Raw genomic sequence first — 72089 nt, 5'->3', positions numbered from 1 at the left:
CACCTAACATTGAATCACAAACTACACGCCATGTGTGTATTTTTTTATATATAAACTTCTCAATATTCAGAGATTTATTGTTTACATGAAATTCTGTTTGTTTTGTATAGTGACATGTTGATTTATTTATGTTATGCGATTCATTTAAATTCATGATCCTCATCGATAATGTTGATTGTATTGATTTGTTAGAAATATGATTTTGACAATTTAATTTCCTAAAATTTCTTAATTTTTCTGTTGGTAAATCTCTTTGAAAATTTTGTTGTTTATCATATCCTTTATTCTTACCTACATGGGACTAAAAATAAATGTTTAAAAAGTATATATTTTAATAAATTGTAAATATTCTACACAATTATTTGTAACATAGAAAAATTTACCTTTTGTGCTAATCTTCTTATATTTTTTTGTGATGATGATTTAAATGGAATATGTTGCAGTTCTAAACAAGCATCATCAAATGGTATTTCCAAATGTTCACATTGAATTTCTAATGTCGCATATATTTCTAACAAACAGTATGCATCTAATGCTACAATGTTATAATATATAATTATATAATTATGTTTGAATATTATGTGAACATATATTGTAATAATAAAAAAAAAAATTAATGAAATTAAATTTATAAAAAAATAACTAACCAGCATATATTATTTGACTTTCTCTTAATGGCCTTTGCTCCCAATTAGAAAATTGATCAGATTTATTTAATTTTTGTCCAAGACAAAGTTCTACAAGCTTACTCAAATTTTTTTTAGTAAATTGATCATCACTTTCATGTGGAAAAACAAATTTATAATCTTCTACCAATTTTTTCCATAAATTTACAATATCTAAATATCCTTGTCCATATATTTTTATTTTCGATAATGCAGGCAAACTATTACGTATAACAGTCATATCTTGAGCTATTCCAAAACCTAAATCATAAATTTATAAATAAAAATATAAATATAAATAGAATATCATAAGTTAATTTTAATTTTCATATTATTTAATTTCATATCTTTAAGATAAAAATTTTATAATTATGAAAATTTTACCAAGTTTTAAAATATTTTTGTTTTCAAATAAAACTAAGGCTAATTTTGCCCATAATTCTGTAAACTTATTTCCCATTGTAGTTACATCTATAATGTATACATTATCTTTGGTAGCTATTTGTATTAAAGCTAATTCTGTTTGTTTTGTACCTAATAATGATAATAATCACAATTATTTTATTATATTATAGCAAAAAGAATTTTTTTTGATTTAAAAAATGATTTTTTAGTGATTTAAAATATTCAAATACCAAAACAAGGTTTCCATTCTGAATCAATACCAACAATAGAGACACCATCTAATCCTTTATCAAGAAACTCTTCAAAACTATAAGGATTATTTATTATTTTAATAGAATCCCTTGATAGCTTTAATTCATAATAATTCATAAAATCATTGTCATCTTCCCAATCATTTATTTTGCTAGTCGAAGCTCCTTCATTTATACCTATATAATGAAAATAATTGTAAATAAAAATAATTTTAATAATTTTATGAATAATAATAATAATAATAAAAAATAATTATTACTTTCAGATTCATTTTGTTCTTCTTCATATGAAAGTATCCATGGCCATTTTTCTCTAGGTACGTTAAACTTTTTAGCCCAATATAAAGCTTCACTTGAATCTTTGGTATTAAGTAACATTCTTATCATAGTTAGTTGTAATGTTTCATCATCTTTTACTGCATCTTGCACCATTTCTCTCCAACTATCAGTACCTTAATTTAACAATAATTGTTATTTTATTCATTGTTGTATATATGATACTTTATACTATTAAAAAAATTTACATACTTAAACTATATTCTTTATAACGTTTATGTATGAGATACTGTAAAACACCTTCACATCTTTTTTTATTTAAATTAGTACAAAGTTCTGATGGAAGATTATACAATTTGACAAAACGTGCTATTAATTTACCCATAGGTTTTGTATTTGTGATTGACATCTTTACATCTGGTATTTTATTTTTTCTACAATATATTAAAAATATTATTATACTTAAAATCTTTTCTTTAATAAATTATTAGAACTTACATAATTATTTCATTTAGCAAGTTATGCATACTATTATCAGGTCCAATTAAATTATCCAAATACAAAACTAAAGCTTCCTGTAAACGAGGACAATCAGTTAAAAATTCTTCTACAACTGTTAATTTGTTTTGTAAAATAAGTGGTAATATTAAAGATTCTGGATCTGAAAAAGATTCTTGTAATTTTAATATAACCGCATACTGTGCTGCCTCTTTGTATTTCTTTTCTTGTATCATTTCCTGTAAAAATATATATTTTGTTATGCAATATTAATAAATATATATATATATATATATATATATATATAAATTTAAATCTAAAATTTAAAAATTACAATATATATTTAAATTAGTATAATACCTGTATTATATGAAGAAATTCTTCTTTATGTTCTACAAACTTATATGTACTTGCAACCATTTTAATAAATTCCATATTATTTTGCTTAATAATTAATTGAAATGTTGCTAATTTTAAATCTAAAACTAGGAACTGTTCATACATTTCTTTTCTTGATTTTATCCATTCTGCATATTCTTCTATAACTAATCCATAAAAATTTATTTATATTTATAACATTATAATATCTTTTTAAGAATTTATAACAATATCTATACGTGTATTTAATATTGTTATTATATATAAATTTGTGTGCTTATATATATATTTACAAACAAATTTTAATATTATTTAATATTAATTTATAATTATATTAATTTATCATATTAACTTATTTATGATATCTTGTTTCAGTTTACATAAATATTTTATAGATACAAACCTGTAAACGCTAATGATGAATTTTTTTTTATATGTTTAAAATCTGAAGTATTTACTAATATTCGTATTGTACTTAAATATGGATTAGGTGCACTATCAAAATATTCTATTAATGTTTTATTTACAACATCACCCTTTTTCCCTGTTAAAAATATATAATATAATTAACAAAAATGAATATGAAAATATTATTATACTATAATTTATATTTACATATTTGCCATATTTGTTCTAATGATTTAAGCCATTCTTTTGTTGCTTCGTCTATATACGAAAAAAATGTTAAATCTTCGTCATTATTTTCAGAAAATTCTACTGTTGATAAATCATTAACATTTTGATATTTGTGTGACATTGCTTGTATAATAATTTATATTAATAGTATATTGATGGAATAAATAATAAAACTAAAGTAATTTACTATATCTTTGCAGATTGTTACACGTAAAAAACAATTGAATTGATATGTGTAAGAAACAATCGAATTCATACGTTTCGTCAATCTTTTGCATAAATATCGACTTATCTTTTATTATCACGAAAACATTAAATCATAGTTTAAAAAAGAAGAACTTTTTTCGAAAAAACAATACAATAGTATGAAGAAGAAAAACACATTTCTGAGATTTTAGATAGTTATATACATGAAGCAAAACAATAACGTAAAAATCCCCTACGTAAAATTTCTTATTCACAATTATATGTTAAACAGATTTAAAAATAACATATTTGATAAATTATTCTAAAATCTTTCATCTTGAATATGAAACATAAATATTCCAAAATTTAATGGAATCATTAAGACATTCTCCATATAAATTCATTGTTTTGGAACACGTGACTGACATCATATGTATTTTGTTTATGATCAGTCATTATCTATTACATCGTTGAAGTTTATAAGAGAGCGTGTAATGATACATAATAAAAAATTCGCGTTTTGTGAAATTGAATTGATTCTCTTTGTAATTAAATTTTGTTTTTATATGTTTATGTTTTTCGACTATTTTCAATATGATGAAACATAAATTACCAGCAAATTGGATTGAAATGAGCTCAAAGACACATCCACATAGAATATATTATTTTAATATCAAAACAAATCAATCATCTTGGGATAAACCAACAATAGAACAGACAGAACAAGTATTTTAATATATTTTTTTTATATTATCAATATTAATATTTGATAAAAGTTAAAAATATTTGATTCTTTTTTTCATATATTTTAACCTATAGATTTCTTTATTATTTATCTTTGTATAACTTTTATACTTTTATAACTTAATTATTTATATATTAATTATCATTTAAATATAATTTAAATATAATTAGTTTTTGATCTATAAATATATTATAATTAGATATTAAAAATGAAATAATTATAAATGACTTTATTATTATTAGATTAAGAAAAAATCAAATGGATCTTCTAAAAAACGAAAACAATCAACACAAGACAATGAAACTAATGAAGTTCAATCTCCTACTTCTGAATACAATAAATCTAAAAATCAAATCTTTGAAAGAAAAAAACTTGTCGCAAAACGTTTTGTTAGGCAAACACAGAAAAAAGATAATGAAGAAAAAGAAACTCCACAAATGAAAGCAATTCGAGAAAAAATGTTAAAGCGGAAAGAAAAGAATAGTCCTAAAACTCAAAGTTCTATATCAGCTAAGAATGCTATAAAATCACAATCTTCAAAAGTTGATGAAACTACCAGTTCATATACAAAAGAACATGATATTCATTCAAATTCAAAAACAAATTGTACACCACAAATGCAAATACTTTTAGAAAAAATACAAGAAAGAAATGCAAAAAGTTCTAAAACTAAAAAAGTAGAGGAAGTCAGAAAGAATATGATATATAAGCAAAAAATAATTAAAACACGATTAAGAAAGAAAAGTTCCTGTAAACAGGAAGTTGATTTAGAGGTCATTTCATCTCCTTTAAAAAATAGAAAAGAGGAAGAAAAACAAAACAATCTAAAAATTGGTTAGTGTATTACAGATATTATAATATAATTTTTCTATAATGTTTTTATTTACATAATTAAAAAATTTAATTATAAAGATACTAATTTAAATTAAACTTTTTAATAATAGCAAGAGAAAAAAATTTAATGAAAAGAAAAAGTGAAGAAGGTAATTCAATTGAAACTATACCAACAAAGTCAAATCGAAGATCTTTGAAGAAAAATTTAGGAAAAGAACGTATGGAAAAGTTAAGAGAAAGCTTATCAGTAAAATCTGATGACAATTTAAATGAGAGTATTTGCACTTCGAATTCTTCTTCTATAGATTTATATGGTAAATATTATAATATTTTTTTTAACATTTCAATTTTTTATTGTTAATTTTCTAAATAATCCAATAGGAAAGTTACCAAATATTTATAAAAATGCAGAAGTTAGATTGGTGCGATTAAAGGAGAGATTTTTAAATGATAAAACTTTTGTTAATAAAAATTTACGTACTGATAAAGAAAAAGAAGTAGCAAATTCTTCTACAGAATCAATAACAACTGTAGATGATTTAATAAAGCGGTCTAATGAGAATTCTTTCTATGAAGAAATGGATTGGGAACCATTGGAAGATGAGAAAATTATGTTTGAAGTAATATCAAGTATTCTTATTAATCGTAATTTTACACAATTTTTTTTTTATATAAATGTATTTATGATAAATAATAGATTTACAAATAGAAATACGAAATTAAACAAAAATAAATATTTTATGCTAATAAAATAAATTATTCTTAATATTGGTTATTATATTCTTAATATAGGTTCAAGCTGTTAGAACTCAACTTTGTACTGAAACCAATGTAAATATGTCCTACAATGTACCTAATAATACTTTAAAATATCCCTTATTATCAGAAAAACAAGCAAAAAATTATTTATATATTGTTGTTGATACTAATGTATTTTTAACAAATATTGATACTATTGAATTGGCAAGGGAAACTGCTTTTAAAACTTATGATCATTCATTAATTGTAATACCATGGACTGTAATATGTGTAAGTTTTTATATTTTTTATTTATTTTAGTAAAGTTTTTTAATTTTATAAATAAATGTTTTATTATAGGAACTTGATTATATAAAAAATGATAATGGTAAATCAAAACCAACAATATTGTGCGTTAAAGCGAGAAAAGCTATAAATTATATTAATAAACTTTTTTCTTCAAATCAATATGTAATTGGTCAAACACCAGAAGATGTTGCAAAAAATAAGGAAAAATTTTCCACTGATTGTCCAGATGATGAAATTTTACAAACTTGTTTACAAATTCGTGACTTAGGAAAATCTGTTGTAAGTTATATGAAGTAGCAATATGAAAAGTAGCAAAAAAATTTAAATATCTCAAGTTTCAAATTTCAAATTATTTTTCAGGTCTTATTATCATATGATGTAAATCTTTGTAATAAAGCAATGATTTACGATATTATAACACTTGGGAAAACTGATCCATTTGAAAAAGTTGATTATCTTAATGCTTCTAATTATGTAAATAGATCATTTTCTAATTCTAAAAGCAATGAAAGTTTCAATTTGGATTCTTCATCAATTTTATGCCAAGAATTATATTTATCAGATGAAATATACGAAGATATAAAAAGTATTATAAGAGACTTTCTAACAGTGGTAATATATAAATAAAATTTAATGTATTATAATTAGAGATTATAATATGAGAGAAATGCAAGATTTAATAAAAAATTTAATAAAAAATAAAAATTTTTGCAGATAGTTAGCAAAGAAATGCATATGTTATATGGTGATTCTTGGGAAAAATATGTTATTATAAAACCACCTTGGACAACTGTAACTGTTTTACAGTGTGCTGTAAAACATTGGATAGCTGCTATAAGCGAATCGTTTCAAAGAAAAGCAGAAGTTATTCTGAAGGAACTATTACAGATATTTAAAAATACATCCGGTAATTTAATAAGATGATCGTTTTATATGGAGATTTATATTAATAGTTGAATATTTTTTTTTTTCCAGATAGAAAAACTTTGAAGGAAAATAGCTATATCTTGAATAAATGTAGCGATTTAGCACAAATGGTTAATGTAGATAAACATTCAATTTTAATGTTACGAATTTCTAAAAAAATTGATGTAATTAATCTCGTAATTCTTTTTGTTTATATTAAAATATTTTCAAATAATTTATAATATTATTATTTTATTTTCTTTTTTCTTTTTTTTCCCCCAAGGAATTAAAAGAAAAATACCATAATTATGAGATTGAAATAAATGATAAAAAATTATGTAATACAATTGGAATTGAAAATAACGTCGAAGAACAGGAACGTAGAGCACAAAAAGCTTTCCAATATTTTGAAGCGGCATATGTTTATGCCCGCGATATGTCGTAAGTTTTATAATTAATAATGTTTGTTTACGATATATTATTGATTATGATTATATTGTACAGTGGTATGGCAGCCGAAGCGATTGGAATGCCCTGTTCTTTCCATTATAATATTTTAAATCCACTTCCATCTATAGACTATGTAAAACAAATACAACCAGAACTTGCAGCAAATGTAAATAAATTATTATGCAGTCTAAGCGCGTAAGTTAATTTTTACTTATGAAATAATATAATATATATTTTATATATTTAAATGTATATATATAACAATTATATTTTATTGCAGTGTAATGGAACAAATCAAAAATTCTTGTATGGATCATCGAACATTGATGAATTTACATCAAACATTGATAACATTTCTACCTGAGACTACATCAATAGGGAAGAATTTGATTGAGATTGATATAGAACCCCTCGATGTATATTGTTGCATAAAATTAAGGCAAGATGTATTAAATATAGGTTTACGTCAACTGCAAGAACTTAGTACTCATCTTTGTAGATTAGCAAGCTACAGATGCACATAAATGTACATTTATAAATAATTGTTAATTTTGTTTCAAATTCAGTTATATCCATTTTTTATAATATATACAGTAAATGTAAAAAGTATTACAATTAAAACGTTATATAATTATGTTACTTATCGACAGTATTTTTAAAAGATGCATATTTCATATGTTTATATTATTATTATTATTATTATAATCATAATTTTAGTCATATTTACATAAATAATATGAATGTTTCTGTTTATTTGTATAATATGCATTTTTTAGTAAGTAATAATAATAAATAATGTTTTAATTGTAATTTAATCATTATAAGAATAGTTTCTTTAACTGTATATATATATATATATATATATATAAAACATCTCCATATATAAATACAAGTTTTTGTTGAATATAAAATATTATTAATATATACCTATAGTTCACATACCTGTAATACGATAAATGGTATTTTCTCAAACAAAATATTGATATCTTAAATATTTTTATTAACAGTTTTATATAATATAAGAACCTTTGTACAACATGAAAAATAAAAATGCACAGCCAGAATAGCAAATAGGTATTATTTTATGATACCTGGCAATGTTTAACAAAGCAATTTAATAACACTCTAACGAGAGTATTACCTTTAGATGTACTTGTAGAGCGTTATCTTTGTGAATTTAATTTCTGTATAGTTTTAAAAATCCTCCTGGAGGCGGTTGTAACCAATTTTCTTTCGAATAAGAAATATGTTGCGTCTCGATTACATGAAACGTATAAGCATGCCTCGATTTGTCACTTTTGTTTGGATACGAAAAATGTACTACTTGACCGTGAATAAGAATACAAGTCCCTTTGCTAACTGGTATTGGTCGAAAGTTACTAAGTTGATAACAAGGTGCAGGTTTATCGTATATCAATAGATCCTTAGAATTTGGATCCTTATTCCTTATATAACGTCGATGAACGCCGCTTTGATGAGAACCTGGTGCGATCCATAGACATCCATTTTCTTGAGTAGCGTCTTCCAAAGCGATCCAAAAACCAACTAGTTTCACTGGATCCGTATATAAATACGATGCATCTTGATGCATTATTACTAAAAAAAAAATATTTATATTTATATTTAAATTAAGATAAAATAAGAATATAATTTATATATATATATATTTTTAATTATCAAATTATTAAATTAAAAATAATAACCTTCCGATCCGATTCCCGGATTTTTATAGATGTACATTGATTGACAAACAGCTGGTTCTTCGTAATTCAATTGAAAAGCTGCTTCCTTAACTCTTTCATCGAAAGTGTATTTTCTAAAAGTGGGATGAAGCCAATGAAGAGCATGACCTACCTATAATTTTATTATCAGAAATAATTGATATTTACGCGAATAATTATTTTGAAATTTTTTATTCATCAAATTAAAATATATTTCTTATTTCACCTTATTAAGGCATACTCTAGGATGAACTTTTAACTTTCCATTATCGTCTAGAGCTTCGGATTCGAAGAATACACTGATCTTATTAGCACTGTCCAGAAAATATTTATCTTTGTTCTGATACAATAAATATAAATTTGAAATTTAATAAAAATTATTGTACATAGAAAAAAATAAAATATTTTTTTATTCAATGTACCTGTTGCAATTCTATCGAATTAAAAATTTTTCTCTCATTTTCCGGTGGTAAATTTTTAGTAAATTCTTCCCCGCAGAATTTAAGTTCATCGATTTCTTCCGGTTGAAAGAAATCTTCCAAAACGACGAAGCCATTTTTCTCAAACTGTAAAGATTAAAACATTTTATTTCGTTCGTAATGATATTAATAAATATGGATTAGATTAGATTAGATTTTCATTATTTAATAATTCCTTTTTAACTTTAATCAGTAATTATTTATGATATTATATTTTTTATGATTAAATTTTATATATATATATATATATATATATATATATATTATATATTTTATACAATTGAAAATGAATGCTATTAGTCTATAATTTAATATATTAATCGTTGTATCATAAATTTCTTTATAAAATACCTAAATTGTACAAGAGTATTTTCAAAATATTACTCATTGAATTATTCACTTCCGAAATTATTTATTACATCTATTCCTATTTATAGTATTCTTCGTTTGTAGATTTTAAGTTAAGAGATTTTAAGTTAAGAGAATTTAAAGAAAAAAAAAGTTTAGATATTTTTATTTTTATTTTAATTATAACAAATTGATTATAACAAATTATATTATAGCAATATATTAAAAAAGCTATTCTATAAACTATATTCTATAGTCTCTCTTCATAAGAATAGGTGAAAATTATTGTTTTTAAATTTTTTTATTCAAAATAAGTTTTCGAAATATTTCTCTCTTTTCTGTTTTTTTTTTATACATATACGTGCATATATACGTGTATATAAAATATCAAATTATTTCAAAAAGTTCACAGGTCCGTTGAAAAATTCCTTTGGTATCACGAATGATTCAAATGTGAATGAGCGTGAATCGTCCGGCTCGGAATAGAAAGACGTGCGCGTAGGTGTTCTATTCTTCTTCGTGAATGGACACGATGTTCAGTCTTTCACCAGTTTACAAAATCCGCGATTTTAAGTTACATTAGATGCTCGTCATTAAATAAAACTAAGGTTCGAATTTATTCTCAACTTCTTTTTCATTGTCGACGATCAGCTTTGATAATGCTGATAATGATCTTTTAATCATGTCATTGCACTTTGTTTATATTATTGTGAATGAGAATTTGACAAGATATCTTAGCAAAAAAAAAAAAATATAATAATTCGAGATGATATTTTATAGTTCACATACTTTATGATAATTGTACATTATTTGCTAAATATTTAATATTCATTTATATGTTACAATGATTCATAACAAATTCTTAATTCTTAATCATTATTATTTTATATTTGTTAAAAGTGAATTGATATATGTATGTATTTATGCAAATTTATATTATTTTATAATTATTTCTAATAAATTAGTAATACTACATAACTATTGTAACTATTTCTTTTGAAAAAATATTGTAAACAAGTTCTTTAAACTAGTCTTGGTAGCTCATTAAGGAAATTAATTTTTTTCGTTTCCTTCGTTAGAGACTTTCGTTCGAGATATATCCATTTCAAGAGATCATGGAGGAGGAACAAGAGCAACGTTTCATCGTCAAATACACGAACGTAATGTGCGTTGGCCTCCCTTGGCTCTCTAATCGTCACCTTAACCGGAATCTAAAAATGGATCTCCGGATTGCAGGGTCGAAAGATGGCCATGGGACAACCACGTGCATCCGATTGCTTACAAATGTCTCGATTTTTCCAATTATACATTTTTATGACATATTCGTTTATTATTTATAATAATGATTAATTGTAACAATTTAATATTCTGATATATTTTCAATGAAAAAAAAATAATTTTAAAATTTTACAAAAACATTTGACTCGGATTAATTATGAATGTATGGAAAATTCTGTGAGTTGCGAATTCGTTTCATTAAAGAAATGAAGTCTATTAAATAATATATATATATATATATACGTGTATGAATAATATAATTAATAAGGATATTAATCACAGCGATATAACTGCGTATTAATAAAACGATAAATAAATTGACAAATAAATCGTTCGATGCATTATAAATATTATCATAATATTATCAAGATAAATAGATATTTAATTTAAACATTTTTATCAATTGTAATAAACACATTATAAATAACATATATATATATATTGATATTTAGTAATTACGATTCAGTTAAATTTCTTAATTATAAAGAAAAATAAAAAGAAAAAAAGAAAAAGAAAAATAAGAATCGTCGAATAATAATAAAATTTTGTATTAAAAAATCAATTATATTAATTCAAAAAAATTCAAATATCAACCAACAAATATTTGTAAACAATTTTACAAATATCTACACAGAAAGAAGATTCAATCTTTGACAAAATCATGTAAATTTCTAATCCGTTTTAAGTATAGAGAATATCTACAGAAGAAAGAAAACCTAAAAGCAATTAACGCTCCTATTCTATTATCGATTTGTTTGGGACATGATTTACAGTAAAAGAATGCTGACCCCTCCAAAGCGATAGGTCGGGCTTGATTATATCAGTCTTCTCCGATGACGACATCGGCCATTGGTCTCTTAACTCTGATTTCGTCGCTTCGAACATAGAGACACTGTGACGACTGTCTCGATTCGCTTTTAGCGAGCCCGTATATAGCTTTGGAATCGGTCATCGGATCGTTCGATCGACAAAACAGGGTTCGATGACCTTTGCTTAAAGAGCGATTAAAGGATCGTCATCATTCATTTTATTTCCACGCTTTTTAACTTATAATAATATCGTAAACGAATCAAAGAATGTTTCGATACTCGTGACAGTGAATGATAGAAACGAGAATGTTCGTTTTTTTTATTTTAGCGTTTGGGGTACGATCAAGATGATCAAGATGATTAAAATTATGTGGCGTGAACATAATTTTTGATAGAAATAATCATATGATTCGTATTAAAAAATTGTATTATTTAGAAGTAGAAGAAATATGAAATATAATTTAAAGAATCGAATCGATGGAGTGCTGAAGAGAATTTGAATGAGATTTGGAACATTCAAGTATGATATTTAAAAAAAAAATCGATTAAAATATTGTTCCAAAACACAAAACAGAGTTAAATTTCACGAATGAAATAGAGCGCACAAGAAAAAAGTTAACGTTTAGAATCATGGGCTGAATTTGTACGATCTTATTTAATTCTTAAGTTTCATAAAGAAATCCAGAATAAGCAATAAAAATATTATCAAATCTCGCGGATAAAGAATGAAATTATTTTTAATTTAAACGTACAAATTTCTTGTTACGCTTCTTTGCGAATTCCAAACGAAAAAAAATAAAAAAAATAAATAAAAGATAAATGGAAGGAGTATTTTAAAAATACATACAGTAACACAGTAACACAGTAAGAAATAATTATCATAATTTAAATATAGTTAGATTCCACGTGGTCGCTATGGCGCGAATACAAAGCTGAACCTTGACTTTTGTTCGAGATAAAGTAACGGGGTCGTAAGCGGTTAACTCACCTGCGACCGGATGTCCTTCATACTATTATGTCCGTCACAGCCGGTCTCGGACTAGTCGGTTGAATTCGCTGTACACGAGTGAGCGTGCTCGTACGTAAGTACGTGGACGCGACTGAGCGCTACTACGAAATGACTAGGTGGTACGCGGCGAAGGCTGATGCGAAGACGGCTGACTCGGGTCGAATCGTGCGGAGTCGAGTCGAGTCGGCCGATCACGAGTCGTCGGGTCGAGTCGGGTCGGATTCGAATATGTACGCGCCAACGTATTATTGCGCTTTTCTAACGCATCAACGCAACAAAATTGATCCAATTTTGATCAACTTTTCATCGCGAATTACTTGAAAACTTGCATCCAAAGAACCGAATACGTTAAAGCGATAAAGTTTTATTGTTAATAAATTTAAAATCCTTTGTTTTGAATTATCCTGAAATCGATTTTTTCACTCATTTTTTTTTTTGTCTTTCTATTATCAATGCTTGCTTTTAGCTTTTATTTTAAACGAGATTCAGTTATATATATATCTTGTCTAAATATTATCCCTTACGTTACCTCATCGCTTCTTTTCTAAACGTGACTCAACGAAAGTCACAATTACTTGAGACTTGGATACACATACATAGAGACATGTATTTCCTTCTTAATTCCATTTCAGAGAACACTAACGGATTATAATATTTCAAATGCCAAATAATCTTGACATAACCACGAGAAGCAGATAAAAAGAGTAACACGCATTTAACAAGCGAGTCGATGATTCACGTAATTTCTAATTAATTTAAAATGACGCAAAGTGTTGAAGAGTGTTCCTCGTAGTTGGAAGAAACGCGGGAAATGATATAAGGGACACGGTGTCGTGTCACCTGTACTGATATACTACGAAATGGAAATATAGTCAGGATACGATAAGCGATATAATATATTTCTCCAACGCGGAAAGTCCGTGCCGCGGGACGAATAAATCGTTCTTCTGCACGATTTGATGCGGATAAATTATTTCTTTCGGGAAAATCAGCGCCGCTGGGACATTCTCGTGATACACTGTACGAAAAAAATTCGCGTATATATATATATATATATATATATATATATATATATGTATATCGATCTCGCGAAATTAATCATACGTCAAATACGTAAGATGCGTTTTCTATCGAAAATCGTAATAAGTTGTAAAATATTGTAGACGAATAAACTTTGAATAGTATTGCACGATTTTAATTTTTACTCAAAAAATAATTATCGTTACTTTACAATGACGTGTTACAACGAGATTGTAATCGATATTTCATTTATACAGAATCTCTATAGATCGAATAACAAAATCTTATATAAAGAAAAATGTATATAATGTAATAAAAGATATGTAACGCTTTTGAACGCGCTCATTCGAAGATTATCATCCAAGAGTGCGGCTTCGCTCTGATGCTTCTCCTTATTCGTCGCTTTTTTATTTTATTTTTTTTTTTTTATAAAGCGACTCGACTCAATGTTCGAAAAGAAGCGAGTTTCTCCGTCACTTTTCTTCCTTTTTCTTCTTCTATCGTTTTTATACCTTTATACGCGAATGGAAGAAAACTACGACAGAAGTTTCTCGAGTTCAAGATTCTCTCGATGGTCACCGAGGAGACGAATGAATAAAGCTAGGAATAAAGCTAAGGTGGAAAGTTAATTTCGCGCGACTCGTTAATATGTTAATCTTACGAGCAAAAATTTTATTTTATCGGCCGGCTTCAGGCGTGGAAGCTTCTGTAACGGAAAACATAAACGATTATTGCGAGCGAATAAAAACGCTAGATGAATAGGTTGATCGTCGGTTCATTTTCAACTTCTTCATCCTGACGAGCTTTTTCGCTCGTTCCAACTCGCCAATCGCGATGAATAATAACCTCTTGCATGACATTTTTAAATAGATATTTTTCAAATGAAACGGACGGTCGCCGTGCATTCGTAATCTTCTTATCAACGACTACACTCGATATACGCCTTCAACGAATTTTCGTTTTACTTTCGAAGAAAAAAATTTCAAGTCACGCATGGTTTCTAAATAAACAAAAAAAGAAAAACAAAAAATAAAAATAGGAATTAAAAAAAAAAATCAAAATGAAAAGCGTCGTCGATTTAATTCATGTATTTATCGTTATAATGGTTCTCGTAGATTTTTCACTGATTTATCGAGTTTCTTCGATATTTGACTCAAGATGCCGTTATAGAATTCTGTTCACCGCCATTATCAATATCGAGTTCGCTCGAATTTATCTATTTGTAACGATTGATTCCGAAAATACTTACGATCGAATCGAATCGCGTCCAACTCGAAGAAGTATCGTGCGAAGATTCGTACTTTTCACACTGATAATTGCACAATCTTTCGTCCAAGATTTATTTCACTTAACATAAGAAAATTTGAAATCGAATTTTGACTTAATTTTAGATTTTTAAAATATAATAAATGTCCCCGCAAACTTGAGAAACTTGAGTATCTATAATCCTACATTTCGAAGTAATCCCAAGCAATAATCTTATTACAAGACAGCAGGGAAGCAGGAAAAAAAAAAGATTTGCCAGGGCATGATGCATTTTTAACCGTGGCCCAGAACTAGATGGGAAGGCGGGTGAGCTTCCTCTCTGGTTGCGACACGAACGAAGGAAGGTTGCTCGAGACACAGAGATCGGAGCGAAATAAAGTCCGCGGGAATTGTGCGCGAGTGCCATTTGACTGCAGGCCAAGCCAGACACCGACTTCGTTTCTTTTTAGACCGTAAGGCTTAGCTGGTGCGGCATTATTGCGCTATTAATGGCGGCCATCTCGTTGGCCGTGGCGCGCGAAACGAGAACCAACCAACAGCCCTTCGCGCGACCCAACCCTCCCTCTCGAAAAGGGGGTTACGACCGTTCCTTGATAATCCGGATAACTTGACGCGGATGTATACGTTGTGGAGGGACTTGTGTTTGGTACGATGCCAGGGTCGCAGTGTCCAAGGTTTGGTTAGTTGCGCGCATCTCAACGGCCGAAACGCTTTCCATTTTGCTTCTTCGATATGTTATTTCTTTTTTCCATTTTTTTTTTTATCGAATTGAAATTACTTTCATTCGGGGATATATTAATTTATTGAGAAATTAAACAAATCAATACAGCGTTTTTCAACGGATTTGGAAAAGGATAAGTCTATACGTACAAAAATATGTGTACTTTGTATTTTGAACTATGTAATTTGAAATTAGTAGAGCATTATCTTCGCACGAATTGATCGATTACAAATTTATAAAGGAAGGAACGGGAATGGCGAAGAAAAAGAATGAAACAAATATGCGAATATATTGGAAAATGGGCATATGAAATAAGAAAAGGGGAAAAGTGGAAATTGTAAACGTAAACATTTGTTTTATAGAGCAATGGGACGGAGAAAAAAATAAATTAAAAAAACGAGATAAATAAGAAAGAAGGCAGAGGGAAAAAAGAGAGAAACGCGGTAAAAATGAAAAGAAAATAAGATTAGAGACTCTACCATCGTATGAGATAGGGGATAAGTAACAAAGGAAAAAAAAAAGGAAAAAAAAAAGGAAAAAGAAGGAGGGAATACGAGAGAATTGAAGAAAAGTGAGAAGAAAAAGAAGTAAATAGAGTGGGGAAAAATGAAAGAAAAGGAAAGAAAATAAAAAGTGTTAAACGAAATGGGGAAGAGAAACATGCGGTGCGACTAATAAAAAGAGAAGCTTTATTCAAAACGTCCCATAAAAGCTGGAGTAATAGAGAAACGCATTCGGACGAATCGTTTTCTCGTTCTCTTTCCTATTTTCGCATTTACGATCATCGTCGAAGAATACACGTATTGTTCTTTTTGTTCCTTGTTTATTAAATCTGCTAAGATCCTTTATTTATTCGTATGTTTAGCCAAAGAAACGTTTACATTCTGATATTTTTCAAGAATAAGAACGTTTTCTTTCACATTCGCGCAAACGTTATGAAACTGGGAGAAAAACTTGAAGAAAAATTGAGACAAAAAAAAAAAATTGATTTCACGATTCTATTAAAAATCGAAATGATATTTCCGTTCCGATTATACACTTAAATCATAAAATTATAAATATGAGATATTACGTATAATATAAACGCACATTTTAAATTTCTATTCTTTTTACTTTTCCTAGTTTCTTTTCCCCCCTTTTTACGATCTTTTAAATTTTGATCGTCGATTTTCCATCAAACTTCGAAATATAGTAATTCAATACTTGAACGATTTATTCAATCCCCACTACACCATTTTCAATAACAAAGCACCTTTCCTCTATTATCGCGAATACATGGAAAATTCGCGAAACGTTATAAAGCGACTCAACGTGCCTCGGTTTATATTCAATGAAATTCGCGTATCAAACGATCGATCAAAATTGATCGGTAACGAACGAGGCGCGAAACAAGTGGAAGAAGAAAACTGGATGCATAATAGGAAGTTATTCGAAACAAGGATTTATACGTGATACCAAAACGTCGTGAAAAATAAAGTTTTCACATAAAAAAAAACGTAATGCGCGACGATTTAAACGATAAAATAAACACCGTGTATGCAAAGTGGAAAAAACTAGAAGATTCGTGAAAAATTAACGCTTCGAAACCGATCTCGTGAAAATCGTAACGCTGAACTGGTAATACGACGAAAAAGAGAATGTCAGCTGGAGGGTGGAGTTTGGTCGATGGACCGAGTTGATATTGAACTAATTATCCGGATTAACGTTGGTAATGCGATTTCTGGATTATATTTATTGACCGGTCACTACGTGGTAGTATTTCGGTGACTTTCATCACGGAGGACTCGTTTTAAAACGAATTTACCGTCGCATGTTTAAAATCATTTCGAGGATACCTGAACGTTGATTATTTATTATCGGGATGAGTTGTTCGAATCATAAATGAATTTTTTTACGAAGAGATTTCACTCTCTCGTTACCGAAAGTGACCTACAATTAAGTAGAGCGAACGATTCTGATATACATTGTAATGTTTTCTGTTTCGAAATACGGGTTCAACATTTGGAACAACTTTACTCGATAATAATTTATTTCATTCCATAATTTCATCCAGCGAGATACATTGTGCCACGCAATTTATCAAACAAATAATTCTCGTATAAAATTATCGTGAAAACATCTTTTCAAAATTTCACAATTTTCTTTTTTTTTTTTCTATATTTAAATTTATATCACGCAGCGATCATGTTCTATGCAAAAGTTTTCTACGCTTTTATATTATATTTTATTATAAAAGAAATTAAAATAAAATAAAATATCGAAAGTATCAAAAGCGTAATTTATTTAAAAAGTGTTTTCTTAATCACACTTTTTCGTCCTTGTAGAAAGTAATTGTCAAGTTTAGAACTTCCTACCTTATTCCAGAAGAATAATTCAAGAACGAGTAATTACGAGTAAAAAGTCAGCTTCAAAGCCGTGAGGAATAAGAAAAGAGCAGGGAAATGCAGCAGGGAAAAGATAGTTTCGTTTGTCGCGAACAAACGTTTTCCTGGAAAGTTTCCAATTTAATATAATATTAAAACGAATAAGAGAATCGGCACATAAGCGCGACGAAATAGAGAATGATTACTCAATGAGTGTTACGAATGTGTATTATATATGATTAATGTTTAATTTGTGTTATGAATTAAACGCGATAAGATAAATTAATTAGAAATAACTTTCGCAAAAATGTCTTAGTGAATGATTCGAATAAGTATTACAATCGGTGCACGTGTTTGAAAAATATTTTTAGTTTGTAAATATTTTCCTGAAAACTTGTTGCGCGTTCAAAATTGGGAGCATTCAGTTTCAGCATTCAGTTTCATCTTCAAATTATTCCCGTCTTCCAAGTGAATCGACAATTTAGAAAGGAACAGTTTATCAAATATTTAAATATTCGTATATCCTTTCCTTATATTTTACTTTTCAGATTAATTCTCGTTAATCTCGATACAGTGAAAATTTCATCGCGTTTTCTAGTGTTTCTCGCGTGGCTGAGCTTCACGTGAATACATCGATTTGCATCCGTGGACGCAACCATACGTCGTTTACACGTACGTACGTAAATAAACAAGTTCTTATTACTTTATATTTTATATAAAGTAAGATATTTCTTTGCCACGATTTATATTTGAATTTTTAGAAAAAGGACAAAACGTTTATTCGACGTACAGTTGAACATTCTTTGGACGACAATGTTAAAAATGAATTTATATTTATATAAATTCGAGAACAAGATTCATTCATTGTTGAAAAAGAAACACGATACTCGAGACACGTCTGCAACTTTTACTTTTTTTTTTAAATAAATTCCAAAGAGAAATCACAATTGAATTGTTATTTGAATTTTACCTGCTCGTTGAAATTATCATTGGTTATTTATCTTGAAAAATAACCATCTTCGATTACACTCGAGCACTCGCGCTGTCTCTTGACCTCAGATTAAATCAATGGTGGATGGTTGAATCGACCTTCGGGTCATCGATACGATAAGAAACAACAACTCGTGTAGCGCTTTTTTTCTCTGTTATTCTTGTTTTTCCTTTTTTTCTTTTCCGTTTATTTATATATTTCGATACAATGTTGTAAAAATTTATTCTCGATTGTTATTTCAAATCGAGCTTGACTTTCATCGACTATTTATTTATTAATCATCTATGATTCGCGAATTCGTATCACACAGTTCGATGTTTCGTTTTATCGATCAAACGTATGCATTTCCTATTGAATTTTACCGATAAAAAATCGATATATATAAAAAGTCCAATCCTCGCCAATTCTTTTATAACATTTCCTCATTATTATTACTATTAATATCTTTAATCATATTCTTCTCCAAATTCTAAATTTAATGTTCTTTTGCAACCATCCTTCTTATCGGAAAGCAATGTTGTATAATACGTTTCTTCGTTTATATTAAATATGATTTAGAATGTTAAAATAAATGATGCAACAAGCTTTATCGTACTCATCGAAAGGAACACAAAATATTTGATTAAAAATATGCGTGCCTTATAAAATAGATATAATAATTAAAATTATTATAAATAAATAAATTTATTTTCTTCCTGGAATAATAATTCGAGCTTCGTTTACTACGTTCACAATTATTATTAATAAAATAATAAACTGTACTAATTAAAAATATAAATGCGATAATTAACATTTATCATGACTAAAATATACGATTGTTACATTGAAATAAAAAAAAAAATATATATATAGATTATTACTACTCTACTCTCGTTAATGTATAGAAGAATTCTTCAAATAATCCATCTTAATATCATTAAGATTTAATACAGTAAATTATGATCCTTTTATCTATCGGTGCATATCCTTGCCTGGTATAGAAGCAAAATAAAAATCCACGATAAATAAAACGTTCGAGGATCCAAAAATTATTCGATCTATCGACGAACGATGATCGATCATAGGCAAAAATTTATCATTTTCGATGGTATCGCGAATCAAGCGGTATAGCGAGAGATATCTCGTGGTAGGGACCTGGGAACCAGCTGTTCTAATCTCTTTCGACCGGCATATCGCGAGTGGAACCGCGGTAGTAGTACGCTCAACGTCAGCGTGGACGTTTCCTCTCGTTTCGAATCTCCTCGCTTCCAAGATCGTCGAGTTCCTTCATCTTTCACCTTTTTAAAAAACGATCGTCGATCGCGCGAATGTCGGGGCATCGTGATATCGTGGTGGAACTTTCAAGCGATCGGCGGTGATTCGTCGTCGAAATTCCGGCCGTGTATTCGACTCGTGGCGAGACGGGGAACAACATCGGTGTGCACAGTGAGTTTGATTAATCAATCGTGAAACGCATTCAGCAAGATTTCTTCTTCCTTATTTGGATGAGTTTCGGGTAAGAAGAAGATTCTTCTTCTAGTATTCTTTTTACGATGATTATTTAAAAATAATATAAGCGTATTTGTAGAATAAAAAGTCATCTTCTCGATTCGCGTGTAAACGTTTACACCGTTGCAAAAATTGCTTATCATTTCGCTGTTCAATTTTTAATAGAACGAGTTAATATCGTTTCGACTAAAAATCCGGGTGACGAGGATAAAATCGAGGACAAAATATAAGATGGAAGAAATTTTCGTAAATACGCGCGCGGTATAAAAAGGAAAAAGAAAGAAAAGAAAAAGATGGATCGCGAAGAAAGTGGGGAACTAGAAGGGAGAAAAATTGGCTCACGATGCTCGGTAACGGTTTACGACAAGCTGGGAATATTTTTCTGACCCCAAACTGACAAGCTCGGCACAGAATGCCGCACACGAGGCCCGATTAAAAATGTGCTCGATAAGAAACTCGTGGAAAAGTTCGTGTTCCTTAACCTCCTCCACGCTGCATTTCTATTAAGTGGCGGTGGTAGCCGTCGGGAGGGACGCTGATCCAATTTACTTTTCATTCAGCGTGAGACCAACAGCAATTTGAAAATTTTCTTCACAACGCTTGCCTGCCTTTCGCGTTCAATCAGCTCGTAATTTATTCTTCGTTTCGTTTCGTTCCCTACTCTTCCTTTCGTCTTTCGTTTCCTATCAGTTGGAAAAAAGTAGAAAGACATTAGCGTAACGAGTTTCTTTCGAATACTTTTTACGGCAAGATCAAGCGCGTTTCTCGGAATTGTTAGAAATCGTAGGACGTTCTCGACGTTCTTACACCGATTACACCGATATATTCTTTTATTTTCTTTTCAAGAAAAAAAGAAAAAAAAAATTGACTTACATCGAATCATCATCTTTTGCAAAACTTGATGATGAAAGCGTCGTTTGGACGCGCGAGAAAAAGCGTCCGTATCTCTATTCCGACGGCACGAGCAGCGAGAATTTCGAAAAGAAAGTTTCGAAATTGAAAAAAAGAAGAAGAAGAAAAAAAAAGATTACAAAATCGTCGTTGGTCGTAAGGAAAGATTCGAGTAAGTACCGATTTATCGCGCGTAGTCGATTTCTCGCTAATTGTTTATTACTCGAATGGTCGTCGGATATAAATTGCATCGCGTCGCGACGTATTTTTAATGATTCGCGTATAAATAGTACACCATGGCGATAACCCGTTCTTTCTTTCTCCTTTCCTCCTCCTCTCTTCGCTCGCTACGACGATCTCGGCCGCGTTTTTATCGCGCTCCCGTCATCCTAGTTGTTCCCGCTATTCACCTTTCGTTATCACGTCAGGACCTCGATTTTTCCAAAACCGCAAGTGTCCATTACGATCACCACGCTCTATTCCTATCCTCTACAGTATCGTACGAAAAAAAATATGAAAAATTCATCAAACGTGGATATATTTCGATCATTCATCCCTACATTTCTTCGTAATTCTTAAAGTTCGTGTCCAAGTCTTCTATACGTCATTCGCTGTCCTACGGTAATCCTGGTAATTCGGATCTTACGGTAAAAAAAAGGGATGGATCGAAACGGATTAGAATCGAGATCGCTGCCTGCCTCTCCGTAGCTGCCAATAAACCGTGGTTGTCCACGGTTATTAACGCAATTAGAATAATCGATCGTCTAACGGAGTCTAACGGCCGATATCGCGGTGTAATGGCATTATTACGACGACGCGATGGGAATGATGTAAGGTGACGTGCGGCAATCCGTCGGGGGAGGGAAGGGAGAGGAAGGCAACGTTTCCTGCGGGTGAAATCAGATTCGCGTTGCCGTGCACAACGGAGTTGACGTACGGAGTTGTCGTCGTCGTCGTCGTCGTCGTCGAGGAAGGAACGAAGCGCGATTAAACCACGACGATTCCTGGTGATAAACAGACTGAACGAAATTATATTCGAACTCACTTCGGATCCGGAGGAATCCGTTTCCAACGAGCGAAAAATCCTGTCTCCGTCCAGAATAGTTTCCTTTGCCGAGTAGAGATGATTTCTAGAAACCCCATCGCCGATTTTTCCATGGAATTCGCGTTATAATCGAATGCACGAGTCGAAGATAAATCGATAAATCGAAGGATTCGCCAACAACGATCCTCCTATATTCCAACGTTTCGTTAATCTTATCTATCTTACGTTTGAAATCCGCTTTCTTCGAAATCCGACGGGAGTCGGACACAGTCTCTGGATCAACGATCCAGACCACGACGATCACCGCCACGATTTACAAGTTCAAGCCTTGTGCGTCTGCACAGGCGCCGATAACAAGTTGCATTGAAAGCCTATCGCCGATACGAGAGAGTCTCATTTTTATCGCGGTCGCGACGCTTCCTCCTCGAGAGTTCGTCGCGCGCCGACCGCGCGTAAACACTAGCTTATTATTCCAGAATAATATCGCACCGGGTAGATGGAGAAAAGGGAGATGGTGCTCGCGCCGATTTTTACATCTCGATCGACGACGAAACGAGGAAAGGGGAAACGCGGAGGAACGGGAGGAAAAGAGGAGAGAAGAAGTGGAGTGAAAAATGGAATTTCACGAAGTCGAATACGAACGGGGCGAAGCAGTCGACCAGCTGTTGACCTCTCTTCTGCTTTTGATCTTTGATCTCTCGTTTCAAGATAATCGTTCGCGTAGCTGATCGAAACGATACGGTTCGTAGACGGAGCGTCGATGGATCTGCAGACCGAACGAATTAATTCTCCGCGACGTACTGGCACCGATAGAACGGCGCCACTCCATTCGAACGCGTTCAAACTTTTCGCTTCATCGATACATCCAACGTTTTATCCTTCGAATTTTATTTATCTGTGAAAAGAAAACACTTTTTCTTTTTTTTTTTTTTTTTTTTCTCCCCTTACTTACGTTCTTCGATCTAAGAGGAAGCGACACGAATTCCATTCGACACGAGCCGGCTGCTGCCTGTCACAATCGGAAACGGAGGATTGTTCCGCTCGATTGGCTGGTAAACAGAATCATTATGTCATCCACAACTGGGCAGCGTGATAACGACACCATCGTGGCGTGTTTCCCAGATCACGTGTCGTGACTTTCTCCTCGCGTAACGTAAATTATTTTCACGTTCGAGATCAACGGTTTCCCGCTTCTCCCTCTTCGTCTCTTTTATTTTCCCATCCCACGAATCGTTTCTTCTCGTCGATAGAATCTGCGTCGATACGCGGTGTCTCCATGTGTTATCCGGCTGCTTATACGAGATTTATCATCGCGTCACGAAGATAAAGATAGAAAGAAGGAAGGAAGGAATTTATTTTTATCCCGTTCCGTTTGACGCGAGAGAAAAAAAAAAAAAAAAAAGAAACGTACGATAAAATCGAGACATTACCTGTTACCCCACGATACGCGATACATTTCGTTTAGATAGATTCACGAAAAACGAGTTGTTGAACGAGAACGAATTTACGATCCCTGATTGGCAATTGCTTAACGGAATACACGCGAAACGATCGACCCAACGATTTTCGGTATCGAGAGCGTTTGTCTTTCTCAACGACGACGGGTGCAACCGGTCGAATTTAACCCGTGTTCAATGTTTCAAGAGGGTCAACATTACTCGTCGTCGATCGGAACGCCGATTCGCTTCCCACCCATTTCCCTCTACCGTGTATCTATGCTGTACCACTTTGACCGCGATAACGGGCGAATTATCATTGTTAACCAGCTATTAGCGGCTCGGTGTCGTTGCATTAGCGTATCGTCGTCTAGTCCGCATTTGTTCAAACCCCGTTTAATCGCTGGCGTTTAATTAATAAACCATCGAAATCGCTATTTGTACGCATTATACGTAATTGTATCCATTTTTTCCTTCAAACGTGATTTCTTACCTCCCTCGGATTCTTTCTCGTTACGTTCCTTTATCTTTCCACCCATTTATCCGATTACAATATATATTTGAAAATATTTTATTTTCGTGCGATTAATTAACGAGCTTGTATCTCTTTTATCGAGGATACTGTATCAAGGGATACATGGATATATATATATATATACGTAAAGCATCTCGATTCTCGACGTTGAATCCATCATCCATGATCTTTTTGTCCTCGCAGAAAGAACGATTAATGGAAAAAACGAATAGATCGAATCATCTTTGTAGAAAAATTGTGGAAGATGATACTTTTTTTTCGCGTTGAAAGGAACGATCAATGATTACAAAAAAAAAAAAAAAAAAAAAAAAAAATAGAAAAGAATTCAGGGAATTTTTCGAGGGAACCGCAGACAAATAGAGTTAACAAGAGGCTCGTACGGAAGGAAAATTCTCTGCCAGCAATATCGTAACGTTATTAAGAGTGATCACCGACGTTGCAGAACTTTCCGCAGACGCAAGGAGACTTTTTCACGGACACAATGGGAACAATGAGGAACAATTTCGCGGCGGTCTTTGTGCTTCACATCCTGATGCACTTGACGAGTCAATCCCTACGCGGCACCAACGAAAATTCCTCCAAGAGAAACAGTTTGTCCGAACTGCGATCGACGCCCTCCCCGATCTACGAATGCCTCTTCCTAGATCCGGATCTGCCCGTTTGCGACGAGAAATTGTGAGTTACTTCGATATTAAAATTCTTTCCTTATTTTTTCTTTTTTCTCTTTTCTCTCTCTCTCTCTTTTTTTTTCCTTCCTTTGATCGTGCAAAGGACACTACGTGTTACGTGGTACAATAGAGTGACGATTCGCGGTAATAAAAAAAAAAAAAAAGTTTGGAATCGCGTTAAAATCGCGTTGGATCCAGAGAAGAATCGAAAAATTTGAAAAAAATAACGGATCGAAAGATTTCAGAGAGATCAACTTCATTTTCTTCGATGCGAATCGTGTATTTTTTTTATTTTTTTATTTTTTTTCTCCCTCACTCTTGATACCGGAGGAAATAATTATTTAGATGCTCGTCGAAAAGTGATATATACTATTTTTCAAATGATATCGTATTAAATTTATTATATAGCGAGATAGAGATATATAGCCATAAGTATTTACAATATGTGAAAAAATTTTGTTTGATCGTTTAGAATGTTGAAGTTGGCGGAGGATTCGTCGAGCGATCAAGATAATTTTGGTAAAAATAGTGGGCGACGCTCGACGAGAAACGTCGATGTATCCACGACGGACGTCATAGTGTATACCATTGAGGGTTGTTTACCGTCTAAGTAAGACTTCTACATTTCTCTATTCGATATTTATTTATTATATTCTTTAGACGCTCGAGAGAAATAGAGGAAAAGTATATATTTCTGAAAAATATTCGTACATTTCAGAATTGAATTTCGAATACCGATTATTACTTAACAAGATTATATATTATCCGAAATTAAATAATATAAGGATTGTTCAACGTTGTTGCGTTAGAGATAGAGATCAAATTACCCTGTGTGCGTTTCGAATGGAATTAAACTACAAAACGTCGTAATGGTCGAATCGTTCGACAGGATACCCTTCTCGATGCCTTCCTGCGAGGGGATTTCCTTGGACAAGATCGTGGATGTGCAGAAATTCCGTCCCTTCGTAGTGAAGGGAGTGACAAAGCCACCGTTCGTGTTCCCGAAATTCAATTATCGCGAATGGCAGCGTATGATGATGCGGTTGCAGAATCATGTTTCGCCAGAGACGCAATTCGTAAGTAATCGATTCGACTCATCTTGTATTTATCTCAACATGGTGGTAAAATTAAACGTTGCTCGATCTTCTTTCGTCATTCATTTTCTCGCTCATTTACTCACCACGCGTCTCTTTCTACTTCCCTTATCGAATTAATCAACAATTAATTCATAAGTTTCCTTCGAAATTCATTCGAAACGATCTTATTTTCCGCGCGATTCTCCTCCGCTTTCGATCATTCGCCGATATTCGACAACTTACTGGTTTCAGAAAGAAGAACAGCCGATCGGTACGTCCGAGGAAGCGGCGTCGTCGTCGTCGTCGTCGTCGTCGTCGTTCGTCGATCGATCCGTGGTTCAGGATGTAAGAAAGCAAGAGCTGATGAAGGCGGCCACGAAGAAGGAAATGATGCCGAATATGATTGCCGTTATTACGACCAACTCGAACGACTCGTCGCCGAACAACACGCGCATTCTTGATAATTCCAAAGTTGGGAAATCGGTGGATCGACCAGCGGCAAGGACGAGCGAGGAATTTTCCAATATCGTGTCGCGGCCGGCTTCCACCTCTGCAAGCGTAGAAAATCGATCGAGTTTCCGATTCCGTGATCGGATCGATAATTCGAAGGAATCGACGTCTAACGAGTCCCCCGATCGTCCCAAGTTCAATGTTGGAGAAAATTCCGAAATTCCGAATACACCGCCTCGCTACAACCCCGTCGTCCCTCCGGAGTTATCTTCCAACGAGCTTCTAAACTATCATAATTCCGACGAATTCTCAGAATCGCTTCCCAAAGGGAAGGAGATTGAGAGTGCGGTCGATAGTGGGATTGCGCGCGATTTCCCATTCAAAAGAATGATCGTCGGAGCGTTGAGAAGAAGAAGGTTACCGACGCACAACACGGACCAAGCGTCGAACAAATCGGACGATATATCGCGACCACGATTTCGACGCGGCCAACGCAATTCCAACTCTAATTGCGGGGAAGCAAAACGAGCGATTCGAATGTATTAAATTCGATCGGCGAGATGATAATATATTTGCGAATTTCCTCTCAAATATCGCAATTTCACGTAAGAACTGGAGGATCGCCGCTGCCGATTTTGAGAGATAACTCGTTTTTGTGAGAATGCTCCCAATTCCGATTCCTCGGACAATTCCATCATTTGAGTGGCAGCTGCTCGAACTGCTTTCGAATTACCACGATTTTCGCGATTATATTAAACAGCCGCCAATTTATTATTTACGTGTTTCGCTCGTTTTTCGATCGATCTTCGTGCACGAAACTTTTTTTCGCGAAAATTTTGTGGAAAATACAAATCGATGCCTTATAGATTCCCCTCTCTTCCGGATTATCCCGAGGAATCGAGTATCCCGAGTTTAATTTTTTTTTCCTTTTCTTTTTTTTTTTTTTTTTTTTTTTTTAGATGGAGGACATTTCAAGAATTTGATAGATCATTTAATTTATAATTGTAGTTTTTTTTTTTTTTTTTTTAATTTATCTAAGCGAACGTAAATGTCGTCCAGATGAAATTATCGATGTAATTATAAGTGTTATTTAAACGTAATATAATTCGTTATTTATTTAAGTAAATTGATCAGCATAACAGAAACTTTCGTCCATTTTCAGTTTCCCACACGTGTCATTTTTGTAGCAAAAGTTACTATTATATATGGTACTTGAAGTGTCCTTGACATTTAGCCTAAAATATTTCACATCTTTTTCGCATTCACTTTGTCCACTCTGTATATAAAACTCTTGCTACGCGTCATGCGTTAGAATTACGAATAATTACCAATTATCAATTACTTGGTTAACCAAAATGATCGAAAGCATCGAAAATCGCGGGAAAAGTCACTTCCTCGAGAAAAGCTATACTCTATCGCGACGTAGAGAAGTAAACAATGGCAGTGGAATCTGCTAACTCGTCCCCGATCTTGCTTGAAATTTAGAATGAAATTTGTCAACGAAGACAAGCTGTCAAATTGAAAAGAGATAGGGTTAAAACCGGTTACCAGAATCGAGAATACCGATGCTCCATTTTTTTTTTCTTCTTCTTCTTCTTTTCCTTCCTTCCCCTTCCTCGGTCGTTCCCCAATATCGGTCCAAGCATGGAAGAACGAAACGACTCGATGATGCCACGTTTCGACGTAACTTTTCTTCGCGGGAAGGAATAAAAATATATTTTTCGTTTCTCGAATAAAATTAAATAATTAATTTCGACTGCGTTTTTTTTTTTCTCGAGATCGTTCTCGACTATCCAACAACTATTCGGTTAACTCTAGAAATAGTACACAAATCTTCGAACGCTTGACAACAGATTTAGAATGGAGAACGTTGATGCAATTGATAAAATTAAATTTGGTACGAGTAGGGACAATTAAATTGAATAGATTTTCAAGATCTTGTTATACAATTATTTTGAGAAGCGTTCAAATCGTTGTCGAGAAGACTTATGGATATAAATCTTTGTGTATCTTTATCATCTTTTAAGAGATGAACGATACGCGAACGTGAATGGTAAGTAAGATTTCGTTACCTATGATCTCGTTCAATAATAATAAAAGTTTGCGTAGTTGATAAGTTGATTCGACGACATTTTATTTAATCGAATAGGAATATAGAATATAATTTTTAATTTAACTATGCACGAGAAATTGTGATTCTATCTCTGTAACATAAGCCGTCTACTATGAATAAAAAGTAGTATCCTACGTAACGAATCCTTTTCCAAGTTAACACTTGGAATAAACTTACCTATTCTTTGTAATGAAAAAAATTCAAACATGTTCCATCAAAATACATATTTATTCGTACTTTTATTTCAAAAGTAAAATACAAATAATAAAATTTCCAAAAAATTCCATACATCAAAATCAAAATCGTCGTTAAACTTTAATAAAAACTTATAATATTATATACGTATACGCTTAATCTCTACTACATTTTCAAATTTATTCGATATTTTTCGTATTTTTCTTAGGAAAAAATTGGTCGCGGATCAATTCGCGGACATGGACGTTTCAACCGATCCGTTTCTTTCGATCGGAACGTTACGTATTTGCGAAATTTCCGGCATTTTCGCGGTTACACTCGACTCTTCTACGGCTCCCTCCGACGATTCCAAGATCAACTCCGTCGGTGCGAATTGGTTATCGGCTCGTTTCTCGAAATTAGACGGAGAAACGTTACTTCGAATTCCGGGTTCGCGCTCGAGGCTCGAAGAGGAGGATTTATCGTCGAGGTTCGAGGGCGCGATACGCCGCGAAGCAGGAACGTGCGTGGTGGGATAATCCGGGATGAGACTCGTGGATGCCTGGTCAGAATCGGGATTCTTAACATCCGCTTGCTCCGCCGATCCTGCCACGGATTTAACGGAAAACGAATTTCCTGTGAATTTCATCACATTCGTCTGCCTCTCCCCGTCCTTTCCAATCACCGAGATACTCAGGGAAGGTGAGTATTTCGAGTCGGCCATCGATTTCGAAGCTTCCACCGCCGCGTTATTCTCGCACAATGGGATACCGATATCGGGTAGACAATTTTGAGCGACCAAAGTGGCTGTGAACGGAGCGTTCAGGACCTTTGTCACGTATATCTGTTTAGGTTTCGCCGTTTTGTCCAAGTGTGGAACCAAGTGTCTCGCGTCTCTCCTCATCTCTCTCTCTCGTTCCGTGGTTAACGCCTCCGTCCTCTTACCCGATTCGGACATCCTCTCATCCGTCGAGATATCCGTACCCAGGGAAGATTGGAGAGGGAACGAAGCGAGCATCTCCGAAGCCACGAATTCGCTCAAAACTTCCTCCTCGTTCGACGGAACGCTCGATATCGAAAATTCCTCTTTTTCTTCGTTCAAGCCTTTCCCGTGCGCGTGTTGCCCCGGCTTGCTCAGACCGTCCAAACACGACGATACTCCCTTTCCCGGTTTCACGCAAATCGGTTGATGCCATCGAACGATCTCTATCACGCGTATCTCCTCCTGCGGCTTATGGTGTTGATGTCCAGGCCAGAAAAATCGATGCAGGCTCAGATCCAACGCGTCAACGTTCCAAAATATTCCCACTGCCAACAAAAACGACGAAAGAATCTTCATCGCGAGGAACATCCTCTCCAACGACGAGAACAAGATTTTTTATTCGAATCGGTTTTTCACGAACAAACTGATCGACTCGGTCGAGTTGACGGACTGGTAGATTCTCGGACCGGGGTGTGGCTATTTATAGGCGGAAAAGCAGCCGAAACGTTGGATGGAAAATACCACGCCACCGAGGGATTCCATTTTCTCGACCAACCACCGCAACACACCTTTTCGGATAGGTCGACGATGTTTCGGGCGATTAACAGACCCTACGAGTATATACCTGAGTCGAAACCGATTCCACGGCACTTAAGAGGGGCCGCTAACGTCGCGTTAATTGCCCTTAAGCGTCACGGGCCGTGCATCTGTGTGCGGGACCTTCTTCAAGCGGACGAGATAATTACGAAGATGGAGCGTCGCTAATGCGAACGTGCATTTCTGAAATGCTTCTTTCACCATGCTCCTTCTTCCATGCGCATTTAATCGCAGCGTTTATTTTTGGGATACGCGTGAGAAATTACACTCGTGTTCGTTTCCCAATTAATTTTCCCACAAACCGTAATCAGACGTAATTTCTAATTTGATTAATCATTTTCATTCTCTCTCGCAACAGCTGAAAGCACGCCACGTCTTTTAAGTACGATACGATCTTTTCACGACACCATCGGGCAATTTTTAAAAAAAAACAGTTTAAAATTTCTCCTCTTAAGAGAAAGATCAATTCCGTTACGGTAAACTTAAGAATGAAAATTCCAAAAACGAGTATCGGGGGAACGGGACAAAAGGAAGGAGAAGATAGAGAGAGAGAGAGAGAAGAAACTCGGGCACACCTGAGTCGGATTCCTGCTAACCATTAATTCAGCCCCTTCCATCGGATCCTTTTCCGTAGGAGGAGAAGGGGGCACGAGGAAAGGAGAGGATACGAAAAGGAGAAGAATAGCGGAGGTGGGCGAGCGTGGAGATTTCTTGAACGGCGACGAGGATACGACGATCGTGCGATGCGGTATAGAGCGGAGGCTGCGGTTAGAAAGGTTTAAAGCCGGGTCCACAGTGTCGCGGCGCAGCTCGCTATGGCCGCATACCACCTGACCATCTACGCCCAACGATACACACAACCTGTCCGGCATCGTGCATCGCGTCCGCGTACTCACGGTGCCGTACGTCTGACCGACTGGTACCAGTACGGTACCAGTTGCCCTGCAGCCAGCCACCCAGCTGCGCGCGCGCGCGTTTCTCTCGTCTGAACATCGCCATCGTCTCGCCGATCCCATGATTCGATCGATACGTTCCATCTCCAAAGAATACCATCGACCGAGAGCCGAAGCGTCGTTTCGTCGGAGCAAAGGAATTTCCACATTTACCGAGTGAAATTGCCAGCTTCTCCACCCGCACGAGCAAGAGAGGTACGTGCGCTCGAGAGCCATCTCGACTCTGGAAACGTTGAGACAAGTTTGCGCGCAACTTTCCAAGCTTGTCCGTGATCGAATTCCGTTCGGATTGACCGAGTGTCCCGGTGTCAGGTTCGTTCGACACTTTATCTCTGCTCTCGCTTCGTGAACTTGAATTCACGAGGGAGCAGGCTGTTGCGGCCAGCCAACGTCTTGCTCTTTCCGACCGGCTCCCCGAACTTTTCTTCTTCTTCTCTTCTGTTTCCAACGGAATTTTCCGAAATTTTATCGTATTCATCGCTACGGATTACGGTAACGTTCGAATCCAGGTATGGTAATGTTATGTACTACACTTCAACCTTTTCAGAATTTACAGTTATGGGATACGATACGACGTTTAAGTCCTTCCTACCATTTATTACCAATAATATTTACGATCGGATGGAAAAAGACATTGTTGGGTTGAGTTTATTAAGATTCGATTTATGGACTTTTCCTGGCTAATATTTCTACTTATGGATTATAGTATTGAATTTGAGAATCCGAGAATTGGAGGCCTTTTCGAACGGACGGCATTTGTCGTCCGTAGTAGAAGAGGATAATAAAAATATCGTAGTTATTTTGAATTTACGAACGCGTTCGTTCGAATTTTTGAAACTCGTTTACCGTTTATCCGTGACAAAATATTTTTTACAAAAAGGTGTGGCTCGCATTCCGTTTCGAATTGTCCGATGGCTGTAAAACTTCGTTTCTCTCCATTCCATATACCGTATCGCGCGTATTATAATGGTCGAAACTCTAGGCGTGTCAAGGCGTTTGAACAAATATTCCATCGATACGAATTCTAAAACCTGATACACACGCGCGTACGTAATCTCGTTACGACTTTGACTATGTTATTTTTAGTTTCTTCCGTAATGCGCATCATCTTTAATATAGTTTCGCAAAATTACGTGTCAATTAAAGTCAACTTATTGGTTCGAATTACATTCGCATTTTCCGGAGGATAATTTTTCATTCCGAAGACGCTTACATTAATCCGTAATTGCACACGGCAAAGTTCAAGTAACCTCGTTTCCATTCCGAGCATTTCGGTATTTTGAGCATATTTTCCATAAAATTTTTACGACCTTTTCGCGGAACGATGACGAGGATCACGGCTCGACTACCCAGTCACGATTATTGCGTAACACACTTAGGTATCAAAAATACCGCTCGGTTCCTTCTTTTCCACTGTCCTCGAGGCACAGGTGTAAACTCTCGATTCACGATTCGGACCAAGTTAGAAAGTTACGAGTCGCGGCGTCCCTTCTTTCCTCCTTTCTCGTTTATCGCGATTCTCGTGTAATCGCGAATGCACCCACGCGTGCCGCGCACACCACAACCGCGGTGAAACCTTCCGATAATTCGCCTTGTTCGCGTGTGTTTAATTTACGTTTACCCTCTTCGTGTCTTTTCGCTTCGTGCCGGTCTACACACGTACGTATATGCACACTACAAGGTTTAAGAGACAAGGAAGAGGCTATCAACTTTTGCATAACCGTAAAGTCGAAACGTGATTTCCGATAAAGGTTAAGAAAGTACGGGGAAGCGCAAAGAGGAGCGCGATCTCTCCACGTAAAATTCGTACGTTTAAGGGATATTTCGTAATTAAACGTACCTTCGACTCTTTTGCATTTCAACAATGCGTAGTTTCCTTGCGATATTTCTAAATTATCTCCATGTTAAATACCCGACCGTAAACTCCTATTCTGCGGAACGTGCATAAATTTAAACTAGCTACTAAAACATGCTTTATATTCTCGTTTAGAGAATCGCGTTGAAAACGTTAAAAATGAAGATTAGAATTTTAATTCGATTCCGGGTTTTACGATTCGAGACAGCGGCGAAATCGAAAATTTTTGACGTATGTACGATTCCGACCGATTTGCATGGTCCCTCGCGAGGCCGAGTTAAAGCCAAGATGGCGCAACGTTCAACTCTCTATTCGCTGTCCGGAACGTTGCTTCGACAGTTGGTCTTCGCGATAACGTCCACTTTGAAGAAAAACTGGAACACGACGTTCCAGGATAACGCAACGCGCAGTTAAACGTTTCCAATTTCACGGAATACTCGAATGTCGAGGTACGCGTCACGCGATTCGTCCACACTTTCTCTCTTATGTGGTTCGTCTATATATATGTATATATATATATATAGCCATTATACGCTATAATATAATGGAAAAATAACGAGCGAAACGACAAGTTTTAAAAGAGCCGACTGTCCGACTTGCCAATTTGAAATTACGCGACGTATATAAAGAGTTAATAGAGCATCGATAATCGTATATTATTAGATGACACTGTACGTTAACGACGCGTTAAACGATGACCGACGAAACGTGAGGATCCGATGACATTGATAAATAACGAGCGGAGAACAGTGAAAAAGCAAGAAACAAGAGTCGCGTATATAATAATGCGATTATACGTTGCACACGATCGCACGCTTATTCACCGATTCTCGAGAACAGGCGGTGACGCGAGCACACCGCGTTGTCGTAGGTGTTGTTCCACGCGCGCGCCTGTTCCCATTTGCCCGTCCATTCATGGCGAGGAGGACGTTGCTACGCAAAACCGATTCCATTTTCCTTTCTAACTTTCGTATCGTACGTTGTATAACGCCGAATCGATCTTCTCGCGTTACGATCTTAATAATAATCGTTCGTCGCGAGAAATCGAGAAAGATTCGTAGTCGATCGATGCGATCCTCCATCAGGATTTTCGAACTCCTCGACCGGTGAAAGTTTTCATATAATACGGTGCTAATAATAGATAAGATTAAGTCGCGTACAATCGCTTTTTATCGTCAATTTCGATAAAATTTCCAAAACACGACGTGGAAAACTTGAAGAGATAATTATATATACCGGTTATTACTCTCATCGAAATAAGAAATTCCAATGAACGTTCCCTCATGAATAAAAATCCTTTTACGAAGGTTTAACGAGAAGTTTACACGTACAAAGTAGCTCGTGATCTAGATATACAGCATCGTAACGCAAAGAGAATTAGCTTAAATGGACGTGAATGCAGAGGCCGGACTGTTTTCCATTACAACGCAGAGGGGAATGACTGGGAATCGCGTAGCAGCATTATGAATTCGCGTATTCGTTGCCCGCGATTCGTCGAGCGTTCACGTCGTTGCTGCCACAACAGGCACGGATGATTACACCGGTCGATCGTTTAAACAGTCGCCATTTCACGCCCGTTCTTTCCTCATTTTTCATTCTACCGAATCTCACCGGTTTCGGTGATTCGACGATAAAACTGCGACGCTGGAAAATTGTTGAAACAAGGAGAGATCGGTGCAGTGACGACATAGGCTGGACTTGCCGATGTACCGTTAAAAGGTGTGTTCTAACATTCTTCGGACCTATCATTGTGGATAGAAGGTCACTCGTCCGAGAAAAGATCGAACGCGCGCGTTCCAATACCTGGGTGTGTGCACGTGTTACATATAGTGTATTATAGTGTATTATATTTAAATCCAGACGCGTTCCACGCTCCACGTTGTTCGCACATTTTCGCGATGGAAAATTTTCTTTCCAATTTTAAACGATTGATTAGATCGGAGGAATCGTTGAGGAATTCTTCTCGAGTAAGAAAAGATCCGACGATAAGTTAAGTTTCTCTCTCTCTCTCTCTTTCTCGAGAATACGAAGAAGAAAATAATTCTCCACTCGGAGTAATCCATTAAGACGAAAAGCATCGTATCCTCGCACGTGTTCTCCAAACCTCTGAAAGCAGTAAATCGTGTTCTCCGCGATATCACGGGGATCCATACATTACCGCTCAAATACCATAGATCAGTATTGTCCGAGTTAAGCTTCCAGGCTTAGAGATTAGTCGTGAGCTGATTCTTGGATAGGGCGGTGACCTTGAGGTCAATCGATTTTGGATGGACTATAACACGCGTAATTGGTTAGAATCATTAGCCTTCGATACATCGATACATCGATACATCGTTGTAGGAATTAGTCTTTTCGTTCAAAATTTCGAGAAATCGTCAACTTTTCGTCGACTCGAACAAGAAGGGATTATCCTTCAAAACAAGGATAAGGGAAAAAATTAGAGTTTTAACGACCTCTCTCCGTATCGTATATCGATCCAAGGGAATGTCGGGCGAAAAATGATGGATTTGTGAAATTTTTCAGCGACGAACGACGCCTCGTTACATCGGCGATCGCTTACTCGCGCGCTGGCAAAAAGAGAGGCGAGAGAAGCGTGTTGGTTGCGGCAGGTCACGAGGAACGGGTCTTAAGATGGCCTACATTATCCAGCCTTATCGGTGAGAGAAAGAAACAGGGAGAAGGAGAGGAAGAAGAAGAAGAGGAGAAGAGCACCACGTGGCGGGAGAAACGGTCGAGATAATAGCCGGACAGAAAGAAAAATGGGACAAGCTTGGTGCAAGGAGAAGACCTCGAAGGCACAGGACTCCAAGTCTCCTCTGGATCGAGTCTTCGTACGTTGCGCGCATCGGGTATGTCGATAAATATTCCATCCTTTACATCCATCCTTCTTGCTACGTTTATTTATACGGTGAAACGGATGATGTATCGATGAGTGATTTAATTGAATGAAAATATAGGAAATATACCGGTTAAAAAAAAAAAAAAAAAATGGAAACAGGAAGATAGAATCAAGCGAAAAATATCAGTTCCTACAGGGAATACAGGGCGCATCGTAACATGCGCGACCTACTTTCCTGGTCGAACGAGAGACGTAAAAACAAGAAAAATATTTTAACGAGTTGTTACGTTAAATTACGTTGTTAACTACGTGAATTTGGTACAACTGTTTGACTATGATACGCTAATTCGCTCGAAAAGAAAATGATTAATGAAGAGAGGAAATTCGAGTGACGCGAAAAATATACAGGTACGAGTTGTTCCCACTATTTCTGCGTTTCTCGTTCTGAAATATTTTATCGAACGCGATAAAATAGATAATACCACGAAATATTTCAAATTAAGCTGAAAATAAATAGAAAACACAATTCCTCCTTCGAGTAAGATTTTCTGATAACGCCTTATCAGAAAGAGCGATCATTCCAATCTTTCAAATTATATTTCTTCGAAGTCAGTGTCATTACATTTAGTGTCATAATTCGTAATAAAAATTCTCTTCTTAATATCAACTTTAAACGATTTGAACGTTCGCTTTAAAGCGCTTTCACTAGCCGAGTAAAAAATTCTTGTACGAATGATTTTTATATAATAACGATCGAAATGTATCGAATCGAATTCGATTTCCTCCCGAGATGGATATATTACTTTAAAAGACCCATGAAAATTTGATCGGACGGTCAAACTTGAGCAAGTAGATCATCCACCTCTCAACTCCCTATTGCGTTTAATCACTTTATCGTCCGGTAACGGACGTGGAACGGAGCTTCCTCCAAAACTAGTTTGTTACGTCGATACTTGACGGTATTGGCAATTTAAATAACTGATTATATCGCGCGCGCACGTCGGCCACGGTTGCGCGTGCACGCGTGACATGGATTTATCATGGTGCATCGGACTCGGAAACGCCGCGTCGCGCCACGCCGCTCTAATTTCGAATCCCAGACACGCAGATACGTGTGTAATTGCTAATTAACCGAGTGATCCTCCCTCCTCCACCATATACACACTCGCAAAAACTACGTACGAGCCGACGCTCTGCTGTTCGCCGTTTTTCCTACGAGTCCAACGAGTCTATCGTCTCGCTTCTACGTTTTTTCAAAAGTGTACAATCTATCCGTTATACAGCGGAAGAAATATCGTTTTCGATTCGTCTCTATCTTCCGTATATCCTTTATATATTCGAGTAGTAGTTTTCTACAGCCAATTAAGCGTTCAATAGCGGAAATAACGAATCGATTCGTCGTCGTGGACAATCGGTCGATCGATCGAAACGCAAGGCAAAATGTAGAGAAATCTCGTTAATTATCGCGTGTATCGTTTCGATTGTTATCATCATCGACTTTAAGGATTATAAAACTCGTCTTTTTTTTTCTTTCGCATGCATAACGCGTGCGATGATCGTTATTTTTTTTTTTTTTCTTTTCAATAACGGGGACGAAACGACTCTTTTTCTCACTCTCGTTGGTTACGTAAAACACAATCCGCGTTTTACACAGTCCAGTGGGTGTTTCACGCGCGACTCGTTCCGATTCAATCGCGTTCCATTCGCGATTTCTTTTTTGTCCATCCTACGTATATACACGCACCGTATCACGATTAGTGACAATACTTTGGTCTTTTCTCTTCGTTTCCTCGTCACCGATCGAAAACGATTTTTAATATCGGTTTCCTTCAAATTCTTCTTCCCTTCTTTCCCCGCTTCTTTATTTGTATAATAAATTTTGTTTTGGAATCTGCTCGTTTTATTCCCGCTCGTGTATTTTCATTTATTTTTTTACTCGATTGGATAAGCAAGAGAAACAATGGAAATTTTCGCGGATGGAAATTGTTGGACGAGTTCGAGCGAGAGAAAAAAAAGGAAAAACTCATTTTCGTCGAACGAAAGAAAACGCAACAACGAGGAATACAATGCACCTTTTAATCGCGAAAGGCAGGTTATCTCATCGCTTAAAGCCCGTGTAATGCACGCCACGGGTTACCACCACGTCGCGATACTTGGTAATTACTTTCCCCTCGCAAAACGTTAAACTCCCGTTACCATACTGCTATCGTTTCCCTGATATTTTTTCCACCTTTGTCTTACCTATCCTCCAAACGGCCCACGATCGTCCCAATTTTCTACATCAGATACGAATACAACGATTTCACAAAATGTTTTCTCTCAAAACTCATTTCTTCGATTTCCGATTTTTTCTCTTATCGCACTTTTTTTTCCGCTTCCAGACAGAGAGATACACGTTTCTTTCTCTTCGAATACGAGTTGGAAAAGGATATCTTTATTTACAATTTATCTACATTTTCTTAACAAAACATCCTTTCTCCCATTGTCTTTATCTTCACGAGCGACCATAAAACACTTTGACCAGTCGTGAATATAAATAGAATGTTTAATATATATATATATATTCATACGTATATTTCGTGGTACGTGACACTTTCAAAATCCATCCTAAAACAATTTCACAAGCGAGATTCAATTAGAAAAATTTCACGATTACCATCAATGATATTTCCGATAATCCGATTCGTCCGCTTCGATTCGTCGAAACACGAGTTTAATATTTTCTCGAAACTGGCACAAGCTGGACGAAAAGAAAAAAAGAAAAAAAGAAACGACAGAGGCGATGATGATCGATAGGTAGATGATTCATTGTCTGCGCGCAGGACCGATTAGATGCAGAACGGCAACTTCGATGTGGTGGATGAGAAAACGCTGCTCGCGTCAAGGATTTACGGTTGCGCAACATCCGACGACCAAGAAGGAAAAATCGAGGCCGGCGCATGTTTATTGGCCAATTTTTTCTTTTTTTTTTTTTCTTTCTGACCGCGAGCAAAGTTTCTACTCGCGTCGTCCACTCTCCCGACGAATTTCCCGCCTTCTCGCGGTGCACCTTCGAGATTAATTATCTCTAACAAACGTTCTCGGCGGAGGAACGGACGAAATCCTGTTTTACGTCGAGATGTTATGAATTTGATTATTTTTTATGGTCGGGGATTTCGCGCTGGATGTCGTGCAATTTTTCCTTTTTTATTTGAAATGATAATTTAACGCGTACTAGGTACTTGTTAGTCGAGTACCTAATTACTTTTTACTAAGATTATGTGGTTCGCTACTCGGATAAGTATCGCGATACTCGATCATTTTACATTACGCCCCAACTTTTCTCTTAATCCCTTTCTATCTTTAAAGAAAATATTTTTCAATAAATATCTCCTACATCTTCTCGTATATCTTTCGCGATAAGATTTTGCGTTAAAAATCCTTTTTTTTTCTTTTTTTTAATTTCAACTGATATTTTAAATATTCGCAAAAATTCATTAAATCGGTAAGATCGCTCGTAATATAAATAAAAAAAATAATAGAACGATAAGTAGATAATTATACTTACATTTATATTCACGCGTTAATTGTATTTACTTCGAACGACTTTGAACGACTTCGATCGTAGGATGATGAAAAAAACAAACTGCGTAATTACGTTATTGTATAACCATATAAAAAAAAAAAAAAAAAGAAAAAGAAAAAAAAAGATCATCGAATCGCGAATTAAACGAAAACATCCATGAATCCATGAAAGATTTCCTTCGTAATCGTACGTAATCGTTCGACGGATAGTTCTCGTCTTAACGACAAATCGATTCAATAAACGACTATTTTTAGCGACTATCGTTTCAACGACTGTTTTCGACGCGCCACGGCCTATTGCAGTCATTACTCATTCTTATGTAATTCGCACTTAACGCTGCTCAACAGATGTTGCACGCAGGAGTGGAAAAATATTAAATCGCGTTAAATGTTAATTACGCGCTCGATAAGAAAATTAAAACGGTAACGTTCGCCGATATTTCTCTCTTCGTTCGATCACGTCCTTGACAAAACTTCCGATTCAAAATTTAAAAACGAAGCAACCAATCTTTCTCGCCCGATAATATTCCAACATTCCTTTCGGCTCTTACGCAACGTTCCAAACGTTTAAATCTTTCCAATCGATTGCCTCCGAAAAATTAACAATTATCTACGATCGTTGAAAAAAATAAAAGCACAATTCCAATGGAATCGAACAGTTTTCACGATTCTCCGTTACGTACGTGCCGGTCGATCGCTTCGAGGTGCGTCCCAACGTTCCCGCCTTATCCAAACGACGTGTCACGTTTCAAAACGTTGCGCGAACACTTCGTTTAAAGGAGAAACGGCAAGTCGAAATATCTCCGGCTCGAGGACCTCGCGTTCCACTTTTCCTCTACTTTGCCTCTCGCTTCATTTTCAAATTTTTCCAAGAGAACAGATTCTGATTCATTTTGATTGGATTCTCGAGATTATTATTACAATTGTTACGATCTATAATTTCCGAAAATTTGTTTCGTCATCTCTCGTCGAGACGATTTTTGAATTTGTTATTTATTCGCGACTCGTCATCCGTCCTTTCGAAGGATTCAACCTCTTGTTTCGAGTATTCCGTTCACGAATTCTTCTTTGACATGTAAATTAGAATTTACGAGAGGAAACCTCGCAAGGAAACGAATACGAATCAAAATTTGTCTTTTCTACATCTACGTAGGATGCGATAAAAATTGAAAGAAATAAAAATAAAAATGGAACGAGGAAAGGGAGATTAATTTACCACGATCTAGCTAGTTAACCGTAATTACTTACGGTTGACGTAACCGAGTTATTCAAAGCCTTTCAACGTAATTAGCAATCGTTAATGAACGATCCGATGATTTGTATTCATTAAATCGTTCGCTCTCCGATATAACATTCCTCTCGCGTGTAACGCCAAGAAAATTTATCCTGTTCTGCTCGTACAGCGATCAACGAGATAAATTATAATAGACGGTATAAGAAAAATACGTCAACGATATTCTCTCCCTTCTATATATTTATAATACATAACTGTTAAACGATTCATATTTTATGTCTCGTTGATGACGATTCTTATCGAATTCACGTACAAGGTGGTTATCTTTCTACGCAACGTCTGCCTACAAAATGTAACAAGAAACACAGGACTTGGACTTTATCGACGAAAATAAAATTTGGAAAGCGAACAGGTTCGATTTGTCACGATGACATCATCTCTCGTGAATTGTTACACTCGCGTACAGTTGGAATATAATATTGACGAGGATCGCGTCCTCATTGCGCCCGACAGATCTATCGAGATTCGACCTCGTTCAGCTCATTAGTACAACATCGATAACGCGGTGTTAATTGGGATCGTAAATATCATTGCTTAACGTTCCACGTCCGGTCACCTATGGAACCACGTTACCTACGGAATTATACCAGCAATATTGCTAATGTTTCAAATATAATTAATATAATTATATAATAATTAATAATCGAGGAAAAATTTTCAAAGAGAAAGATTCGATTTCTCGAGCTTATTCTGGGAACACCGCCTTCTTTTCGCGACTTTTCGTGTAGTACCTTTTTGATGCAGATTCGACTGTAAATACGACGTCTATGCATTTACGCCCAAGCGCTTTTCAACGAGCGCGTTGAAAATTTTTTTTTTTTCTCTCCTGCGATATCAAGTATATATACGCGGTATTGAGAGTATTTCCTTTCAAAGCGAGATACTAGAACATCGTGTGATATTTCGTAATCGTGATTTACTCTCATTTCCATAACCAATGATTCCAACAACTTTAATATTAACTGTGACGTAACAAATCCTTATCGATTCCGAAATTCCATTTTCGATCAACTTTCTACGATCTCTCTTCCTTCTTTTCTAAAAGAATTCCATTCTTTAAGCCTATCATACACAATGTAAACAGACACTCAATTTTCATAATTGAAATATTTACCGACTCGGATCTCTTCTAGAATTCTCTTTTTTACGATTTTACTTAGAAAAATAGAAAAGATATATCACACTGGAATATCATCTTTTGATGCGCTTTGACCGGAACGGAAATGTCGAAATTGATATTTACTCGATGCATTCTTTGATTGTATAAATCTGTACAAAATGACAGATGTTGCCTTTGTTGCACACAGATCATTGAACTTGAACCGAAACCGATCTTTGTCGGTTTTTTAAATTTTAAGAATGCGAGCACGAAGCTATCTTCGACTTATATTCATGCAACGAACATTTGTATATTTCTTCGAAACAATTTTCTTTGATCCGATACGGTCGTAACTTACGATTGTGTTAGACTAGCTCAACGACAAGTTTGTGCACCTAATAGCGAGATTGCATCGATGCGCATCGCATGGAAGTGTATGAAAAAATAATCTCGAATTGAATGGGGAGACAAAAATTGTAGCGACAACGTTGATCTTCTTAATCGTCCTTCGGAGAAAATTGTTACGCCATTTCATTTTTCTCATCGCGAGTCTTTAAAAATATCCCCCCTCCCCCCAAATCGTTAGATATCGAATTTATCGAGAGTTAAATTCGGGTCGATAGGTAAGTCGATTCTTTCATCGAGGAAAGATTACGTAAAGCAAGGTTTATATAGGCAGCAAGGTAATAGTATTCTCGTGTTGGCTTAATAATAAAATTGCTTTTCAACCTGCGACAACACGTCGCAATGTTACTTACGTTCTCTATTTGCGACAAGTGAGTAAGTAAGTATGCGACTTTGAACGTTATGGCTCGAAGCGACTGAAACGAGATAAATTTCAGACACGATTCACGATGCACCGTTTCTATTCGAGGAAACTTATCTTATTGTTTGAAATTCAGTACACCGAACTTATGTATATCGTGATAAAAAGGAAAAATCAATTTCTCTTTCGAGAACAATAGGATAACGTTTTCTAGAAATTCTAATTATCGATGATTAATGACGAATAATTATTCGATCGAAACGATATTAACGACGCTAATCGTAAAAAGATAAGACCAAAGAACAGGACAATCGTTCGATACCATTCAACGATTTTACGACTGTCCCGATCCCCAAGGTAGCCGTTTTACAATTTCTTCACGGTTCTCTATAAATAATAAAGTTTTACGGGCGAACGACTTATCGCTTTTGAACGTTTCAGCGTACTTACGTTGTAAGTAGTGGTTCTTCGAGCCTTAAAGTATATAAAGCCAGTTCCCACTGGAGACGCGTATAACCGAAGCGGTAACTAAAGCGAAACGTGGAATATCACTCGTGTTGGAATTCCAGCTACGACGTTGTCCGTGACAATGCCACGTCTCCGAGAAACAATCCTTTCCCATCGATCGCATCCAACGTTCATCCCGAATCTGATCCCGCTTTTTTTCTTCTTTTTTCATCAATTTTATCCTTTCCACTTTCCACTTTGCGGCGATATCTTTTATTACATCGAGATCACGTCAGCCTTGTTACGTTTCTATTTCTGTTAGAAAAAAAGAAAAATTATTCGAAATCTTCTTTCGAGTTGTTTTACCCGACAATTAATTATGACAGTTTATTAACGGTCATTGATTAAAAATTATAACGATAAAATTATCAATTTATATCAAATTGGAATTACATAGAGATTTAATTAATATATACTTTTAATTAAACCGGTAATTTAATTTACGATGTAGAGATGTAGAGATGCATTTTGCAACATTTCACAATAATTCATTTCCGTATTTCTACGATTTCAAGAAATAGAGATTTCAAGAATAGAGATAGAACTCATTAACACGCGTGTGTTGGAAACAAATTCGCTTATTTATTTTTTTACTTTTTTTTTTTTTCACGTTATAATTGTGCATCGGCCGATCTCTCTGCAGAGAGAGAACGAAACAAACGCGCCTGGAGACAACTGACGCGGTAATTTAATCAGCGGAAACAACTTTTGCATCGGGCCGAAACAACTTCTCCGAGACGAATTTGCAATGTAAACCGTGAAACGACACGTGTAGAAATTCGCATAAATGATGGCAATTATGCGCACGGGTAAAAAAAAAAAAAATATATTTCTCCAAACTTTTCCCTCTTTTCCGTGATATACTTTCGACTATGCGACGCGAATGTCTTTTATCCGCTCTTTTAAAGACACACACAAAAAAAAAAGGAGAATCACGCAACCCGGTTGCGCGACTCGGTTGCGTGTGCCACAGCGATTGCACAATCGCCTCGACCGAGGAGCGATCGAACGCAACTTCATTCAATCTCGTCATCCGGTGCACACGGCTGCGAGACGAGCCTTCCGGTTTCAAACGGCTCGAGGAGAAGGCAATCGAGGAGACACGCTCGGCAGACTCTATATCTATATATATTTTTTCACGCTGGAATAAAAAAGTGCTTCGCCTCTGAATTTTTCCTCCTCTTTCGAGAACAACTTTTTTGCGATTTCGCTCTGCGATAAACAACAATTGGAAATATTTATAATATATTTCACGGTAGAAGAGAAAGGAAAGCGTTATCAGAGATAGAGAAGATTCGATGGAATCGAATCGAATCGAATCGAATAAATTCGATTGGGTGGAGTGTTAATAACAACGATTCCTCCTCCCTTCCCCTCTTCGTTCCACGAATGTAATTCGGCTCGATTTTGCGCGGGGCAAGTTGATCGTAAAGAGTCGATCGCGGCCCATAAAAACGGAAAGCAGCTCGATAGTTCAGCGTCGACGTTGCGTGAAAGATACGGTTATTGCCGATGGCGCGAGACTTTGAAATATTCAGCCGGGCGGGGAATACGCCACGGTATGAATATAATTCCGGCCATTGTCCCGCAAAAATTGATTCCTTCACGCGTGCGTCCTCCTCCTCCTCTCCTCCCCAACAAACGTGGAAAAATTAAATCTCCAAGCGACGCTTGTTCCGCCTCGGGGGCCAAATTAAATTCGACTTACAGGTGGCATTGACGGACACGGATCATTTCAATTTTAAACCACTCCCCTCCCCGTATAACCTGTCGCGAAATTCACCGCGCCGCCGATTCTCATTTCGTCCCTCTTCGTTTCTCCCTTTCTCCCTTTCTCCCTTCTTCTCCCTTCGAAACATTATATAATATTATATTTTATTATCCCCTCTCTCTCTTTCTCTCTCTATTAACCGAATCCTTCTCCGCGTGTATCTCCTCCGTGAACGAAATGAATTATTCGAGAAATCTAATAATCCCGGTGGAAAAATGATATCGAACGAGGATATTCAAAGATAATCCAATTGTACAATTACACGGGAGAAATTAGAAGAGCGAAACATGGCGAATTGGCTCGATCGATTCCAGATCGACCATCCGTGTCGTTAATGACTCGTCTACGGAGGATTTAAACAGGCGATCGAGTACATAGAGGCGCGTACGGATCAGCGTTACAATCAAATGGGAAAGGAGAAGAAGCTGATGTAAGCGGGGAATATTTTAAACGCAACGACACGGAAGAAAATTACACGAGCTCCTTCTCCTCGTTCGAAATACGTTTATGTGTACACAGGAATCGGAGAGACACATTTTTCGAGCTCTCTCTCTCTCTCTCTCTTTGTATATATATATATATACCTGTATGCGTATATTATTTGGCAAGATTTCGCCATCCTTGATTTTAGACGGGGAAATTTCTTTCAACGATCCATGTTTCGTGTTTCAGATCTACCCCAGCTTGAAGGAAGAGGGATCGGTGCTGGGCGGTGGGACGCAAAGAGTGACAAGGTGGGTTAAGCGGCGCGGTTGTAATAAACGAATGCGCGTGCAATTAAACGGAACGGGGTTTTATCGGTGGCGCGTTACAGGATTTAAGTGTCCGTTTTTAAGAGGTTGGAAAGTTGCCACGGACCTAGAATCGCACCAGCTGTTAATAACGTCGCGGACGACGTACGAGTCGAGATAATAAGAATCCCGAATAGCTTCCTTCTCCATTAATTCCTTTCATTTCGGATCGCGCTCCATCCGACGATCGTCCTTTATCCGTTTCTTTCCATTCTCTCGTTCGTTCGAATGACGAAAATATAATCGAAATAAATCTAACGCTCCCCCTCTTAACTCGATTCGAATTAGCCTGCAATTTCCTAGGGAAACATCAAATATTGACCAATTAGCCGCGTTACGTCTTAAATTACCGTTGCGCTCGCGGTACAACGCAGAGAAATTACGTTCACGGGTCGAAACGCGCGTCTCGGCTAATTAGGGACGGTTTCCCGCTCTTATCGATCACCCTCCACGATAATTCGTGAGCGTAACTAATTTCGTGGCCTCGAGACGAGGGTCGCGCTCCGACGTTTCTTTCCTTTCGGAAAGAGAGCTCCGTGTACTTTACTCTTCCCCGACAAATAGTCATCGTTACGATTCATAGGTTATCATTTATTTGAAACGCTTTTTATCGCGCAATTTTACTCGTAACTCTTTTTCTCTCTTCGAAAATATTGCATTCGCAATAATTATCCTCGAAAAAATCGGCCGCCCGCGATGCAAATGTTTCACCGTTTATACCGTCCCGATAACTTCAATATTTGCCGTCAATATTTTCTCTTGAAATTAACCCAACTTTGTTCGAGATGTGTTGGATCTGATTAAAAAAATACGGCTCGTTCGTAAGATATTACTCTGTAATCGACGTTGCAAAAATTAGAAAATCGTTTCTCCGAAAAATTTTACAACTGCATTATATACGCGAATACAAAAGTGAAAAACAATCGCGCACCGATGTTCTCGTCCAAATATTTTTCGTTTAAATAATTCTCCAATGTTACTCTCGTCCGGATACAGATCGATTTACCATTCATCTCGAATCGTCTCGACTATCTACTATCTACTTCCAGAGAAGACTATCTACTTCCAGAGAAAGAGATAACGATGCTCGATTCCACGTCTAAACGAAAAAGGAAGAAAGAAAGAATTTCAATCACGAAAAGATAAAAATCGAGAGACGATAACGATTTGTACGGAGCTTTTCTCTCTTCGTCTTTAAACGCGAAACTGTCGCAGAGAAAGAAAAAAATATGTATATAATCACGGCGCAACACGGTCGAATCCATCTTCCGTCGCGTAAACGGCTCATTCCGTGTACAAAACACTCGTACTCGTAATTTCCCCTAGGCCGATTATCCGGGCTACTCGTCTTACTTGATTAAACCGATTAATCGAGATCCAACGGTATCTATGGACTTACGATGTAACCGAACCAGGATTATTACCAAAGAATTATCGCATGGTGAGAAGCCATTGAAGAAAGAAAAAAAGGAAACGAAAAAGGAATTTCATTCTCCCTCGAAAGATTCTCAAGCGGTCGAGTTTTCCTCTTGGAAAACAATTTACACGTTCAAGGAGGTAAAGCCAACAAGGAGGTAAAGCCAACAACGAGGAGGGTTGTTCTTTCTTTCTTTCTTTCTTTCTTTCTTTCTTTCTTCTTTTTCCCATGGCGCGAACGAAGCGCGTTTTACACGGAGAAAATCGCGGCGGACAAGCTCGCAAATCGCTCGCGGGATTTTAAATCCCCGTTTCGTTGGTTACGTCGCGATTCGAGCGTGCCGGTTCAGCGTGTTACTTCTCTCCTCCTCGTTTTATCCTATTTTCTTCCCTCCACTCCTTCTTTTCCAACTCTTTTTTCCCTTGTTTTCTTTCCACTCCCCGCTTTCGCGGATTCTCCGTTTTAAAGTGGAACGAATCGAGCCCCACTGGCTCGACGTTCGATTACGCGCACGGAAATATTCGAGGAAATGACGATCCCAGTTGGGTAAAGTTGGCCCGTTAAACGTCGATTTCCGAGTCGAGGAATCGCCACGATTAATCCGAGTTTCTTCTCCTTTCTCCGCAAATTTCACAAATCTCGAAACGATACATCGTTCCAAACAATTTCGCCAAGAAATTTTCAAACGACGATAAATACATCCAGATTGCTGCCATCTCGTGTCGGATACGAGTTCTTATCGAAATCGTGCATTTTTTTTGCGCTAAATACTAGTTCGCGTTGTTCAACGCGGGACAAAGGTAACCCCGGTTGAAAAAAGGAGAGAGAGGCAGGATCGTATCGCGAATTAAGATCAGGATCGCGTGACACTTTTTGTTCCCATATACGGGTTTCAGGTATGGCGACACGATCCGCGGCGTGGGTCGCGTTTAGCTTGCTTTTTCCACCCACGCCATACCTTTTTAAGGTCAATGGAACAGGCCTCGCGCAGGTGTGCCCGAAAATAAGAGGATCCCGATTTGGACGAGTTCCTATTCCGATTCGCTTATTTCGATCGAGTCAGCGAAAATCGACGTTTTACGTTTCTCCTTTGTAAGAACAGTGAGTGTAAAGAAATTAAGGAGCGTTGTCTAAAAGTCGAAGGTAGTGGCAAGGAAAATGCCGCTTTTTTTTTTCTCTCCTTTTCCTTTTCTTTCCTTTTCTTCCACCACCATTCCGCTTCTCCTCCTCCTGTTATTTTTCTTTATTACAGGTATCGATCCTCTAGTATCGAACCGTGTTTCTATTTTTCAAATCGAGCCCGAGAGAATCGAGTTTTGCACGAATTGTAAAAAATGTAGATAAAAATCGACGGTTTATTCTGGGTCGAATAGATGAATAAGATTATACGTTACACGTATTTTTGTTCGGGGAACGAAAAACGACGTCCTACTAATTTTTATCTCGCATTTTTACATATGAAAAAAAAAAAAAAAAAAACGATCCAGATTAAAACGAGGAACGAAAACAAAATTCGATAAATCCGCGGCACTATTTTTCCCAAAATAATTGGAACGTCGATTTCCATTCGACTTAACGTGCACGATTTATTTCGGTGGATCGAATACAACAGCCAACGACACGTACATCTACTTTATTTATGCACTCCGTTAAGCCGGGATCTAATTTATGCAGCGGCGTGTTCCGATCACCGATGCATCATTCCCATTGTCCTCGTCCAATTCACCGGATCGGGTCACACAACTGTCAAAGTAACCGTAGCGACAGTAGCGACAGTAGCGGTAGTAGCGGCGGATGCGCATCAGATGGATTCTTCCTTCTTCGAACCGCTTATTAATCGCGCTATAATTCACAATCGAACCAGAGATTCCAAGTTTTACGATTCGACTCGATCGATTTAATTAAAAAAGTCACGCGAAACGCAGTGAACGGGGACGTTGCTCGAAAAATTGCGATATTTTTTCGTTATAAGCGGAGACGCGAGAATTCGAAAAATTCGTAAAACGATGATATAGGCGTCCGGCCTGTTCCAAAACTCCAAACGAAACGCGGTACGCGTCGAAAGCAGCCGACAACGGTACACGTTATAATGGTTTTACGATTGTCAAGTGCATTAGTAATGGCGGGAAACAGGCAACCGATGGAAAATCCGATATCGATTGCTCGCGGAATAATGCGCGTTTCACGATACGTACGAACGAGTTGCTAATCTTTCCACGCTTTTACCGATTCTACTCGAAATTTCGCCAAGTTATCGAAAACAGGTTTGAGGAGAAATAGAACGATAAGTGATAGCTCGTATCATTACGAGGATTCACGATTGGATCGGATTCCAATTCTCGTACGAGACACACCCGAATAAAAATAGGCATAAGAATCGCAAAGTTGAAATATTCCAATATGAAGAATTCGTTGGAAAAATTTTTACTTTTTCTCTTCGATCCGAATGGGAAAGAATTCGAAACAGGATGGACGAGTAAGATGGAGAAGAAAAACGTTAATCGATGGAATTTTCGTCGAGAAGGAGTTAAAAGGAAGTTTGAGAGGAGGAGAAGAACGTCCCCGCAAGAGTTGTAGCCCGGGGGACGCGAAGAAACACGGCATGCATTCGCGAGCAAGCGCGTAATAGAGGCGACGGTGCCAAATAATTCGAGGCGGGTCGGCTGGAAATTTTCGAAACGCGGAAATTGCGCTCGCGAATCGAGGCCCGCAAAGACGGTAACAAGGATAGAAGGAAGGTTTTACATCGTTACGAATATATTTGCAGCTCCGAAATAGGGTACGCTGGTTCGCCGCCAAGGGAAGCGCTGACCAGAGGGAGAAGCATAGACTCCGTGGACAGGCCCTTTCATCCGAGCGACTGGGTCGACGTGAACCTCGAAGTTCCCAGCACACCGAGGGCGGCCTCGGTGCTCACCAATTTAACCGTCGACACGAACCTCTATCCGGCCGCCACCCCAACGTCCAGCTGTAAGCTCGCAATTTATCGTTACCTCGTATTGCAACCTGTATCCTTAACGAGAACACGCTCGTTCCGACATGCCGCCCGATAAACATAGTATAACCCGTGTAACACGCTCTCCCTCTTTCTAACTAACTAAGAGGAGAGAAAAATTACGCGTCGGAATTCCGGCATGTCGAAAACTTTTCTTTCGATTACGTTTTACTGATTCTTGGATCAGGTTCGAATCTAAAGGACGTGACACCGATTCCACCGCCGAGACGTCGAAAGCGGAACAAGGGCAGGCCTTTGCCACCTAAACCGGACGAGGTGGGCACGGAGAACTCGTCCAACGGGCCCGTGGACCGCACGGAGACCGGCAACGAGCCGTTATACTCGTCGGTGAGGTCGCCGAAAAGCAGCGGGGACGAGCAGGAGGCGGAAGAGAAGGCGAGGCCGCACGAGGACGGGGGGAAAAGGGCAAAGGAGATTTACGAACACAAGGCGAGTATGCGTCTTCTCCGTCGTAAATTCACCGCGATTCGATATTCCGCGAGAATATTTATACCCTGGCCGCGACTCGGCAAACAGTGGAAAATCTGTGAAACAAGTATCGACATTAGGAGGGCGAGTGGGAGGACGAGGATTTCGTCCAAATAAAATCCAACTTTCTCTCCTTCTTTATCCTTCCCGGAAATTTCCATTCGGGCGAAATGAAAATTTTGAAAAATCGATCTCGATCAGAGGGTTCCAAATTTGTAGGAGAGAAATCTCCTTCGTTCCCTATAAGGAGCCTAAGGATCTTGGGATTACAGGTTAACGGAACCGGGAGAATAATACCGAGCGACGTGGTTTCCGGGAGAAGGTGTTACGAGAGCGGGGGTGAGCAGCAGCGCAGGGCTGGGCGCGAAAGCGACGAGTACGAGAGATTCGCCAACAGCCGCACGAGCAGAGATTCCTCCACTCCGAAGCGCGAGGAGAAGAGAAAATGGAGGCAGGCGGAGAAGCGAGTGGAGGAAGGGAGCGGCAACGCGAGGTACAAACACTTGAGCACCGTCAGCCTGCCGAATTACGACGAGTTGGACGCGACCAGGCATCGATCGAGGCAAGCGGACGAGTCGACCTTCGAGGTCTCCCCCCGCCCGAGGAGGCCCGTCAGGAGCAGCACCGTATCGCTTCCGGCCGAATCCTTCCTCTCCCCATTTTCCGAGGTACGCAACCATTTTCCATCTCCCTCTCCCTTTCTTCCCGATTCCTCGAGCTCGACAAGGAGTTCAAACGAATTTATTATCCACGAATTCGAAAGAAAATTCGTCGCCGAGCCAAATCCAAAAACGCTAATTACAATTTATCCTGATCCGCAGAAAACGAGCGTGCGATTGGAGGATTACGTTCCAAGGTCCGGTAACCTATCGCCCTATCAGGTTATAGAGAAGTTGAGCAGAGCGAACGGGATGGTGAAAGAATACGAGTACGTAAAGTACGACTCGAGCGGAGGGGAGCATTGGGAATTAAGCGACATCGGATACTCGGAAATTCAGGTAAATTCGTTCCAACGTTTAGAGTCGAGTCGAATTCCCAAAATTCGGAGATGAATAAGGGGATTTCCAGGATAAGAGTTGGGACGAGGACGCGGAGAAGGAGGTCGACCCCTCGATCGGCCGAGAAGACGACGAAAGGAGATCCCCTTCGACGAACGGCCGCGTTCCCGAATCTCCCGTCTACTCGGAGAAGCCCGAAGCGTTTGGAAAAACGGGATCCCCGCTGGTCGACCAACCGGAACTCGCCCAAGTCGATCCAAATAGGTCGGTAGAGAGATTATCTATGGTCCTTGTTCCGGGGATTAAGTGGGTTTAATCGAGGTGCCCAGATGCCAACCGTTGTAAGTCCATATTCCGTGGTCTTAGCATCCTGACCATTGTATAATCTTCTCTCGCCACTTTGCAAAACTTATTACGTTTCTATCCACTCGGACCGTTATTAGCTTCGATGTACGTCCAGTTTACGTAAGTGGAATTTACTTTGATTGCAAACGTAAAAATCAATCATCTTTACATAGTATCCATTCATAGTCGCAATCGTGCAAAATTTCCGTCCGATAACTTGGTATTCGAAAACTCGACCAAACAAAGTCTGGATGGAGAAATAATAATTGTCTTTTCTTCTCTTTTCTAGATCTCACGCGAGATACTATGATCCACCCACCATGGCAAACTGTTGCAAAATTATCGGCGAGCCGTTTTTCTTGGACGAGGCGAAACATCGTTCCGTTTTAGGTAAATAGAGACGGGAACAAACGTGTTTTCGTTGGTACGCGCTTCGAAAAAAAAAAAAAACTTTCCTGTGCGTTTTCCATCCAGAGATCGATCCTAGAAGAGAGAACGTTAAAGATCTTTCTACATTTGTTCTTTCTTTTCCGTTTTCAAACTCGATACCACCTACGTATAAAGTCTTCCTTCCCTTCTCAACGAATCGAAGATCGCTATAGCGGCTTCGATCCGATCGACAGCGATTAGAAAGCGGTAAATTTCAAAGCTAGACCCGAAACCCGATTACAACTTGGCAAAGTTTCGTTTGACGAATCTCCCCCCCAAAGATCCCCCAAAACAAGGAAGGATCCTTGTTATTCCTCCGAAATCACAGAGGTGTATTCCTCCGGTGAGACGATCCAAGCGGAAAGGATCCAACGACTGTACCGGTTAAACCGCGTTTCTCTCCATTTACCAGATACGATCGGCGGGTCGAGCGAGGAAGGGAAATCCGACCGATCGAGGACCGCGTCGTGTCGGGCGGACCCCGAGGAGGAGGCCGAGTTAAGCTCCACCGCTCTGATCAGAACCATCTCCGAGGAGTCGTTGCCGCGCGAGATGCTCGAGGAGCCGGACGACTTCTTCGACGAGAAACTCGCCAAGGACGCGCGCAACAACATGAAGAAGTGTCTGGACGATTGGAGGACGAGCGGCACACCGCCGCCCAGCCCCGAGCCCAGGACCAAATCCGCCGTCCTCGACCCCGATCACTCCACCCTGTTCAAAATCCTGAGGGAGGAGGCGGCGGAGGAGAGCAACGTGAGCTCCATGACGCCCAGCCTCACCGAGTTGGAGGCCGCCTTGTCCGACATGTTGGAGAAGGAGGAGCCGCAGGAAGGCGGGAGCAGAGCCAACAACGAACAGATCCCGAAAATATTGGAGCCCGTGATCGAGGAGTCGAGCAACAAGGATCGAAACGGGGCGAGGTCGGCCGAGGCGGGGGAGAGGAGTCGATTCACGACGGACGAGAGGAAGGCGACGAGGGTGGCAGGGTCTCGAAAGGTCTCCTTCTGCTCGTGGGAAGAGTCGATCGCGGCGGCCGACTCTCGTCGATCGGAAGCTGGACCGAATCCGGAGAACGAGCAGTCCTTTTCCACCGATATCCCGCCAAAGAAACCCAACAGATCGAACAAAAGCTCGGAGGAGGATTTCTCGGATCTCGTCCCGACACCCCCTCGAAGGAAGAACAAGAGCGGGCTCGGCGTGGCGAGGAGGGAAGCCGAGACGGCGCAAAACGGCACCACCGCGCCCGACCACCACCTCCACAACGACAGACTTATCTAATCGTCGTTCGACAACGTCACTGTTCCGCGCTTACGAAACGAACGAGAAATCAACCATTCCGCCGCGATCGCACCATTGTATATATCTTTCTGTATATGTATATCTTATGTATCTATCCGTGTATGTACAATACATGATCGTTTCGATCTGTGTTTCTTTCCGCGAGATGAATCGTTCGAAGCGACGATTACCAATCGTTTCGTGGCAAAGATTAAATTTCAGTCTTGGACGGATCTCGAGTAGGCGAAGCTAGTTCCTGGTTTCTCCTCGATGGTAAACTTTCTAACGAACTTTTCCAGAGGAAGCGACATCGAAAATCGCGAAACTTGCCTCGCAAACTTTCCGATCAACGAGCATCGCAGATGTTCGCGCCTTATTGTTGCCCGCAGAACCATATTACCTCGAATTAGATCGTCCAACCTTACGATTGCTCGGCGTGGAGATGGCGATATTTATGGAATTGTATAATTCGATCGATATTCCAGTTTTAATTTCAAACTTTGGAAAAACATTTCGTCCATCTATTAATCCGAAGCGACACGGACTATTGATGGATAGAGCGCGAAAACTAGGAGCAGAGTTTTTTCATTTTTTGGTGGCAGGCGTTTATGGAGGAGAAGCGTGATTGGAATTACGTTTGTTCGAATTTGAATCTTCGAAAGAGCGTGTGAAAATACTTTGATCGCTGACGATGAAATAACCGAATGCACGAGATTGATTGAACACGTTTGAAAGTAAAGCAATAGGAGAAATAACCCGACGAGATCGAATTAACGTCGGCGCGATATCTTTTCCCCAATTCTCCAACGTTTTCGAGAAATCGTTCCATTTATAGAGGACACGGTGTACAGAGGACGGGGTCAGCGTTTGGAATTCAGGAAGCAGCTTGTTCCGAAGAAAAAGCGGGACGTGATTGGACCGGGCGGAAGGAGCGAGTTTCTCGCCATCTCGACGGGAAGGTCCCTCCCTCCCTTCGACCCCTCCGGCAAGATTAATCTCGTTCGAGACGGGGCGAGTTAAGTGCTCGTGACACACGAGGGTGCGTGGGTACACGAGCGCGGGAAAAAAGGATCCGCGCTAATCCGTGTATCGGCAATGGGAAGGGGATGAGACGTTCGATTCGAGAGCTGGCGAGAAAATCTTATATGTACGATTAATAAATATACGAGTCGAAAGGAGAAGAAAATGAGCGAGGTAAGTAAATAACCGAAAGGATTATTATTAGAGTAGAAATTGGCGAGGAAAGTGGTATTGAAAAGAAGGTGCAACGACGTGAGAAATGAGGCGAAAGGGCGGAGTCTATCGATCGATTGGCATCGATTGGCGTCGTTACTCCCAGGTTTCGACTTACTTTTTTAATTATCTCCACGATCATTCGCCCCCTCCGGGTTATCGTTACGCGTTCGACGGAACCATCTTAATCGGTTTAAGGGGAAGCGGTCGAAGGAAACGAACGAAAGCAGCCGGAATTACGCGGATCGATCCACGCTCGCGCAACTTGCTCTAATTATTTCGTGTTTCATTAACCAGACCTCTTCCAGACGCGATCGAAACTTTCGAGATTACGAGAGGAGGCCTTCCCTCCCAACCGTCACTCTCGCACCACCGCTTCTCCGACTTTGCCACCTTGTCCCACTTCCCAACTAACTTCCTTCCTCCGATCTCTCCTCCTTTCCCAAGATACGCCCAAGTTTCCCGAATCGCGAAATCGAACCTTCTCCTTCGCCCGTTTATTAATTCGAAACAGGGGATAACTTTGTCCAGGTGAACGGGCAAAATATATTTACGCGTCCCATTATATTGATCTTCCGCGTACGACTCGATATTTATTATTATGCTTCTAAAAGAAGAAGAAAGAGAAAAAGCCCACTCGGGCGAATGGAAAAAAACATCGGAGGAGTCGATCGATAGATAAATTCTATTTAATCTTTCCTCGATGAAGCGAATTTTATTCCCGGATAATAATGGATAAACTTGGCATTAACGGACGAAAAAACGTCCAAGTTTTCGAGAGAAGAATGGGGTGGAAATTGGTAAGCTCGTAAAGAATCCGAGCTTCTCGGTATTTTGCGAAATTAGCGCCAACGGATTATAGGTTCGGCCTGTACGTGACACTCCTATTAGTGTCGCAGAGGAGGGAGAATCAACTTCCCTTTCTTCCTCTTCTTTCTTCCCTTCCCTTCTCGAGTCGACAGAGTCCAGGCCGAACGCTCGATAGATCTGCAATTTCTTTGTGCCTCTCTAAATCTCGTTATCCTATTACTTGCACGAATTATAGGGTTCAAACGAGTTGTTAGTAGCTTCTGTTTGAGTAAGCAAATTGGACAATTAGCGAGCCGAGTTCCCCTCTTTTCGCGAGATAAAACTTTTAACAATAATAACGAATTATCTTGCGCGTTCTATGGCGTTTACGCGACTTATCGCTCGCGCGTACGATAAATAATTAATAATCGAAAACATCGAGAGTAAACCGGTCGATGCCGAAAATATTAAAACGGCAAAGAGAGAGAGAGAGAGAGAGAGAGAAATCTATTTCCAAATAAAATCGGAATCGCGATGAAAAAACACGCAAAGCAACGGTGTACATGTTCACAATTTTTATTCGACGATAACGCTGCGAGCTAGTGTCTAGTTTGCGATAAAAAAAAAAATTTAGATAAAAAAAGAAATTTAGAAATAGAAAAGGACGGCAAAAAAAAATATACTCGATTACGCGCAATAACAACAGGAATTTATTTTTGATTTATTCCGCAATAACGATAGATATTAGAGGATAGAAAATTTAAAAGCGCTAGATCGGCACGTCGAAAAATTCGTGCCAACGAAATAAAACCGCGACAAAAGCATATTTTTAAAATATCCGATATAATAACAACCGAAAAAAAAAAAAAAAAAAAAAAAACGTTAAAAAGAGACTTTCGAAAGATCAACGTATATTATTTCTAGACGTATGTTTCTTTCTTTCGCGTTTCATATATAATGACTCGCGAAAACCTTCATCTCGCATTCGATGAAACGAAAAACGGCGATATCTACCTTCGACGAGTCGACTTATTCGTCGAACAAAGGAGCGTGGATCAACGCTGTTAATCCAACCAGCGAACAAACAACCTGTCTCGAATCCCGCGCTCGACAAGGATGGCATCGCGAGTTAAGCGGGCAAATTTATGGACTCGACCAACTATTTAGATAGGCGGAGGGGGGATGGAACGATTCCGCTTTTTGCACCCTTCTCTCGTCCCCTCTTGCGCGTATTCCGAAGAACAAGGAAAGCGACCCCATCCCCCCTCGGTCTTCGACCTCTCCATACGCGTATCGCTCTCCCCATTATATCCCCCCCGTTTCGACAAAGTTGCGCGACGCATACCTCGACCGAGTCGTGGCAACCCTTCCGGTGGCTTAATTAGTTTTTCGTCGACGGATAATCCGTGGGTGGGCGATTTGTCAAGGCCGGGCTGGAATTAAGGGGGCGCGATTTCGAGGCGGCTCGCGAGATTAAGACGATATTTAAACGAGGAGCAGCCGCGATTCCGTTTCCGGTTTCGCATTTCGGCTTCCACCAAAGCCCATCGTGGATTTATTTTATCGCGAGATTCGAGCCGGGGCCAAGAACCAAGCTTACCCCCTTTCCAAGTTTCGCGGGGGTTGGCGGAGGGGGTGGAATGCAAGGTGGATCGAACTTCTCCCATGTTTTGTAATTGTACGGGGATAGAGTCGGTGATTAATAAGGGGCCACTGCGGAAATTTCTAAACTACTTCGAGTTACTCGCAAGTCCTCCCAACACTTGGAAATATATTTTTTGGGTGGTGGAAGGTGATTCGATCTTCCTTCTACTTTGAATCCCAATTTCTACGCGATACAATTTTACTTTGAATTATTCGTAATATCGACTCGTAGTAGTAGTAGTGATGATAACGAAATGCGAGAAAATGATGGAAGGTAAAGCAAATTGGAAAGGTGGACAACTGGTTCTCTCGTTCGTTTTAAATCTTGGCGCCGCATTCGCTTTCGGAAAATTTAAGGGTCTTTAAGCGGGGATGTAATTCGAGTTCTGGATAGCCCGCATGCCGATGGCAAAGAGAAAGAAGATCCAAGTGCTCGTAAAACGGCTTTCACGAGATCAAACTTCGCCACGCGGAATCGATCGAGTCATCCGGGGCTAGGCTTCCTCGCGTTTGTAAATATATTACCTCTCGAATCGCCGTAAAAATTGTATACGATTTTTATCATGTCTATAATGAAAAATTCCTAGAAAATTATAGAACGCGTCATGCACGTATTTTCCCCAATCTAAATCGATTTGAAACCATCTTTTCCAATTCGTAACAATATTTCTATCACAAATCTTACGCGCATAGAAGCGATCTCTTTCTTCGATGCGATCGAAAATTTAATAGATCGTATCGGCTTGTCGAATTCAAACTTTAGAAAAAACATTTCGGGTGCAGTTCGATCTGCATAGCATCGCAGTAACTTTGATATTGAAATTCTTCGAGAGTATCCATCGGAGAAAATGGTCAACTATGTTCAGCGTTTGCTTTATAAGGGAAAGAATTCGGAACGAACCGATTTTTCCGGATAACCCAACGGAAATTTGGGGAAGGAAATTTGGTAATAACTATTAAAATCACGAGTGATTCTTTACGAGGAACTCGTAAAATTTCGTCAAAAATAGGACAACCGTGCAGAGATTTCGCGTCGCGATAAATAATAAAAAATATAAACCCAGTTGCATTATAGCTCGGAGAAAGAGGAAAAGGAGGAAAAAGTAGTGAGAAGCTACGAACACTCGGTCGTAAGATCGTTCGTGGAGGAGGTAAAAAGAGTAGGGAATCGAAGCAGTTACGACTTTCCCTCGAAGCTCGATCCCTTCTCTCTTTCCACGTTTCTCCTCGGAATCGGTGCAACAACCGGTCCCGGAGGGCGCGAACGCGGCGTCGAGAGAGGGTAGTGAAACTTTTACGGCGGCTCACCACGATATACGCACGGCCGGAAGAGAAGGTTTGCCACCAGCCGGGGTGACGACGCCACGTTTCAACGTTTCGATTCCACGGGTGCATCTTTAATTGGCAATCTCGGTCTGGAAGCCAACGGTCGACGGGCACCGATAAGATTTCTCTTTCTCTCGTCTCACGTTAAATGCGTCGCTTATTGAATAGCGGCGCGCTTTAAATCGATCAATTAAGGGAATCACTTGCAACGTCGACTATCGAATGAACGAGTGAAAGGCAAGGAGGACGATAATAAGTGGAAAATGTAGCGAAAAACGATGGAGGCTGACGTTATAGGAGAATTTTTACGAAGCGTACGTACGTTCGAAAGTTTTGCATCTTGGATTTGGAAGAAATTCTGAGAAATCTTTGAAAAGTATCCAACATATACGATAATCAACAAGCGTGACTAATTTTTTATAGATCCATTCTCGCGTTTTCTACCATAAAAATCGAAATTTCCCCTTTTCGTCCAACGAAATGGTCGTGTACACGTCGGATGCCGGATTTCTCTCTCCTTTCTTCGTTTCCATGGTAAAATTTACAATATAAATATTTCACCGTCGCGCGAAAACAATTGTTTTTACGTTTTTATAAGCGCGCTCTCGTGGAAGTTGGCAGGTTTGAATTTAATGAAAGGCCTCGACGACCGATTTTCCCCCGCTTTTCGTATCCCGTGGAGCTGCGTGTCTCGGCGCAGCTTTGTTTCAATTGCACGGCTATCATTAATTATAGTCCCCCGCGACGGAAGTATTCGTATCGTTGCTCGAGGGTGAATAAGGGTCGAATAACGCTTCCTCGACGCGTCGCTCCGTCCCTGATGCAATTTTAGGCGGTTCGTTTCGAACGTGACCCAAGTGGCTTTACTTTTCGAAAATACGTATAACAGCTTATACGATTCCGCCTTCGTTTAATCGGATCTTTAATACTCTCGGTTTCATTTTTCTACCGTGTTCTATCGTACGAATTCGGTTAGAACGAATATTATATAACAATGTTACGAATTCAAAACTATTCGCTTTAATTTCTACTTGGACTACGAAAACTTGCAAGTTTGCTTAACCCGATTAAATCGCGCCACTCGATACCAATTCCGTTCCAATGGAACTTGGAAAATATTCGATACGTAGGGATATTTGAAAACCAAATTTTCGAATAAAGACGCGAAATCGGAGAAACGAATGATAAATTAAACGTTGGGAATCGAATAACGAACGATGGATCGATACGCAGTTGCAACGAATGCATCGATGAACAAAAAATTCAAATTTCGACGATATTAAAGCACGGAATCGAACAACGAATAAAATTTTCTTCCCTGTCCGAGTGAAAACTTATTGAAACAGCATCCAATTGAGCAATCGGACAGAATAGGCGTAAAATTAATCAACCCTGTAATACGCGCTTAACGGTGACACGATCGATCGGTATGAATGAAAAGTGGGACAGGAACGCATTTCCTGTTCCAACTTGCGTCGCACGGCAAACAGGGCTAGTTGGAAGCCATCCTCGTCCCGATTGACGTTCACCAGAACCGGACACTGCTTGCAAATAATGTCGTACGATATTAGTTTGCGATCGGCCACCATGTGTCGGCCATCCTGTTTCGCGTTTTGTTCGTTCATCCCGGACACTGATTCCGCATTAACCTTTGCCCGGACCCCGTAATTGTGCGCGTGTACGTGTTACGTTCGCGAGAGGGACTCGTTAATACCGAAAAACAAGCAACATCAATATCGACGGCCGCACGTGAATTAAAAGCAACGATCGTAATATAGTTTGTACAGCGTTTAACGCCGAGAGGAAATCGCTTTTCTAACGGAGATAATGAAAATTCGCGTAAACGGCACGTCCATTCAACGACCGAGCTTTTCCTTCCTCCTCGAGATTTCGCCTAGATTTATTTCTCATCGCTCTTCTCACGCAATTGTTACATTTTTACCTTTACATATCGAGCATCTTTCGTTTCTAATTACGCGTTATAACAATTTCTATCGATATACGATTTACATTCTATCGATTTTGAGTGATAAAAAAAAAAAAAAAAAAAAATTGGAAAGATAAAACTAGGAAAGGAAAGAGAAGAGGGAAATTTATTTGCGAAGAAATAAAGGGTAAGAATCGTTAATTTTATTTTTAATTACAATATATACATACAAAATCGTAAATTTGAAAACATTCGATGTGCCATGGTATGGATAAAGGGATGCTGAAAAGAAAATGATAAAAAAAAAAGGTAACCAGAAGGGTTACCAAAATCATCCACTCAAATTAAACCCGAACAAACCGATAGTGGATTTTTTCTTCTTCGCAACGCTAATATACTAAATTATCAAAATAAATCGCGAAGAGTGCTTCAATCTACTTCAAATACGATAAATCAACTAATAAAAAAACAGAAAAAAAAAAATAAAGTTTCCCGAAAACATATATCCCCACTAGGGTATTATAGATATTATATAAGCAACGCTACTAATTTATGCACTCGTGTATAATAAAACGCAACACTAATACGAATCCGTTGTAGCCGAACCAGGCTGCCGTCGTACGACAATATCTGTGCAGTATTTCTAACTGCACTGATGATGGTCCAGGAACAATTTCCACATCTCGTGGAACAATTTCCACATTTCGTGGAACCATTTGAGCATTTGTATACGCAACACTAATTTCAAAAAACGCGATCATCTTTCAACGCAACACTACTTTAAAAACGCGATCATTTATTTACGCAACGCTACTTCCAAAACGCGATCATTCTTCAACGCAACGCTAATTCAAATCGCGATGGAACAAGATCGCAACACTATACGAATAAAAAAAAATTACTAATTTTTAAGTAAAAGAAATCGCGATATATATATGAAATCGCAACGCTAAAGCAAACGCGATCAGCATTTCTCGCAACACTAATTCAAACCGTAATTCATTTCTCGCAACACTAATTCAAAAAACCGCGATTTGCCCATGATGACTGGATGAAGATGGGCCCGCATGCATCGGCCAGACGATACAACAAACAACATATACTACGTATTACTAAACGAGCACAATGACAAAGTAGTAACAATGACTTCCCATTCTTTGGACCCAAATAAGATCCAAAAAATGAGAACCCATTCGTTGCAGCCCCTCTTCGCGACAGTTTGTCGAGGCCTCTTCGGTCTTCCTCCTTCGGGCGCGATGCCCGCTGAAACTTAAAGCTAGGCTCGAGATTCCCTACTCGAGAATCAAGAAAAAAAGAAAAAAGAAGAGACTAAATCGCGGAAATTAAACGCGCATGGACGAGCAACGATCGCAACGATCGTTCTTCGTCCACGTGCAGAACCTCGAGCTCAACGTTCGTTTCGAAACCTACTTCGCGACCGCGACCGCGGAATTCGAAAAATCGACAGGCAAGACAAAAAAAAAAAAAAAAATAGCGTTTTCCACGCGATTTAACTTCGCTCTCGATTCATCGAACTCTATTCCCTGAAACAGATTGTCACGCGAAAACGCGCCTACCCGATCAAAGACTGTGACAATCTGCCCGGCCCTACCTACTTATAAATATCACACGCGTACCAGAAGTAAACTACCTATCCTACCTAATTCCTATATTTAAAAATGGCAAAACAGGCACACCAACACATTCGTTCAACGATTCTCACTCATAATACTCGGGCGCAAAAAGCCTACACTAGGGAAAACGTCCCGGGACGCCTCCGACACCCGAGCTTGGCACGCTACAGGCACACTCTAAATTTACGTACCATTTTTCTGAAATCGACCGACGATGGCTAGTGACCATTGCGTAAAACGCGATAAAACTTTCCACGGATCTCAATTTTAATTCTAAATATTCGTCATCGAAAAAAAATATATTTTTTTTTATTTGTTATTGCGTCTAATAATTGTAATTCGATCGAGAAATGATTCCATTAAATGATAATCGTAACGACGCAATTCCACAGCCTAATCACACACACATAATGTGGAAAATACGTCGCGCACGATACGCTAACGCATCGTCGGTCGCTGAGAAATTGTTATAAACTTATAAACTAAATCATCATGCCCATTGCCTCTCTCTCACCCAAGTAACACCTGGGCACGTGAGTGGATCCTGACAATGAACATGGAAGGGATTAAACCTGAAAATCCTGAGCTAAAAAAGATATTAACATTTTCTTAACGGACTAATCATCTTTCACTCTCTTATTATTTGAAATTTCAATGATTCTACTTTACTTTTTATCCATGTTAAACAAGTTTTTAAAATTCTAATATTCAACAAAAAAGATTAATAACAGAAAGAGAATATTTGAAAAAGATTAACAATTGAAATTCAATCAATGAATTGATTCAAATTTAAACATTAATGAAAATACCCTCAGACGATTCTTCCATCAAAGCAAATTCTCTAAGAAAAATGAAACAAGTTCATAATTTCTTGCTTTGATTTCAAAATCTATCTGTCGCGAAATGTCTTCTTGTACTAAAATTTATTATTCTTGAACGAAACGAATAATATTTTCATATCTTTCAAGTAATCCAATCATTTTTATTATGAAAAAAGAAAGATAAAATTGAAAATAATTTACTGTTATTTATTACAATATTAGATGTTGAATTCTTATACGATTATGTATATATTTATATATTTGATGAACAATTCTTTAATCAAAAAGAAGTAATAAATTTTAAAAATTATCAATGTTTTGAAACGCGAGTACAAGAAAACCTAGCCTGAACTAATAAATAAAACAAAAACCAATGTTACTACTCATGAGTGTAATAAACACCCATGGTCATTGTGCTCGTGCAAAATTCTACGTATACAACCAGTCACCCGTGTCGATTTTTAACGACCTTTCGTCCAACGACATGATTGAGTGACTGGAGGAAACAAAAAGCATGCGACTCACCGTTAGATGCGTAGAATCTGGATTGCTCATCCATGGGAAATTATCGAATTGAAGAAAGTAGAATCTGTAACAAAAAATGGAACATCATGATTTAAAATATATGATCACTTTGAAAAAATGAAATAAGAAAATGAAAGTAATGAAAAATATATAAGGAAAGTTACCTCTTCGCGTGGTGGATGATGGCCTTGTTCTCTTGAGAATAACACTGATTCTAACCTGTACCGAAAACGAATATTTAAGAAAGAAAAAGAATAAAAATAAAAGACTAATAACACGTCCGTTATATTTTTCTAAACGGCGAACAAACACTGATTCTAATTTCGCGAAATACTATTATTAAATACTATTAATTATGTTCTCAAAAAATTGTAAAAATACTATTATGAAACAAACACTGACTCTATCGATCGCATTGCGCGCGATCACAAATATTTTTTAACGAGAAAAAAACCACAGGAAGTCTTCAACATCACCTTTAAGAAAAAATGAAATATTCAACGTAATTTTTCACAAATATATAATAACGAAACATTCGTTATTAAAAAATTACAAAATTATAATTAAAAATTCATCAAATTTCAAATATGAAGAAAAATATACATTGAAATTTTAATATATTCTAATAATAACGATACTTCTAATAATAATCAATTTATTATACAAAATATTAAATTCTACTTTAATGATTGACAATTCACTGTGGCGGCCATATTGAATTTTTTTCCCGCCTTTTTGTCATGGCGTCATTCCAAGCAATTAATTTGTACGAAATAATTTGTACAATAAATGAAAATTATGATTGTTTAATAAATGTAAAAATAGTATAAGCAACCAATTATATTGAAATAAAACAAGAATTAAACGGAAATACCATCTTAAAGAATCGTAATGTAAATTATCTTTAGCACTAACCTTCAACTCTGAAGAAAGAATAGATGAACGAAAAACACAATAATATCGACGAAAATTCGAAATTATATATTTTTTATTATATAATTATAATAAAAAACACGAATAGAACAATAATGTACAAACAACAAAGTATAATTATGGAAATAAATTAAACTACGCAGCAAATAAGTCGCACACGAGAGAAAATGATACACGTCTTAGCACTACGACGATCGAGAGTACAATGACACCTCGCGCCGCGATTTCGATTATCGAAATATAAATTGGGGAAGGGGAAGTTCGACATCGACTCGAAACAATATCGAAAAAAGGACGTGTAAAAACAAATGTTTTCTCGAATATAACATCGATGATCGAGAAAGATAAAAGTATAAATTGTAAACATATTATACATAACACAGATGTATCGAGGAAGGAATGTGTTTATATTTTTACGTTTCATTGAATATTTTAAACTAACGACGTAGTAATTCATTATTATAAATTAACGTCCATCTTTTTCCATATGAATAAAGAAATAAAAATCTATTTTACAAAAAATCTTTTATTCTTTTGTGAAGAAAGACAAAATATTACCTGATATTCAAAAAAATTATCGATTATTCGTCAAGTGACAGGTACACAGGATTAAACTATTATTCCTTTTCAAGTTATTCTCGAACGATAATCTATAAAAATAGAAATGAAAACTATTAGATAAAAATGTATAATTAAAATTAAATTAAATTAAAGAAATAAATGAGTTCAAGTTTTTTAGATCGAAAATTTATAATAGAATACAAGTATAATAGAACATACAAGTACCGATAACCTCAATAATCGGAAGCAAAAACACAAAATGAAGGTAAAAGAATTAATTAATTTCGTTATCATAATGTTTAATAGTTTAATAAATAAAGAAAACGATCTATTATTCGTTAATAAATGTGAAATAAAATTACTTACTATGTAATCGAGTTACGAAATTCCAGCCAAGGATACATCTTCCATCCATGTTTTTCGATAGACGAATGACGTCATGCACCATAGTTTTTTCTAGGTTTTCCCTAAAAACATTCTAATTGGTTAAAGTATAGCAATTTTTCACTTACTTAAGCCGCGCGAAAATTGAAGTATAATATATTTAATTGAAGATTAACTTGTACAATAATATTATACATATATTTTAGATTACAATATTGAAGTTGTGTAAAGATCCATTTATTAAATATTTATATAATAATTTATAATAATTATTAAGAATAATGATTGAATATAAAAATTACAAATAAACAGAAATATTAAACTAGAATATAAATGTTTTATATTGTTCTATTCAAATATAAAAATATATATAAAATTTTCTTCAAATTTTTATTCTTATTAATAGAACGATAATAAAAAAAAATATAATTTGATTATAATTTGATAATTTGATTGTTTTAGATGAATTTAGAGTTATGTAAAACAATGATATCATATGCAATGGAATTATTAGGTTATATAATGTTCTATCATATATTTTATTTTTTTCTCTTTTTAATTTCATTTCAATTTCATTTATCATTAATATTTTTATTCTGTTTAATATCATACATATCATAATATTAAAACAATAATAAAAATTTGAAATTTTCTTTTTTTTACTCGAATTTAAAATTAAAAAAATGTCTTGGATATTAAATCTATTCTGTATTAAATCTTGTCTGTAATTGCCTATATATATGTATAGCTACTAAAAAACAAAAATTCTGATATTAACTTGTCGAGAAATAGACGAAACTCCATGCACGAACGAATCTGGCCAATATTCGCACTGTACCTTCTAAGTCATGCGTTTAAATTACCTTATTATCAGACAGACCTGTCTTAATTATGGGGGCGGTTGAAAGGGACTTTGGTAGTTAACCATCGGTTGTGAAAGAGGGTAGTGAACGAAGATAGGCAAAACGGACTGGAGTGATAGAGTAATTAACATTCAGTCAACTTCAGCTCGTGTCAATAATATCTTAACCATCTTGGTTGACTGACTTCTCGAAGAGTGTCATTAGACTATCGCGAAGCTAAATAACTTGGAAGACAATGGTAATTATGATAATTATGATGATGAAAAATACGAAATATGAAATTAGCATATTATTATAATTTTTAAAAGAAAAAGAAAAGAATTCTATACACACATACACACACATAGAATTTATAATTTTACTTATACTTTTATATTTTTAAAATTAAAAAAATTATAAAATTTCATTTTACTACGAATAGTTACCTTGTCACTTCGATACTTTGAACAAATGATAATAATAACGTTATTTTCTCGAATCCATTATCAATGGGAATGTTACGTATCTGTTTAATTCTCAGGTGTAAATCATCCCCAGCTGATACCGTGCCATTCCAATTTTCTTGAAACAAATATGTAATCCGTCATGAAAAGAAAAAAAAAAAAATGATAGGATATGTTATCGCAAACGGCTCTTTGTTGCTTTCAAAGACGTTTTTCATCGTTCGCTGAATCCGCCGGAACGAACGGTCCCTTTTTTTCCAGGTATTTTGCATGTAAAACAAGTCGTCGCGTTTCTCGCATTTGGATGAAAGAATCTGCGAGGAAATGATTTCACTCTTCGGAAATCTCTATTGCTTTTTTCCTCTGTAACGCGCTAAACATATTCGCGGTTATGTAAGCAAAGCGAATTTTCGATAAAGAGAGATACTTCAATCTTTTATGGCTCAATACCGGTTTTCTTTGCTTTTATGTCGCTTAATTCTTTGCACTTTATATGGAAGGATATCATTTTGAAAAAAAAAGATTTTATTACTTGTATATATAAGCATTTAAAAATATTTCTTGGAACGATACGTTCTGTTCATTCGTTAAAACATAAAATATTTTCGTTTGATAAATGTAAAAATTCTGTACAATATTATAATATATAAGTTCTTGTAAGTTCACGAGAGTATAATTCGAAGATAAATATGTAAAAAAACTCGAACTTTCGACATGTTCTTCGCATGATTTTTCATCGTGAAAGTCGCTCTCGAATCTTTCGATCGAAACAAAATCGGAAGTTTTTCACACGTCCATAACATCGTGTATGATATTACGTGAATTCAAACATGGGATTGGTTTGGAAAATGATTATTTAATGAATTATATTGCTTTATAATAAAGAATGAAATAAATAAAGATAAAATAAAAAAAGATAATTTTAATATTTTAAAAATGAAGGGAGATGTTAAAAAGAAAATAATTCTAATTAGAAAAAGAAATTAAAAAAAAGAAATAATTGTGTTTTCCATAACACGTTTTTATATTTAAAAATATTATTATAATATTTTCTTATCTTCTTAACATATAAAATCATTTTTCGCTTTCATTTCATTTTATTTTTGTCAAAAATTTATAATTTGAAGAGAAGAATCTTAAAAACGCAACAAGATTTATACATTCAGTCTTTAAGAAAAAGAATCACCATCGTTTCTGGATATTTTCTCGCAAAATTAAGAGGCGAAAAAAATACTTTAATATCGTCAGAAAATAATAAACGATTACGAAAGATGTAAAAGCCTCGATGGTGCACGAGAGGAAGTAAAAACGAGCCTATTCAGTGACGTATGAGATCCAGTTCCGGTTCTTTTCTTTCGACGACAAACAAAAGCTAATACGTTTCTAGCCAGATAACTGCCATTACATTTCCACGCCACTTTCTTTACTTTTCTTTAGTTTTTCTCTTTTTATTCCGATGTCTTCTTGCCTTCATTCTCCTCTTTTCTCCTTTATCTTCAACCTTTCATTCATCTTTTTTATATTAAAAAAGAATTAGGAAAAGAATTGTTAAGACGCTTCGGTTAAGGCCGACAAGAAGAGAGATTCTTTTAAAAGGAATTAATCTATCGACATGGAATTAAATTAAAAAAAAATTGTAAATGTTGTAATTTTAATATTTATTTTATATACGTATAAGTATATATACGTATAAGTATCGTTTAATTTTATTTGAATTTTCGTATAAATATCGATTTGAAGTGGAAACAATTTATATGACGGTATGACGGTTCAATTATACAATATAAATGAAAATCTATGCCTAGTGAAAAGATTAATAATATACTATAATAATAATAATTTTGCAAATTAAACGGAAAACATAAAATATCGACATTACGTTTTTACCATTATATATAAAATTGAAAATCATTTCAAGATGCAACGATCCTACGTTTATAAGAATTTCGCGATCGCAAGGAATTGAGATTTTGCAAAAAAAGAAAAAAATAAATCGTCGAATGCTGAATAATGCATAACGGACGACAAATAACATTATGATAGAAACGTTCTGGAAGAACGAGGAAATGAATCGGATGGTTCGAATCGAAACGCGGAATTCGTCAACGATTCGCGTGATTGTTGAACCAATAATTCGAAATCGATCGTTTGTGAAACGCAATGAACGATTTCTATTTGTGTGATCGGCGAACGAGATTGAGGATAAAAAGTATAGTGGAAAAGCTAGGTTTTCTGGACTAGTTCGATCGGGGTTCGGTGTTTGCCGAATTGATTTCGTTTCTACGAAGTAATTCGAAACGATTCGATGTATTAAAAGGCAACAATAGACGAGCAATTGATTGTAATTCTGCCATGGCGTTACAACAACACTAAAAATAGAATTCAAACGGGAATCATCCCTTCAATTTTCGAAATAAATGGTTTGACAATGATCGTGTACAATTTTTTTTTTTTTTGCTTCTCAATAATAGCGTTTTATTTCTTTTGTAAATCTTTTAAGGAAAATAGGGTTATTAATATTTCAATGAAACGTTTGTAAATTTTCCCTATATCTTATCTTATTTTCTTTATCTTATTTTCCAATGAAAAAAGAAATACCACGATTATTTCCATGAATATGATCTGGTTTGAAAGTAATTATAATTATATGAAATTTTATTACAAATAAAATGTAGTGAAATGTAGTGAAATAAATAGAAAAAATGAATCAAAGAATATTTTTCATATTGTAAAGAAGATTTCACTATCGACTTTTATTTCAAGAAGAGTTTTTATTTCGTATCGTAACTAATTTCGATTGATTACTATTATTACGCACAATTTAATAATTTTTTCATTAGATACATCTTATAAAATAATATTTAGAATGTTTTAACGCAAAATAGTTTAGAATATTTTAATACAAATATAATTAAAAAATTATGATACTAAGATAGAAATATTAAAATATTCGAATGTATATTTAATATTATAAATATGTAAATCCAATTTAATTAGAAACAAAATTTAATTTTTATATTTTTTATTACAATAAAATACAAATAAAAACACATAATATTTATTATTAATTTATCAATTCAATATTAATTCAATAATTTATATATTTATTTCCTCATTTATTTATTTATATATATTTATATAATATAATTTAATATAAATATTAACTTAATGATTATACTTTATTAAAATAATTAACCATTATGTACTTTCTTTTCTTTTTATTTCCTTTAATTTCTTCATGTTAAATTAATTTGATTAATTAATAATTATATATTAATAATTATATAATTATATATTTAATCATATTTAATAAATAAATCTTTATAGAACTTCGATGTATATAACAGTAAGATATATTATATGACATTTTAATTTTCGCGGGGCTTAAGTAAATAAAAAAATCGCCCTACTTCAGACAGTTAGAATGCCCCTAGGCAAATTTATGGCGTCATTCGTCTAACGAAAAATTATCGAAAAGAAACGTATCACTGGACATCGTTTCACGTATTCTATTACATAGTAAGTAATTCTATTCCTTATTTGTTCGAATTTATAGATTGCTTTTTTTATTTAATACGCTCTTAAAATTATAATAACGAAATCAATTGATTCTTTGAGTTTTCTTGTGCTCTTGCCTTCAATCGTGTATTTAATTGTTGAGGTTACCGATAGCTTCTATTCTATTATAAATTTTTTATCTAAAATTTGAATTTATTTATTACTTTATTTCAATATTGTTTTATTTATGTATCTTTATTTTATGGTTTTGAGTTTTATTTGTACAGATTATCATTTAATTATGGAAATAACTTCGAAGGAATCATTTATTTCTACGCACCTGTTACTCGACGATTCGTAATCCATAATTTTCACACACACAGGTAATATTTCATCTTTTTTCATAAAAATAGGAATCGTATAATAAAACAAATTTTTATTTCTTTATTCATATGGAAAGAATTAATTTATAATAATTAGTTAATCGGTTCATAATGGTGAACTACGTCGTTAGTTTAAAATATTTCAATGAAACGTAGAAACATACACACATTCCTTCCTCCAAACATTCGACTATGTTTATAATCGATATATTTATCTCTCTCGATCATTAATATTATACGCGAGAATCAAAACAATACGCGTTCCTTTTGCGATATGTTTCGAGTCGATGTCGAATTTCCCCTTCCCCAATTTATGTTTCGATAATCGAAATTGCGGTGCGAGGTGTCATTGTACTCTCGATCGTCGTGGTGTTAAGACGTGTATCATTTTCTCTCGTGTGTAATTTATTTGCTGCGTAGTTTAATTTATTTCCATAATTATACTTTGTTGTTTGTACGTTATTGTTCTATTCGTGTTTTTTATTATAATTATATAATAAAAAATATATAATTTCGAATTTTCGTCGGTATTATTGTGTTTTTCGTTCATCTATTCTTTCTTTAGAGTTGAAGGTTAGTGCTAAAGATAATTTACATTACGATTTTTTAAGATGGAATTTCCGTTTAATTCTTGTTTTATTTCAATATAATTGATTGCTTATACTATTTTTACATTTATTAAACAATCATAATTTTCATTTATTGTACAAATTATTTCGTACAAATTAATTGCTTGGAATGACGCCATGACAAAAAGGCGGGAAAAAAATTCAATATGGCCGCCACAGTGAGTTGTCAATCATTAAAGTAGAATTTAATATCTTGTATTAAATTAATAAATTAATTATTATTAGAATATAAAAATTTTCAATGTATATTTTTCTTCATATTTCGTTAAAAAATATTCGTGATCGCGCGCAATGCGATCGATAGAGTCAGTGTTTATTTCGTAATAGTATTTTTATAATTTTTTGAGAACATAATTAATGATATTTAAT

General features: G+C 36.4%; 6 protein-coding genes across 11 annotated transcripts in view; 3 read left to right on the top strand and 3 right to left on the bottom strand.

Annotated features, from left to right (window-relative positions):
• Positions 1-3487, bottom strand: part of LOC122715490 (exonuclease mut-7 homolog) — a 4465-nt gene extending 978 nt beyond the window's left edge. For all 5 annotated transcript variants that reach the window (XR_006346841.1, XM_043937718.1, XM_043937719.1 and 2 more), the window contains exons 1-11: positions 3089-3487; positions 2877-3017; positions 2456-2640; positions 2096-2334; positions 1850-2031; positions 1582-1773; positions 1301-1498; positions 1050-1199; positions 648-926; positions 384-535; positions 1-301 (exon numbers count right to left, since the gene is read on the bottom strand). The exon at positions 1-301 is cut by the window's left edge and continues 134 nt beyond it. Coding sequence is in view for 4 of the 5 variants with exons in the window: in XM_043937718.1 (XP_043793653.1) it covers positions 1-301; positions 384-535; positions 648-926; positions 1050-1199; positions 1301-1498; positions 1582-1773; positions 1850-2031; positions 2096-2334; positions 2456-2640; positions 2877-3017; positions 3089-3230 (2161 nt within the window). In the remaining variant the exon portion in view is untranslated. The remainder of the gene's footprint in view (positions 302-383; positions 536-647; positions 927-1049; positions 1200-1300; positions 1499-1581; positions 1774-1849; positions 2032-2095; positions 2335-2455; positions 2641-2876; positions 3018-3088) is intronic.
• Positions 3488-3682: 195 nt separating this feature from the next.
• LOC122715492 (transcriptional protein SWT1) lies at positions 3683-7913 on the top strand. Its single transcript, XM_043937722.1, has 12 exons — positions 3683-4021; positions 4283-4874; positions 4985-5188; positions 5256-5494; positions 5667-5903; positions 5973-6200; positions 6282-6533; positions 6636-6828; positions 6897-7012; positions 7111-7268; positions 7332-7472; positions 7558-7913. Exons 1-12 carry the CDS (start codon positions 3890-3892, stop codon positions 7799-7801), a joined length of 2736 nt encoding a protein of 911 aa, XP_043793657.1. The 5' UTR covers positions 3683-3889; the 3' UTR covers positions 7802-7913.
• A 343-nt stretch (positions 7914-8256) lies between these two features.
• Positions 8257-13038, bottom strand: LOC122715493 (phytanoyl-CoA dioxygenase). Its single transcript, XM_043937723.1, has 5 exons — positions 12901-13038; positions 9421-9564; positions 9225-9338; positions 8981-9131; positions 8257-8873 (listed from the first exon to the last, which is right to left on the bottom strand). Exons 1-5 carry the CDS (start codon positions 12919-12921, stop codon positions 8455-8457), a joined length of 849 nt encoding a protein of 282 aa, XP_043793658.1. The 5' UTR covers positions 12922-13038; the 3' UTR covers positions 8257-8454.
• Positions 13039-18845: 5807 nt separating this feature from the next.
• On the top strand, positions 18846-28828 carry LOC122715494. Of its 2 annotated transcripts, none has more exons than XM_043937726.1 (5): positions 18846-18967; positions 25120-25352; positions 25818-25955; positions 26235-26421; positions 26674-28828. In XM_043937726.1, the coding sequence occupies exons 2-5, from the start codon at positions 25159-25161 to the stop codon at positions 27415-27417; spliced, it is 1263 nt and encodes a 420-aa protein (XP_043793661.1). In that variant the 5' UTR covers positions 18846-18967; positions 25120-25158; the 3' UTR covers positions 27418-28828. The 2 variants fall into 2 exon arrangements, with proteins under 2 accessions (XP_043793661.1, XP_043793660.1); XM_043937725.1 differs by lacking the exon at positions 18846-18967 and adding an exon at positions 20483-20777.
• A 522-nt stretch (positions 28829-29350) lies between these two features.
• LOC122715488 lies at positions 29351-31013 on the bottom strand. The gene has a single exon (XM_043937716.1). The coding sequence runs from the start codon at positions 30507-30509 to the stop codon at positions 29406-29408; it is 1104 nt and encodes a 367-aa protein (XP_043793651.1). The 5' UTR covers positions 30510-31013; the 3' UTR covers positions 29351-29405.
• A 4007-nt stretch (positions 31014-35020) lies between these two features.
• LOC122715487 lies at positions 35021-54273 on the top strand. The gene is given in 11 exon segments (XM_043937715.1): positions 35021-35264; positions 36069-36221; positions 36223-36394; positions 46058-46119; positions 50361-50563; positions 50776-51038; positions 51350-51745; positions 51899-52075; positions 52146-52339; positions 52710-52810; positions 53262-54273. Coding segments are annotated over 11 exon segments (2775 nt in total). The 5' UTR covers positions 35021-35076; the 3' UTR covers positions 54128-54273.
• Positions 54274-72089: the final 17816 nt, after the last annotated feature.

This window comes from Apis laboriosa, unplaced genomic scaffold, assembly GCF_014066325.1.
Source record: "Apis laboriosa isolate Shangri-la unplaced genomic scaffold, ASM1406632v1 scaffold366_cov156, whole genome shotgun sequence".
NCBI lineage: Eukaryota > Metazoa > Arthropoda > Insecta > Hymenoptera > Apidae > Apis > Apis laboriosa.
This window is presented reverse-complemented; position numbering and strand designations above follow the sequence as displayed.

Bases quoted from the DNA above. Each gene is read 5' to 3' on its own strand.
- LOC122715492 (XM_043937722.1), top strand. From the start codon at position 3,890: ATGATGAAACATAAATTACCAGCAAATTGGATTGAAATGAGCTCAAAG. The intron at 5,495-5,666 runs GTAATATCAAGT...TTCTTAATATAG, and splicing joins ATGAGAAAATTATGTTTGAA to GTTCAAGCTGTTAGAACTCA. The intron at 6,201-6,281 runs GTAAGTTATATG...ATTATTTTTCAG, and splicing joins GTGACTTAGGAAAATCTGTT to GTCTTATTATCATATGATGT.
- LOC122715493 (XM_043937723.1), bottom strand. From the start codon at position 12,921: ATGAAGGACATCCGGTCGCAG. The intron at 9,565-12,900 runs GTGAGTTAACCG...TAATCTTTACAG, and splicing joins TGAAGGACATCCGGTCGCAG to TTTGAGAAAAATGGCTTCGT. The intron at 9,339-9,420 runs GTACATTGAATA...TTATTGTATCAG, and splicing joins ATTCGATAGAATTGCAACAG to AACAAAGATAAATATTTTCT.
- LOC122715494 (XM_043937726.1), top strand. From the start codon at position 25,159: ATGGGAACAATGAGGAACAATTTCGCGGCGGTCTTTGTGCTTCACATC. The intron at 25,353-25,817 runs GTGAGTTACTTC...TTGATCGTTTAG, and splicing joins CCCGTTTGCGACGAGAAATT to AATGTTGAAGTTGGCGGAGG. The intron at 25,956-26,234 runs GTAAGACTTCTA...ATCGTTCGACAG, and splicing joins GAGGGTTGTTTACCGTCTAA to GATACCCTTCTCGATGCCTT.
- LOC122715488 (XM_043937716.1), bottom strand. From the start codon at position 30,509: ATGTTCCTCGCGATGAAGATTCTTTCGTCGTTTTTGTTGGCAGTGGGA.